The 64970-nt window shown below is 41.6% G+C and overlaps 2 protein-coding genes across 3 annotated transcripts in view; both read left to right on the top strand.

Moving 5' to 3' along the window:
* The first annotated feature begins 4277 nt into the window (after positions 1 to 4277).
* On the top strand, positions 4278 to 26818 carry LOC111220672 (solute carrier family 2, facilitated glucose transporter member 9-like). Its single transcript, XM_022743844.1, has 12 exons — positions 4278 to 4322; positions 7764 to 7862; positions 11197 to 11357; positions 13375 to 13499; positions 14027 to 14172; positions 15112 to 15244; positions 15711 to 15898; positions 20448 to 20558; positions 21151 to 21252; positions 22485 to 22560; positions 24713 to 24840; positions 25739 to 26818. Exons 1-12 carry the CDS (start codon positions 4278 to 4280, stop codon positions 25991 to 25993), a joined length of 1569 nt encoding a protein of 522 aa, XP_022599565.1. The 3' UTR covers positions 25994 to 26818.
* Positions 26819 to 64551: 37733 nt separating this feature from the next.
* The window catches only part of LOC111220642 (fibroblast growth factor 8), a 5679-nt gene continuing 5260 nt past the window's right edge, over positions 64552 to 64970 (top strand). For both annotated transcript variants that reach the window (XM_022743803.1, XM_022743802.1), the window contains exons 1-2: positions 64552 to 64657; positions 64752 to 64788. In XM_022743803.1, coding sequence (XP_022599524.1) covers positions 64626 to 64657; positions 64752 to 64788 — 69 coding nt within the window. In that variant the 5' untranslated portion in view covers positions 64552 to 64625. The remainder of the gene's footprint in view (positions 64658 to 64751; positions 64789 to 64970) is intronic.

Raw genomic sequence — 64970 nt, 5'->3', positions numbered from 1 at the left:
AATAAGATCGACACACACACACACACACACACACACACACACACACACACACACACACACACACACACACACACACACACACGTGATTCCAGGATCTGGAAGACTGGAAGTGATATCAGACAGAGTTTTTTATTACTCCAGATGCTTTTTCACACCAGAGCTCGTTCAGACTATGGAATTCCATCTAAATCAATATAACATAAATAAGTACAGCTATGAAATAAATCCTGAAATCAATAAATAAGGTAATAAATGTAGAAATATATAAATAAATATAACTATAAATATACAAGTGGCTCAATAAATATATTATAAACAAATAGCTAGATAAATGAATAAATAAAGGAATAAATAAATTGCTTTTTATTTTAAAAATGACATTTTCATTTATTTCAGTTTGTGATTCAGTGCTGTTCTGGTGCTGGTGCTTTGGTCTGAATCTGTGAGATAGCCACAAATAGGAATAAAAAGAGTTGGGAATCTGGCATTAGGAAATAAAAGTCTCTGGAAATAAATAAAAATGTCATTTCTAAAATAAAAATGAAAAATTATTTATTTATTTATTTATTTATTAGTTCATTAATTAATATAGCTATTTATTTATTCATTGACTCACTTATATATTTATATTTACATCTATTTCTACATTTATACCTAATATATTTATTTCAGGATTTATGTCATACTTGTGTTTATTTATTCATTTAACATTGGTTTAGATGGCATTAGATCGTTCAGACACTGTAGAGTGTGATATAAAATCTATAAAGCTGAAGATCTCAAATGAGTCTGTGTATGACACAGTGTAAAAACCATGTAAGCCATGCCAGGACCGTCCACCTGGAGCAGTTTGGGGTTCAGTGACTTGCCCAAGGACACTGACATGTGGACAGGAGGAGCCAACGCTGTGATTAGAGGACGAGTCACCTCCTGAGCCTCCCTGTGCTTCCTGTCTGGATCCTATCTATCCAATAGAGACGACTGCCTGCACCAACACTCTGAATAAACACATTTAAAGGCAATTTCCTGTCCAAACCTTTACAGCTGTGTCCAAGACAGGTTGAATCCAGGGCAACTGGACTTGGTTTTAGATACTTGAAGACAGTTCAGAGCTGAAGAAGACTCTTGGATGACAGGTGAAACATCTTCAAGTATCTACAACTAAGTCCACTTTTCTCGGATAACCATGACCTGAATGAGAATCTTCACATATGTATGGGTGTGTCTAACCCTTTCTCCTCTGTCTTTTTCCACTCTATTTCAGCTCAAGAACCAAAAGGAGGTTCAATGGAGCATGAAGATTCCCTGCAGTGAGACAGCACCCTCACCCTGCGTCTGGGTTTTACAAGCCTTTCCTTGTTCCTTATTTTTAATAAGCCAAACACTGAGCTCCCTAATGGCGTGTTCTTTGTGAAGAAGTTCAAATGCAGGGTTTGAATACCTCACATATTTTTGGTTATTAGCATCTTTTTTTCCTCATCATGGTGTTAGACTGTATGTAAGGACAACACAGTGCTTAACATGTTATTCATGTGTTTATTGTGTTTATTAGAGATTTATTAAATGAATTCATAACAGTCATTGACAGTCACCTGTCAGTCTCCTTCTGTCCTATCTGGAAAATCATAAAGATTACATTAGTCATTAAGATTACTGAGCCTTCCCCTATCATTGGATTACTGAAACTACCATGAATTAAAGAAATGTTAGAAAATTCAATCTGATATCCTGACACATAGTCTGTATATCATCAAGTAGTGCCCAATTTTGCTGAAAAAAACACAGTGATGTGCACGTGTCCATGTGCTGTATAAATAAATCAATACAATTTAACAATGATTAATTAGAGATGATCACAGTTCTGTCTCTGTATTTATGTTTTCAAATTGCCCGCTATGAACTTCTGGGAACTATGTGAGGTCAACATGAATCACTTAAATGTTTATAATGACCAAATGAAGTGATGACATTTTATATCCAAATGGTCAAAGGTCAACTTCAATGTGACATCATAATGTTCCGCAAAACACTTCTGGCCATTATTCAACACTGTAACTCAGGAAGGAGAGATTGTGACCATATATCCTGCATCTTGGCTGTTTGGTGGAGGGATGCGACTGTGAGGTGGTAATTCTACTTGTCAAATGTAACAAAACAGGTTGTGCCTGAAGTCACTGTGAACTTTTCTGTATTAGACCAGACCAGCATCTTTACCTAAACTTAACCAAGAGCTGTGAGAGACTAAACAGAACCATAAAGCAGTTTCACAATGCTGGAGTCACTGCTGGTGGATGTTGCACTGCAGGATCAGATATTTTGGTGGAAATCTATTTCAATATATTTGTGACTTATCAAATGTTTTAATTAACATATTCTCATTACGTTAATATAAGAATGTAGTCTAGTTCAACAAAACGTATTAGCTGTTTAGCGATATAAAGGATATGCAAGACCGTGTCATAGAATGTGACAAAAAAATGTAAAATAATATATGTATGAAAAATTAGACCAACAGATGATTAAAATGTGTTTATTACTGCAAGAACAAAGTGGACATGAGAGGGCAAGAAACATCAGTCCCTAACCATAACCATATGGTTATTACCGTAACTATGGCGACAATGATGCCAACAATTGTAATGGTGAGCAGTCACATCTTCTCAAAAAATGATTTGAAAGTAAAGAGATAAAACATATCATTTATAGAAGATGTAGTTGCTGTGAATAATTTCACAACAGTTCCACTGTAGGTGAAAGAAAACTACACTAGACTGTCATTGAAACAAGATGTTCAGTAGGAAATGTTTCGTGGCTTTTTATATTCACCAACATGGATCCACAGTTCACATGAGAAAATCAGAATCTAATCTAATTAGCGAATAGTGCTTGTATCTGCTCGTGACATACAGTATCGCAGGTCTCAGACCAGCTGGGGATGAATTGTAGGCTAATAGAGCGAGTTAGTCCCAGAGGGCAGGATTTTTTTTTGAACAAAACCAGCCTTTCATGCAGCAGCAGCAGAGGTAAAGTCATAGGATTAAGAAATGTGAAATGCAAGGCGGGTGATTGTTACCCAATGATCACTCTCAGAAAACACTGCCCTGCTTCTTTCAACTGCAACTGACATTACAAGCACATGATCAGAGTGTGGATGCTGGGGGAGTGTTTGATTGTGGGAGCTGCAAAAAAAGAAAGTAGCACACTCAAAGGTTTCACATTTAAAGCTCCATATTTTACACTTTTCCAGGGTTTTATTTGAAGTGTTGATCCATAAGAAGATTTGTTTGTGGTTTTAAGAACCAAAAACCATCTCAGTGTAGTTTTACATCTCCTCTCTCAGGCTTCTCTCTGGAGCTCTAGTAACAACAGGTCGGTGAGCCAATCAGAAGAGAGGAGGCTCTGAGCCTCTCTTCTGATTGGCTGACTGTTTTCTGAGTGTTCCAATAAAAATATAGCAGATTTCAGGTAAACACTCAGAGAAACCAAATCCCACAAGGTTGGATGGTGGGTCCAGGTGGGCGGGGCTTTGGGCATGGCTTTGTTGTGACATCACAAAGTTACAGAAATCCTGACGGCAGGCTTTTAGGCTCAGTTTCTGAAAAGAGGCTGTGTTTTCTCCTCTATAGTACGTGTCACATATCCTTAACCTAACAGTGAACTGCTTCTGATGTGTTGGATGTGTTCCTCTGCTCATCATTGGTTTCCATTCATTTGTGTATTACACTAACATATTAAACTCTCTCCTCCCCCTGTACTCCACTTCATCCTGCTCTAATCTCCTCTGCCCTCCTCTCCTTCTTACCCCTATTTCCCTCTCTCCTCCCTCCATTTCTTTACTTTTGCTTTCTTTGCCTCTCTTCTACTTTCTTTTCCTCTTCACCTCATCTCCTCTCTATGGTTTCCTTTTCTCTTCTCTTCTTCCTCTTCTCACTTTCTCTTCCTTCATCTACTCTCCTCCTATCCCGTCTGTTCTTCTCTCTTTTTCCTCTCCTCTCCTCTCCTCTCCTCTGTCTCTTTCTTTGTAAATTCACTTAAAGTTAATTGCTTCCAGCAGGCTTTTCTCTCAGTCCGTCACGCTGCTGTCCGTCATGTGATGACACTGTGCGGGTTTGTTATCGGGGGCCTGTGGATTTCTGCCCGACACACTGCACATGAACAGGCCTGACCACTTTAACCTGTCTGACCACGCCTGCTGCTGCTGCAGCCATGAGATCCTCTTCAGTGTAGAGTGGAGCCCTTGTGCTGCTTGCTGTTTGGGACTGACTAACGTTTCTTAAATGGCTGAGGAGGTTTTGCTTCCATCGACGGGGAAAGCCACTTCGGTAAGTTGAGACTGACTTGCATGAATCAGGTCAGATCCAGAGCCAGGGTCATCAGCTGACTGATCCCATATTGTTTCAGACATAGAGCAGCGAACAGTATTTACTACTAGCTTTCAAACTTGTAGAGCTCCACAGGGGACAAAGTAAATCAGTGGCTGCACTAAACGCCAGTTTATGAGATTTAGTAGGTCAAAGCTTTAAAATTAGAAAAAACTAATAAAAAACTGTTTGATTTCACTCAAAAATAGTCAGTTTCTAGAGGTTGGGTGAACTTACTGGTGTTTGTAGTGGGACAAAGTGAATGATCAACAGTAGACTGTAATATTTGCTGTAATGCAGGCTTTGTGCCTTTGTGAAAAAGCTAAAAAAAAAAAAAAGGCTTTTTGTGTGTTGCCTCAAATCTACTGTGAACAATAATTTTAACACTGAATCATTTATTTCATGTACAATAACCAAATACACTCATTCATAGTCAGACATGGACAGGTATGTTTCTGGACCCAGGCTCAGGTTGACTGGTGGTGTGGGTGACACATTCAGCCACTGAGTGTGTCAGTGTTTTGAGTGTTACAACCAACACAGCTTCATGTGTTGCTGCTGTTTAAACGCTGCTGAAACCTTGAAATGAGGAAGAAACATCATCAAGAGAACACTGGAATGGTTTATAGACAATATTATGTGTGTGGGCTTAAAATGTTAGACCACAGATCACAACATCTACTACTTTGTGTGTGTGTGTGTGTGTGTGTGTGTGTGTGTGTGTGTGTGTGTGTGTGTGTGTGTGTGCAGGGACATTGGTTTGAGTCACATGTGAAATCTACCTCCACCCTGTTAAGCTGCTTTCATTCAGATCTCTTCATTTATTTAATAAAGTATGAGCTAAGGAGCTATTTCATTTTTTCTATTTGTAAAAATTTCATCCTTCACATTATTGTTTATATGTCACATAATCATGAGAAATGATGCTACAGTCCATATGTACCTTGACCACTGAATACTTACAGCACTTGTTTGCTTGGTGATAGTCTTGCAGGTAACGTGTGATATAGAGTAGCATGGCAAAGATCTCCATGGTTACTACTTTTAAACCATTATGCTGGCCCTCTAATAGATATTACAAATCCTAAACTTTGTTAAAATTGGAAATCCACATCCACCACAGTCACATCCACCATAGAATTCAGCTAACGTGAGTCAAACCAGCACAAATCAGCTTGTTGTTTTTTCTTGGGGATGAAGAAATATTGTATCAACATGTTTTGCACATCTACAATAAAGAATATACTGTATTAAAACACAAATATCAACACATTGAACAGTCACCATGACTGTTATGACAGTAAGATGACCAGCTGATCCCAGAGCTTTGCTGAGCCAAACTAGTCTCCTATAGAAGTTATGTTATATACTGTACATCAATAAGTTTTGATGGAAATGTGAAGCTGACCACACAAAAACACAGACATTGAATATGTTCTTAGACAATGGATTTGTTTTCTGCCAAAATATTCCATTTTGAAATACGATACCTGCTTGTAGTAACTCCAGCATCACTGAGCTGTGTGATGGGTCTGTTTAGACACTGGCAGCTCTAAGGTTACAGAAAGATTATGCTCTTACAATTGTACCTTTTCTTTTGGTTTAGTTTATCACAGAAAAAGTTCACAGTGACTTCAAACACAACTTGTTTATTAAAGGTCCATACAGTCTAAAGGTAGATGACCATGTGTTGTTTGATTATAAAGCAGGTCTAGGTTCTATATTAATACTGTGAAAGTATCAAAGCCTCAGTCCACAGAGAAATGCACACAGCCTGTATTCAGAAACTGAGCCTTAAAACCAGCCGTCAGGGCTTGAGTAACTTTGTGATGTCACATCAAAGCAGTCACCACTCTCAGCCATGCCCCAAGTCCCACCCACCTGGACCCACCATCCAACCTTGCAGGATTTGGTTTCTCTGAGTGGTTTTCTGGAATCTGCTTTATTTATATTCCATCACCCAGGAAATAGTCAGCCAATTAAAAGAGAGGCTCAGAGCCTCCTCTCTTCTGTTTGGCTCAAGGACCTGTTGTTACTAGAGCTCCAGAGAGAAGCCTGAGAGAGGAGATGTAAAACTACACTGAGATGTTTTTTGGTTCTTGAAACCACAAATATATCTTCTTATGGATCAACACTTCAAAATAAATCACTGGAGAAGTTTAAAATATGGACCTTTAACATTTACCAAAACCATCATCTTTCCTGAACCTTAACCAAATTTGTTGCCTAAACCATATACATGATTGTGGATATGAATCTAGTCTCTGGTATCACAGTCCTGAACTCTGTATGTCCAACATCCACTCCAACTACCTCCCTGATGCGTCACTTTGAGGGCCGGCTCTCCCCATTTTGATGCCTTAGGTGAGATTAGAATTACACTTCTCATTCAAATTGATGGGTTTACGTCATGTGTTGTCGAACTGCATTGTGGTTCCATTGCTTTGCTTTGCTTGAGGTAGAAGTTCAACTTTATAAGTTGCAGCACAGGCGCCAGCCAATCAAATTGAGCAGGGTAGATGCAGGTCTACTACGAGCCACTAGATATCACCTAGTAACAAATAGAGGCAAGAATAAAAGGCAGTGCATACAAAATACTGCTTCACAACCGTATCCTAATCACAGCTGTCAATTGCTCCAGCTGCTTTCGAGAAGCCCCTGTGTCCTGCCAGTCCTTCAAACCCACGGGACACTGCCTTCAGGTTTCCTGTGGAGAATGGTCACCACCTCCTCAGTGACAGTGGACAATCCAGTGGACAGTGGAATGAGGCGCTCCAAACACTCTAGAGACCAGACCACCCCAGATGATGCCCCACTTGACAGCCAAAAAAACCCCACCGGGGTCCCAATTGTGGCACTCCCATCTGTGTCGTCCCTGCTCAGCTGAAAATCAGGCCATTTGTCCTGATTGTTAAAAAATCTGTCCAGACCAGGGACAGTCAGGTTGATTCTGCTCAGTGGACATCTCCCATTGCACTAATATCTCTGACTGAACACCTTTCATGAATAGGACAGAAAGGACAGGTAGGAGTGATCTCCTCACTTGGGAAAATTGATAAACTCTTTATTCTAGAAGCAGGATGATATTTGTGCCAGTCTGATTTCCTGCTGAGTTAGCTTGTTTTGGAGAACATTAATGCTTATAATAAGGGGTGTTGATATTTTAAAAAACGATATTGATATTGTGTTTAAAATACACATATGATAATATGGTGATGGGAGATGTTAGATCTTTAACTTTTTTTCAAATGTTCTGTGGATAACGTGATGATATTTTTATTGTGAATTCTTTTGGCCACAATAATCATGTAGTAAAGATCTGACATAGTTGTAGTTAGAGCCAAGAATCTCTCTCTCTCTCTCTCCCTCTTCCTAACACGCCCTCTCTCCATCTTTCAGCAGCACCTGACCGGCTCTCTGTTGGCGGTGGCGTTCCTCACCTCCTTCGGGAGCTCCATGCTTTATGGCTACAATCTGGCTGTGGTCAACTCCCCTGCTGTGGTGAGACACACACACACACACACACACACACACACACACACACACACACACACATTGTGATCCAGGGCTGGATTATCAACTAGGTAAAGTCAGGAACTGCTTATGGACTCATGGCACCCAAGTCCCAGATTCCCTGTGTGTCAGTGATTTTTGGTAATTGATAGCATTTGTTAAGGAATTTGACGCACTAAAGTACAATACAAACTAAGGTGTACCCATCAGTTTGAGCTTATTCTTTTAGCCTGTCATGTAGAGGAGCCCTGTGCTCAGGTATATACTCTATACTCCTAAATAAAGTGGTGTTACATCAAATTACGACAATGAGGGCCCAACTCCAGTGGGTTAATCTGGTCATGTGTCCAAAATGATTTCTGGAAAGCCAGTAGTGAGGCAGATATTTTTGATTTCAATGTTAAATATCAGATTTTTCCTCAGTAGTGGAATTATGAGTCACTATGTCTGCTCATCATTTGACCAGTCAAACAGCAAGTTAACTAAAGCCCTGTTTAGAGGGGGTAAAGACGGCTCACTGTTGGATTCAGTTATATTCTGGCTACAAGGATCAATACGCTCACAATATATATAAAAAGTACAACAGAAAACACCAGACAGGACATCAAATATACACACAGTCATTTCAGTTTCACTGTTCGGTTCTTAGTATTCACTGTAAAATGCAAATAATAGATTTTCTTAAGATGATGAATAAATAAACTTCATTTATCAGCAGCTCTCCATTAAAAAATCATGAAGAACAAAAATGAGTAGAAAACAATGCCCCTGTCTGCCCTTACACCATTGACACACACACCAATTTCCATCTGTCACAGTGGCTCCCAACCTGTTGGCCACTAGTGGGCCATGAAGGTACTGCAAGTGGGTCCACAAATTAAATGAAAAAATAAAATAAAAAATGTAACATTAAAAGTGTTTTGAAAAACTCCTTTCATATTAAGACCTACCACGGTGATAAACCAGTGATAGGAACCTTTATGTTGTTGCCAGACCACATCATTAACTTGTTTGCTATCTCCGTCTGATTGCACGCTAAAATATTACATCTATGGCAAAAACTGGAGGATCAAAACAGATAGCTGGTTAGCAACAGGAAGAGTTAAGAGGTAAGATTCAAGAGACAGATGATGAATCGACAAGTGATCTCTCCTCTGTCAAACAACAAAGAAAAATTCAAGAATTTCAAGTGGGCCATGAGTTGGAAAAGGTTGGGAACTGCTGATCTATCAGTTTCTTCCTAAGAGCGACAGCATTATACACAAACACTTCTCTACCAGAGTTACAACAGCTGGGATTATGTTAGCTTGAATAATGTGTGCAGTTGTGTTGTTGTTCTTGCTTTTACCTGGTTGAAATGGACAGACCTCAGATATTTATTTGCACCATTTTGATGACAGAGATATTCACAATAAGATTGCATGTTTCAGGCAGCATGGAGGCAAACAAAGAATGATCCGAACAGAAGCAGATTTCATGTCGCTGCTGTGAGTTAGGGGAAGATGTGTATGTTTGAGTGTATGAACAGAAACAGTAGATGATCTGAGAAGATCAGAGAGGCTGAAAGTTTGTTTTAGTTTCAGTTTCAGTGGAAAAGGGAGAAAAATCTCTCTTACATGTTTGTGTGTTTTTTTTATGGACTGTTGTTTTAAATCAGTCCATGCTCACTGTGTGTGTGTGTGGACACACATAGGGGGAGTGAGAAGTTGATGGAGAGAGTAAGTCTGTGTGTGTGTGTGTGTGTGTGTGTGTGTGTGTGTGTGTGTGTGTGTGTGTGTGTGTGTGTGTGTGAGTGTGCGTGTGTGTGTGTGTGTGTGTGTGCATGTGAGTGTGTGTGTGTGTGTGTGTGTGTGTGTGAGAAGCTGCTTGTTATGTGGAATGTGAAATGCCTGGCATACAGGACTTTATTAGGAGGAATGCAGCTTCTGGTGCAGTCAGTGAGGAGGAGTGTACAGTGGAGGCTCACACACCACAGAGAGAGAGCGAGGGAGAGAGAGAGAGAGAGAGAGAGAGAGAGAACTCAACTTCTACTGATACTGAGATTTGATTTAAACAGACATTCAACTATCTTTTAAAATCATCTGAAACAGACGTTCCCTTTGCTGTTCAGTGTAGAGGGACAGGAGAGTTGGTGTCCACTGTTTAATAGAGAGCCAGAGTCCTGACATCGCCCCTGGACTAATGGTATAACTAGCTTCTGTAACTCTTACAGCTCACTGAGCATTTCTTTGACAGGTCCTTGATAAAAAAGTGAAAAGTTTTCCTGAAGGTTTATAATCTATATTCTGAGTTACATGGCTACTCCACCACTTGCTATTAGAATCTGAATCCTTCATAATGATACAGAAGTTAAGTAATGATTCATTTGTTAGCATAATTAACTATACCTCTCATGGAGTTTTAGCAGTATAGGTCATTGTAACCATTGTCTCTCTTCTAATGCCTTAACTGATATCTTAGCTGTAATCTCTGTTATCTTCTATTAGGTCTACAACATTCACCCCTCCCTTTCCTGCTATACTTAGAGCTACAGCACACACACACACACACACACACACACACACACAGGCTATATATTATGTTGTATTATGCACTGATGTAACATTGATGTGTCAGTGTGTCAATTTTTCCAATAATACACACATTTGTAAAAACTTCTTTTCCTGCTGCACATGATCCTGTCTCTGTCTGTGTGGATTTGAAGTTTGGTTCAGTAGGATTTTCTCACACCTCCTGAACTCTGAGGTTTATTTTCTACGTTGTCCCACTGACCGTGTTCGCAGTATAAGTATAAGAATCAGAACGATGACTGACTGCAGCTTGTGCCTCTCAGAGCTGCCGCTGACGTTAGCATTAGCTTGCTTCAGCAAGCCTGATAAGCACCAAACAATGAGGCTGTACATGAACAAGATTTATTTCCTCCGCGGTGAAGACAACTGTGCTGTATTCAGAGCTTCACAAGATATTTAGAGCTGACAGACATTAACATGAATGAACAACAGGGCTACAGCTACGTACTGACAGACACACACACACACACACACACACACACACACACACACACACACACACACACACACACACACACCAGACAGCCTCTTGTAGTAGAGCTGCTATCCCAGGTACAACACAGTGACTCTTTCAAAGAGACACAAATGTGCTTCTCGTGACAGTGAAAGCTCCAGCAGAGACTTTCAGCGGAGACACAATGAATTATCTTTCATTCCTTCTTCATGTTTTTCAGTGTTTCTGCCACCTGTAATAAGATCTCCCTCCTCTGACCTCTCCTCCATCCTGTCTCCTATCTCCCTCAAACCCTCAGTACATAAAGGACTTTTACAACAAGACGGTGCTGAGTCGCAATGGAACAGGACTCAGTGGGGAGACCCTGACCCTCATGTACTCTCTCACTGTGTCCGTCTTCGCCATTGGAGGTCTGCTGGGCTCCCTCATCGTGGGCATGCTGGTCACTCGCTTTGGCAGGTAAGAGAGGATTCGGGATTCTGGACCAGTTCTACAACAGTAAATGTTGGTTTCTTCCATGATCTCAATCTTTCCCTAATGCCACCCAAGTCATTTGAAGGCCCTGCAGACACACACGCAGACAACTGAGCCTCACACGAACCACACCCACCCTTGCAGTTGTACATTTCTGTATTTGAGCCTTAGTCACCTAAACCTAACCACACCTACAGAATCAATCATATCGCTCTGTATCTTGATTTTAAACCCCCACCCAACCACACAATTTTTTTCAGAAAGCAACAAATAAAAAATGATAAATGATGAATTTCAATTAAATAAAGGTCAGCAGGATAGCATCAACAGATGCGTTTATTTCCCCTATATAAATCACATTCATTCAACTTAGTTTGACTCCATATCATTCTCTGGTCATCCACACACACCCTGCAGTGGCTCTGCCAGGTTTCACTAAATATGATCACAGTCTCTCCTCCCTGTATTACAGCATTGAATAATGCCCAGAAGTGTTTTTGCAGAACATTATGATGTCATAGTGAACTTGACCTTTGACCTTTTAGATATAATCATCACATCATTTCATTTTATCCTTATAGACATTTGAGTTAAACTGTGTCATAATTAGTGAATGAATTTGTGAGTTATGGTCAAAAACGTGTGTTGTGAGGTCACAGTGACCTTTGACATTTGACCACCAAACTTTAATCAGTTCATCCTTGAGTCCAAATGGACATTAGTGCCAAACTTGAAGAAAATCCCTCATGGCGTTCCTGAGATATTGCGTCCACAAGAATGGGACAGATGGGCCGACAACCTGTAAACATAACGCCTCAGGCTCTGGCTGTGGCCGGCGTGGAAGAATAAAAAAGGTGAACTGACTCTATAACAACTACTCAGATTCACCTCCACCTGCTGGCCCACAGTGTCCAGTGGGGAGTTTGCTTCCATCATGTCACATTATGGAAAGGTTTTCAAGGCACTGTTCGTTTCCCTGGAGAGAAAAAGCTGCATGTTGTGATTTGTCAGTACAGATTGATAAAGCTCATAATGACGTCTCCTCAGGCAGCTTCAGTGTAACCAGTAGCGCTCCACATCATACAGGGAACATTTGTCCTCAGAGCTGTATTTGGACGCTGGATCTGCTCCGTCCCGACACCAATTACCTCCCTAGACTGTCCGACCACAAGGGTGGAGAGAGGCCAGTTGGCAGCGGCAGCCTGAGAGACGCTCAGCAGCATCTGGTGCTGCCACCAACACAAACTACTGAACACACACCGCTAACACACTCTCACACCAAAGAATATACAATAATGAGAATATACTGATACTGATACACAGATAAACATGGTCCAATATACATGTATGTACTGTAGTGTTTCATATAAAAGGGAAATAAGGAAATAAGGGACAGACACACAAACACTGGCGCAAAGAACACTAGAGCACACCTCTGTCCTCTGTAATCAGAGCTGCTGATGACCCTCTCCCCCCTCCCCCCCTTCTCCTGGTGCCCTGTTGTCCTTCAGAGGGCACCGGCATCATGTCGTCCCCTCTGCCCTTCAGGAGTGAACCAGTCCTCAAAGTGCAGAGCAAAGTTCTTTTACATTCAGCCCCAGTCGTCTGAAAGCTCCTTTCATCGCCACTGCTTCACACAACTTCAGTGGACATTTAAATGCAAATGAAAAGCAGGCGATTTATAATCCCATTTACAGGCTGATCACTTTCTTCACACAGCAGTGTTTTATGACTAATCACAGCTTATGACCCCCCCCCTGTGAGCTGTGGAAGCATTTTATGGCTAATCAGGTCTTATACAGGCATACATGTCTATCATTATGACTGGGAGGTCGCTGCTGCCGCTGTCCTTGTTTCATAAACCTCTGGCTCATATGTTTTTATGTATATTCATTATGTTTGCTTGCTGATTGTGTGTGTGTGTGTGTGTGTTTGTCTGTGTGTGTGTGTGTGTGTGTGTGTGTGTGTGTGTGTGTGTGTGTATGTGTGTGTGTATTTTCAGGAAAGGCACAGTGGTAAACACAACAGTGTTAGTGTTTATCGCCGGCTCACTCATGGGCTTCAGCAGGATTTGTGGTTCACCTGAGATGGTCATCTTTGGCCGCTTCATCACAGGAATTCATTCAGGTACACACACGCACGCACGCACACACACACACACACACACACACACACACACATATACACGTGTACACACACACATACACGTACACACACACACACACACACACACACACACAGCTCAGTTCAACAGCTAATTGTACAACTGTGAAAACCAAGGGCCTTCAAACCTCAAGTTTTTGTGAAAAAAGTTATGTGTTGTCGAGGTTGCTAGGCAACAGGAGCTGCAATTTGCAACACAACGGTAAGGGTGGGCACAGCTAGTGACAAAAAACAAAAATCCTTCATAGACCAGACCGTCTCATTTTGGCCTTGCCTTCAAGGTCTACGACGGCTGCTTCATTTAAAATTTAAAAACAGAACATACAACTTTATTTTTAATCATTACACTTGACTTTTTGTTCAGCAATCACACACTGGTTTAAATGTTCAGGCATCCATATACCTTGTTTGAGCCTCTACAAACTTTTGTCCACGTAGTGCAAGTCTCTCTGTTGTCACACGGATCTTCTCCTCTGCTCTTGTCACTGCAGGCATCTCTCTAAGTGTCGTACCCATGTACCTGGGTGAGATAGCACCTAAGAATCTGCGAGGCTTCCTGGGTCTCGTGCCAAGTATCTTCATCGGCACCGGAGTCTTTGCCGCCCAAATCCTCGGCCTGCATGAGCTTCTGGGAAAAGTAATTAAACACTGCTTTCTAACAACAGACAGCGTGTGCAGAGGGGAGAAGCAAAAGTCATGTGACCATGTGGAGCTGAAGCTTGGCTCTGCATCATCTCATGTCAAATCATCAGTGTTGTGTCAGTTCACACTTAAAAAGAATTAGTTCAAAGTTCAGTTCATACAGATGAAAATGAACTAGCTCACATTCATTGTTCATTTTTAACAATTTTGAACTAAGTTCACAGTTCCAAAAACGTTCATTTGTTCTTTTTTTTAAATAAATAAAGGCTGATATTCTTTTCCAATAGAACCCCCCTTCTACCCATCCATCACCAGCCCCAAATCATTACCACTCCCAAACTAAATGAATTATTGTACACCACTGAAGACTCACAGACATTAATTACATTTCAAATCTGTATGTAAATATGATCCGTCTGAGTCTTCACTTGTTTGTTCATAAAACTGCTTCAAATGCTCAAACAAACTGGCACCAGCCATACTGGGCCGTGTCTATGGAGATGTCAAAGTCAAAGTGTCATTTTGGCAACTTGTTAATTCCATGTGTTATCCAAATATTATTCCAGTAAATGAAGTAAAGTAACTGAAGAACTAGCATTCATTTGCTTAGTGTTACAAATGTAACCTCCAGCTGAGGTTGATGTATGGTGGATAAATCCATCAGAGCACCTCTTGGACTGAGTAAAGCTGACCTGAACCTGACCTGGGATGTCCTAAAAAGGCCACTGTTCATTAGAATTCATTCAGATTAAAATTATTCCCAAAGACAGCCAACATAGTGTTTAAATAATATAGATATCATCAATGATCATATCAGTTTTGTCAAAAATCATCTTTAATAAAGTGGTGATATTGTTGTCATTACATCATCAGTGCTGCCTGCTATAAAGCTAACGCTCACAAGTCTAACTGTGTTGGACCTCCTGTGTTACAGGAGGAGCACTGGCCCCTCTTTCTGTCAGTGGTGGTGGTACCCACCTTCATCCAGCTGATGCTGTTGCCATGGTTCCCAGAGAGCCCCAGATACCTGCTGATTGAGAAACACAACGTCCACGCCACCATCACAGGTCAGTGTTGTGAAGCTACGGGAAGCTTTACAGGAAGAAGAGAACACTGACTTTAACACTGTAGGAAAAGAAGTCCAATTAAATTAAAGTATAACTGGTCCAATAAAAAATCATTACATAGTTTAGTTGTAATAGATTTTGAGACACTTTGAGTTGTGTGTTGTTTATAAAAGAGTGTATCATCAGTATAGCAATGATCAGAGAAATCAAAGCAACCAATGATGTGGCAGAGTATCAGAGATGGGACCAAGAATTAACCCTTGTAGCACACAGCATATTAAAGGTGCTGATGACATCACCATACTTAGGTATTTAGCCCCTTAGATATGGTCTGACTTTCCATGTGTTAAGGTCAAAATGTCTCCTGAACTGGTGCAACTGTAAACACTTGTGTGTTTAAGATGTGCTGCTGCATCTTTTCTATGCAGTGCTGTAACTGTTCTGCTCCCTGTCCCCTGTGTCTCAGCTCTGAAGTGGTACAGAGCCAAGTGTAACATCCAGGCGGAGATAGAAGAGATGCAGGAGGAGCAGCGCTCCCTGTCGTCAATGGAGACACTGTCAGTATGGAAACTGTTGTTGGATGACTCGGTCCGCTGGCAGGTGCTGAGTGTGGTGGTCATCAACATCGGCATGCAGCTGTCTGGCATTGATGCTGTAAGGACTCTTTCCCTATGACTTCCCATAGTTTTCCCTATGACTGACTGACTGAGTGTTTTTGTGTTATGCCTGAGCTGAATGAACAGAAAAGACATTGTGTTGGCCCAAATAAATTTCTTTCTGTAAATTAGATGTTGTAGTCATTAGATGTTGTAGTCATGTTGTCATCATATATTTGAGTATGAGATAATTACATGTTGTTTGGTTATAAAGCAGGTCTAGGTTCTATATTAAGACTGTGAAAGTATCAAATCCTCAGTCCACTGAGAAGTGCACACAGCCTGTATTCAGAAACTGAGCCTTAAAACCAGCCGTCAGTTATTTCTGTAACTTTGTGATGTCACAACAAAGCAGTCCCTGTCCTCAGCCATGCCCCAAGCCCCGCCCACCGTTCAACCTTGCAGGATTTGGTTTCTCTGAGTGTTTTACCTGAAATCTGCTATATTTTTATTGGATCACTCAGGAATCAGAATCAGAAGAGAGGTTAAGAGCCTTCTCTCTTCTGATTGGCTCACTGACCTGTTGTTTATAGAGCTCCAGAGAGAAGCCTGAGAGAGGAGATGTAAAACTACACTGAGATGGTTTTTGGTTCTTAAAACCACAAGTTTATCTTCTTATGGATCAACACTTCAAATAAAACACAGGAGAAGAGGAAAATATGAGATCTTTAATATTGCTAAGCTAGCAAACCTAGCAAGTCTATAGTTAGTCTTTCATAATTAATCTATGACTAAATATTTGTTGAAGGCATCTCCCAACATCTTTACTGCAGAAATAAACCAGAGAGAAAATGTGTCAAACAGCCGTCACAGATGATGAGCTCAGAGAGGAAAGTGAAAGATGCTTAAAGTCAGAGAAAAAGAGTCTGAGAGAGGAATCGACTCTCTACAGTTTCACAAACTTGTCCCACTGTTTTTAGCTTAGTTTAGTGTATTTAGTTAATTGTTTGCACAGAAGTTTGCACAATAAGACAGAAAATTGTGCAGGAGAGGAAGGAAGCCCAGAGGGCTTATGCAAAGTCCTCCCCTTCATTTCAACAGGTCATTAAAACATACTACATAAAACAATACAAAAAAACATAAACAGGCTATTTACAGTAGTTATATATTTTAGATTGTGAGATAACTGTGAGTAAATGACAGACAGATAATAAATATCACTCTTTATTAAAACCAATACAATGAGCCTACGTAGGATATACCAGTGTACTAATCACAAAAAATGATCATTCTAGCTTAGGACCTGTTTTAAACCTATTCATTTTCAGAGGGAGAAATCATAAGCTGCGCAAAGAATCTCCTCCTCTCGCATCCCCTCATCACGCTACAGCCAGTAGAGTTCGCTCACTCGCTGTATGTTAGGGAGAGGTGTAAGTCATGTCTACACTCTGCCAATGCAATTATAATATAATATAATAATATAATAATATAATTACTATTAATGTTACAGTTTGCAACCTGTAGTTATACTGGCATTTCACCAAAACATGGTCAAAATATTCCAGTGGTATAAAGGAGTGTTACTTGTCCAGAGGGCATTTCGAGGTTTAGCAGGTGTTTAAAGGGTATCAACAGACATATTCTGACTCTATAGCCCCTCTTTATCCGTGTTTACCATCAGCTGTTGGATGCCAAATGGTGTCTGGTAAATTGAGTCTTTAGGCTAACTGGCACAAACTCCCAGTGAAACAGCATCATATGATTTTAGTCCAGTCTGGGTCTTTTCACTTGCACTAAATCTTCCTTTCCCCTTGTTCTCCTTTTGCCTTTTCACCCTCTTTGTCCACTTTATCTACTCCCCTTGTTCCTGCAGCTCCTCCATCTGACCTGGCTTATTAGACAAAGACATTGAGATGAAAACAAGCCTAAATGATCCTTCATTGTTTTATAATCCTTGTGTGGTCTCGTGAATGAAGCCAAAAGCTAGTGTCATCACTTTTCAGCCGATACGATTTGCCAAATTCCCTCTTTGAATTATGCCCTGGAGATTAATTAATTATTCAAATGATTACCAGGGCGCCCGGGCCAGACAGAGCACACTGTAAGCTATGGAGCTGAACTCATTAGCACACCCTTCTCCAGGCTATATTTTTAGATGCTAATGAGCTCTGCCCACAACAGGAGAGCAGTGCTGAAACTTGCATGTACTGATAGCAGCACTGAGAATGAGGAGGATTATGGAGATACAGGTGGTGATGATGAAAATACTAGAATGAGAAGGATAATATGTGTGAGTGTTATGAAATTAATTAAAATTAATTATTATGGCCGTGATGATGATGATGGTGATAACAGAGATGGTTATGATTATTGTTGTTGACAATCGAGTGCTTATACCCAGAAATTAACTGCATTTCAGCACTTCCTGTTCCCTCTTCCAAGTCTATGAGTTTTTGAATGGGTGTAAGGTTAGATGCCTGAAGTAAGTCAGTAAGTACCTCAGTCCTGATTTCTTGACGCAATTACATGTGTTAAAAAACTGCTAACAAGTGTCTAAATGAGACTACTATTACTGATCTACTCACCAGTCCACCTTTACAGCCTGGTTGTGTTTATACAAACTGTCACTAACTCTGTAAGAGGAAAGGCTTTTGTAGAAGAGGTCAGAGCTAAATCAAGCTACAAGTTGAAGTTTAGTGGTGGAGACGGTGAAGTCATGTGACCGTGTTGTAGTTGGTTTATAGCCTAACATTAGCATTTTACTCCTGCTCATTGTATTTAGGCTTCAAACATCATAAAGTGGTGCTCATTAGTGAAGCTGATCCTGCTGAACAAAACCTGTCAGGATCATAAACTGTTGGTTGCCACACAGTTTATTTTCTGTAATAATCCAAAAGACATTGTGTTAAAATCCCATTGACTTTTTGTTGCGAGAACCCAGGTGATGCTAACTTCTAGGTCAGCCCACAAAAATACATCATCCCTGCTGCACTATGACAACAGGAATGATGATAACGATACAGTGATGATGTTAGTGATTAAGGTCATACTCGTTATGTTTGATGAGGATGATGAAGATGAGGATAATAAAAATAATGATGAGAAAGAGGAAGATAATGATGAGGATGAGGATGAGGTTGATAACGAGAATGATGAAGATGATGATGATAATGACGATGAGCATGATGATAAAAGTAAGAATAATGAAGATGAGAATCACAATGAGGAGTGTGATGATGATGATGATGATGATGATGATGATGATGATAATAAGAATAACAAGGATGATGATGAAGATGAGGATAATGAGAATAATGAAGATAATGAGGATGAAAGTGATGATAATTAGAATAATGAGGATGATGATGAGGATAAGAATGATGACGAGGATCATGAGGATAACAGTGAAGATGATGATAATGAGAATAATGTGCATGATGATAATAATGAAGAACATGAGGATAATGAGAATGAGAATGATGAGAATAAAGAGGAAGCCTATAAGAACGATCCCAATTCCTGCTGTTGATATTGATATTGATCATGGTGAAGATGATAATGATGATAACAGTCTTGACAATGACACTGGTGACTGGGAAAAACATTGTGATTATGTTTAGGATGTTCTTGAGTGCACTGATAATAATGATGATGATGATAATAATAATGACGATGATGAGGATGATGATGGCAGTAATGTTTACCGTGATTGAGCAGATGTTTGAGGTGATCTTTAGTCCAAAATGCATCTGACAGTTGGTAAGCCTTCCAGTTCCTGTTCCTGCCACACAACCGGACTGTGTGTGTGTGTGTGTGTGTGTGTGTGTGTGTGTGTGTGTGTGTGCGCACCAGCTGTACTTCTCTGAAAATAAATAATAATAATAAAAAAAAATAATAATAATAATAGAAAATAGAATTAAATGTGAGCAAATGTCTGCGGTCTTTCTGTGGCAATGCTGTACCACCTGTGCAGCCCGCAGGTCCTAAATGACTGCATTCTCATTTTGATTTTTTTTTCTTGAGGCACATATTTCAGATTAGGTTTTACCTGTGCTTCTCAGCCAAACTGCTCACAGATGACTTGTAACTAGTTGGCTCAACAGTGGGTAATTGTAACTGTGTAAAATGCAGAAAAATGATAAAGAGAAGCACCAGTAGTCTTCACTCTATCTGCAAATGTGTAAATTTGAAACTGTCACGATGAGACAGATTTTCGAGGGAGTCATCAGCGTCTTTGTCACTGATGTTGCTCTCCCACCTCATTGTACACATATACATATTTTTGAACGCTCCGCACGGACTCACAGAGTCGGTGCACAATACATGCATACATAACTGGGACATGGAGGACTTTCTGTCAGGGGGATGTGCGGGCTTGTCAACAGAAGTGGGTGTTCACTCTGTTTTACTGTGATTGGCTGGTTACAGCTACAGTAGGCTTTGGTGAGATTAAAGGCTCCATGAAAAGGTATCATTACTACTAGAGTGAAATCTTTCTTATAGCAACTGGTCAATAAGGGTTCAATCTTAAGCAGAACTAAGCAACTAAGCAGAACTGAGGAAATGATATTCCCCTTAATTATCTTTGTGCTTATTTTTTTTCACAGATCTGGTTCTATACCAACGATATTTTTAAAAATGCGGGTATCCCAGCTCCAGAGATACAGTACACCACAGCAGGAACAGGAGTTATAGAGATCATCGCTGGACTCATTGGGGTAAACTTTTAAACTAAAGAGTTGCATTGTACCTGGTGTTATCTTTTTATTGGTGTTGTATCTGAAAGATCTTTTATAATCTATTGATTTGAGATAAGAAGATGGATGAGTCTCATTTCTGTGTGATGGTCAGGACATGGTTAGCCAAGCTAAGCATAAAGACTGCTCTGTCCACAGTTTAGATATCAATATACTATATAAAGGCAAGAAATAGTTCCAGCGTCTCTAACTCCTCCTAAAATCACAAACTATGTTTGTTAAACAAATGAAATGCAACATCAGTCAGCTTTAGAGGTGTTGGTAAGTGTATTAATGAAAGAGAGCCAGGCTAGCTGTTTGCCTCTGTTTCCAGTATTTATGCTAAGCTAGGCTAACTACGTCCTGGCTCCAGCACTGTGCTCAACACACAGACATGTGACTGATATCATCTGAACGTTGATATCACTCTTTGAAAGAAAACAAACAAGTGTGTTTCTTAAATGTCAAGTTGTTCCTTTTAACACACTAAAGCTCACTGAGGTGTAGTGTGTTAAAAGGAACATCCTTGTATCTGTAGTGTGTATTTATCTGAGCTCTGTGTCTCCTCCTGTAGTGTTTCACCATAGAGAAGCTGGGCAGGAGGCCCCTCATGATCGGAGGGTTTGCCATGATGGGCATCTGCAGTGCTGGAATCACATTGGCACTCATTTTACAGGTGTGTGTATGTGTGTGAATATGGAAATGTTTTTTTTTATTTTGTCTTGTGACCCAAACCTTTCCAGTGCAGGGAGAAGAGGTGAGAGGCAGAAATGACAGTAAGCAAGCTACTGCATCAGTAACTGCTCATTCAGCGATGGAGGGAAGGTACTTCTCCCTATGTGGGTTTAAAGGTCCCACATTGTATAAAGTGATATTTCTATGTCTTCTTTTCTATCATATTATAAAGCAAGTTTATGTTCTATATCACCACTGTGAAAGTATCAAAGTGCTCAGTCCACAGAGAAATGCACACAGCCTGTATTCAGAAACTTGAGTGACTTTGTGATGTCACAACAAAGCAGTCACTGCTCTCAGCCATGCCCCAAGCCCCACCCACCTGGACCCACCATCCAACCTTGCAGGATTTGGTTTCCCTGGGTGTTTACCCGAAGTCTGCTACTTTTTTATTAGATCACCCAAAAAACAATCAGTGGCCCGAAGCCTGAGAGAGGAGATGTAAAACTACACTGAGATGCTTTTTGGTTCTTAAAACCACAAAAAAATCTCCTTATGGTTTAACACTTCAAATAAAACACAGAAGAGGAAAGTATGGAGCTTTAAAGAGACATTGTGAGAAAATGACCTATGCTGATTTCTAGCAGTTACAGTCCTCAGTAGGCCTACTGCCTGTTCAGATCTGTGGTGTACTTGACAGCAGTGGTTGTAGTTGCTGTACTGTGTGGTAAATAGTCAATTTAAATCAGTTCTGTGCTTGTTAACATAGTTCTGTTTCCAGTCTAAACGCACAGCTACAGACAGTGCAGAGTGTCCGCTGCTCCTAACCTGCATGTGTCTGTTGGAAGAAACCCAGACTGCAATGAGAACACTCTAACTCCTCACAGAAAGGCTCCAGACTGACTCATTATCTCTTTTTCTGTCACTCACTTTCCTCCCTTCTATTCCTCACTTTCTATGAGTTGCTTCCTGGTAGGAGGCAAGTGGAAGTGAGAGAGGAGAGGGGATGACAAATAAACGCATCCCAGATGTTTAACAGGGGGACGAGTGTGGGGAGGAACAGCTGTGCCTGTTTCACTTTCACTTGGCAGAACGCTCTGTACTCCAGCTTTGTGTTGTGGAACAGTGATTTACATGCAGGGCAACAGAGTGGTGGGCTGAGGGGTGAAGCAGGGATGGGAAAAATAACTTGGTGTGATCAAACCGACTTCTTCATGTTTCTTCTCCCTGCAGGTTCACTTATCATTCATGCGCTACGTCAGTGTCTGCTGTGTGGTCGGCATCATCGCTGGCTTCTGTATCGGTCCAGGTAAGATGCCCTACACTGCATGTTACATCCTTCCATGCTGTAAACAGGACACCATTTTCATATTGATTTATCTAATTTTCTAGATTCAGTCAATCAATTATCTGGTCCATAATATGTCCACAGCCAGTTAATAGTGTCCATCAAAATTTCCCAAAGCTCAAGTTGACATCTTCAAATGTCTATTTCAGTCCAGACCCTAAACTGATGTTTGCAGGTTTGATCTTCAATGATCAATCACTTGACAAATTGACATGTGATTTTAGTTCTAATGTAAACTGCCCATAGGGTGTTCTGTGGATGATCCAAAGCAATCAGGGCATGTATTTAGCCATCTGTTAAAAGTCAGATTTGGACTCAGTGAGAGATGGAAGTCAAAATTCTTCACATCTACTCATTTAATGGACAATAACAAATTATTTAGATTTCAATTTAGGAAACTTGTTTTGACTTGAAAGATCTGTTGAATGTCAAAGAGCTGCAGAGTCTGTGAAGTTGGTTCTGACTGTAATACTACTACTACTACTACTACTAATAATAATAATAATAACAATGATAATAATAATTATACCTGAACTGAAGCTGAAACTGAAGTATTTTTAAGACCTGAGTAGTTTTGGTCAATTATTTGCATTTGAATATTTGATAAGATGTTACAACACTTTTCCTTTATTTGACATTTATCTGGCAATATTTCTTATTGCTCACATCCAGACAACAACTGAAGCTGGTACTGTAGACACTTCTGTGGAGTCGGATAAATACAGGCCCTGGATGCTGACTCTGGAATTTAGATTTCAACATTTCTCCACTGTATTGTGGTGGAGGCTGAAGTAACCTTAACTCTGAGAAGAGATGATTTCATTATTTAAAATCAAAGCTCTTTCTGTTTGTCGTCTCCAATCCCAGGTGATGAACAGTCCTACTGACCTGGTTCATGTGCACACTGCTTTGTGTTATTGGTTGGTGCCCTCTGGAGGTCAAACCTTAAACACAATACACAACATACTGTTACCCTTGAACATCTAAAGCTACTGTATTAATCTGCATTTTTACTCACTGTCAAATCTGTTAATTGCTAATTAATTAATATTTACAAGCTTTAATAGCTATAGGAATAAATATGGTATATATGGGTATAGGAATAATATAGTGCATTTCAAATTGTTAGTAAGGCTTTTTCACAGTTAGTGATAAATATCACTATTTATTTTTCCCTATGCAATTATGCATGCTGACAAATCCACGCTCTACGCCCCCCTGTAAGAGAGACAAATAATGCAATTTTAATGATAGAATATAATGATAAAATATTACTTATATGAATCCTGTGATGTATGACTCTCATGTCCACATGCTGGCCTGACCCTCGCCCGATTGGCTTATTCCGTTTATCTCTAATTAGCCTTTCATAAACCTTATTGGAGTGAACGATGATGAATGAACATGAATAATCAAATCAGGAACATGAATAATATATTCTCTACACACAGCCACTCATCAGTGGAAATGTTGCCTGTTGCCCAGACGTATCCCGTTAGGAGACTCATCTGCACTTCCCTTTATAAGAAACACATAGGGGGTGACTCGTGAGCTGCTTTAACCCTTCGTCTGCCTCCGCGTGGCTGAAGGAAGCTGCTGCGTGAGGTTTTTGAAAAAATCTATTCACTTTCAACAGTTATCATCAGATTCTGTATGATGTGACAGCAGGCAGCAGCTCTGAGTCACTACATGCAAAGAAATAAAGAAAAATATGAACAGTGTTGATTTGTCTATTTAAAATGACTAAAAAGGCTTATTACACTTTAGGGTCAGTTCACTCATCAAGGTTAAAATTATTCAGCAAGTGAGAACAGTTGATCACTGGAAGAAGATAACCCTGATGATGACTGATGTCAGTGATGTCATTAGAATGATCTAATTGTGGGACTGTGCTATAGAGTTCGAAAGATGTGGGCGGAACCAACGACACTGTCAAAGTTGCATTAGAGGAAATGTAAGATGAGTTTTGGACCTTCAGGATATCTCAGTCCAAACTAATGGAAGAACTAATACTAAACCGTAGCATGCCCCTCTCAGTGACCTCGGCACAAGCCTGTTAGTTCTGTGATTTGTATTGATATGTTTTCTATGTTTGTCTTTGTTCCTGTTCCAGCGGGCGTTCCCTTCCTGATCACAGCAGAGCTGTTTAAACAGTCCCACCGCCCGGCGGCCTACATCGTAGGAGGATCACTCAACTGGCTGTCCAACTTTACTGTGGGCTTCGTCTTCCCCTTCTTACAGGTGAGAGCAACATGTGACTCAGCACTGCTCACACAGGGCCTGTTACAGTAATACCACCAGGCTTCGAACGATCACATAGTTATTGTGATTAGATCTAATTGATCTGATCGTTGCCCCCATAGAGACTGCTTGTTACTTTTGGGACCCGCTATGGTGCCTTAAACTTAAAACTCAGTTTCTCTTTCTGGTTTGAATCCATTGCTTTAATCAGACAAAAACTCTTTCCTTTTTAGACTGACATTTCATCAATTGTGAGTTCTAGAGAACACACATGCTGTTTTTTTAATTATTGTATTTGTTCTGTTTAGAATAAACAGGGGCTTCATTCAGACCGCTGTTTGGAGTGTTGCTGCTTATGTAAAGGCAGAGCGGGTGCTGTAGCCTGTTTAATTGTTATCCAGTAATATCTGAATAGTTAAAAAAACAAAACATTGCTGCTCTTGATTGTTTGGAACAATAGACCAATAGATGTTGGGAAACTTCTTCACCATCATATGACAAATACAGTAGATTCCATCTTATCCTTGATTTTTTTTTTTATTATTCCATATACATGTAATAAACCTGCTTCAGCGCAATGGACTTGAACAAATATATAACTTTTGGCAAAATTCATATTACATTTATATGTCCAATCATTCAGACTGGAAGAAGTGAGCATTAACAGACTCTGCAACAGAATTAATGAGTGGGTCATAATTCAAAGTGACCAGGAGTTTAATACTTGACCTAATATGAATACAAAGGTCCTAAATTACTAAATGAGGTTCCAACAAGGAGGTTTGAGTAAGAGTAGATTACCTCAGTTCATTCACTTTATTCTTTAATGAGATGATGTCAGTCTACTCTCAGGTCTCAAACTCATTTTTCTGTCCTTTTCTCTCGATCCTTCCATCAGATGTCGGCGGGGTCTTACTGCTACTTGGTGTTTGCCATCATTTGTCTGACGGTGGCCGTCTACGTCTACATCGTGATCCCAGAGACCAGAAACAAAACCTTCATGGAGATCAGCCGAATGTTCTCTAAGAAGGAGGCGGTCTTAGAGACCCAGGGCCTGATCCACGTGGACCAGCTGAAGCTGAAGAAGATGAACGGTTACGGCGGAATTGAAAACGCATCGCTGGAGTTCGACAGCTCTTCTTCTGTACCTTAACAGAGCCTCAGGTTCTCACTGGGACTGCGAAACCACTCATCACTTCCTCTTCTCCATTCTTGTATTGTGATATGTACATGTTCACCCATCACCACCTCGCATGGACTCTGTGGGCTCTTGATGGGGGAAGCTGGACTTGGATCACACTCAGGTAACACACACAACACTGCTGAAGATACACTTCAGTCCTTGTACTTGTACTTCTTATCAATGTAATGTTTCAGTCTGTTTGAGCCATTAAAGGAAAATTCATGTTAATTATATCTTGGCAAATATCTGAGATCTGGGACATTACAAGAAACAGGAGGGATCAGAGCATCAGGCAGGTTAGAAACCAACATAGCAACCTTTACAAACCTAACTCTAACCTCCAAACAAAGAGGTTCAGATCATCTGCAGAAACTGTTGGTTTGTATGTTTGTGCAACTGCATTGTATCAATGTCACCATGTTACCTGCTCTCTGCTGTTACAATGTTATTATAGTTGTTATGAACAACAACCAAAGTTTTTATAAATTTGCACTATGCCTTAATAAACTATTGAAACGAGGTATCCATGCAAAGAAAACTATGCTCTCTTACAACTTTTGTTTTTGCTGTTCAGTTTAATCATTAATGATAAGATTTCATTCACAAACACGTGGACAACGAATCAGTCTAAAGAATCAACACTTTTCTTCTTTAGTAACTGCTTCCATCAGTAAACTGTGAAGCAGTCAGAGCCACAGAAACAAAATCCACTTTATAATAAACTGCACTTTTCCTTTAACGACACTTTGACTTTGAGGGTTTTAAACTGCAGCTTTTCATCAACAGACATTTACAACAGTGGGTTAGCATCACAGGGGGTGAGGCGTATGTGTGTGTGTGTGTGTGTGTGTGTGTGGGGGGGGTCTATTATGGCACTTTCATTATTTAGTCATGTTCGTAATATGATGAGCGCAGCTACCATGTACCCGCTTTCATTGCTTGAGTGCTAGCCGTGCTTAAGTTCTCCCACTTGTTGGCATGGCGACATACAATGCAGTAAACAATAATCACATGTCACGTGTCGGGGTTTAGACTAAATGATCAGAGCTTGTGGACATAGACGCAGCAGCTTGTGTGGAACTGGGAGTGTGCAGGATGCATGTGTGACAGACATTAACCTTTTAAAAGTGCATGTTTTAACCTTTTGTATATTGCAGTAAAAATTATTATGAACTATGAATATTTATGCATGTTTTGACTACATCATCTTCTTTTGGTTGTAAAGTTATATTACTTGTTCATATTGTTTGACATGTAATGAAATAAAATCCCTCTACAGTCATTTTACACACTGTATCAGAGTACTGTGAAGTGGGCTAAAGTGTGTTGTGTACAAACAGCAAAATACAGTTTGTTTGAAAACATGGACACACTGTACGTATATAAGCCTTTTTCAATTAAGATAACTACATAAGTGAATAGTATTGTAAAGCTGTATCTTGGCGTGTTTTAATGTGTGTGTTATTCTCAAACACAGTTTACCCTCTCTCCAGTATCCGCTCACCTCAGAGCTCTGTCCAGCAAACCGGAGTGGAAATGATTCAGTTGAGTGTTAGAAGGCATCACGAGAACACAGCAGGCCTACTTCATCTGTCATGTGTGTTTGTGGTAGACACTACTCACTGTAAACATTTATGCAGGGATCTTTCCTTCACACTGACTGGACTGCACATTTCCAGAGACTTAGACTCTGGCCCAGACCTGGACCTTTTTTCCCCTCGAACAAGTGTGTCACCATATGATAAAGAGTATGATGGAGGGGTGTACACTCACATCACAATGTTACTTACAACATTAACAATGACTCTGCTCCATTGAAGAGTCCCAGTGAATCAGCATGAACTGTACAAGGACACTCAGTTATTATATAACTTGTCCAGATGTGTGCTGTGGGAAAGTGTTTCCACAGGTTGATACTATGGATTAAAAGCAGTTTATACCTGAGGCTTTATCTAATACACTCAATTACACTTCTGATTCTCTACACACCAGCATCAGCCCTGACTCACTCCTGACCCTTAGTGGTCAAAAAGGAAAGTGGCCGATCAGCCCAGTCTGAGACACGCCTGATTAAAGGTGAGGTGTAGTCTTCATGTAAAACAAACAGAAATCAAGTTTACATCAAGTGTTACTCGAACAAACAAACACACTGTGTAAATCCTCACAAACATGTTGAGTTAGTTTACTTCCTCTTAAAACATTGCAACGTTCATTTTTTAAAATCCAGTATATCCAGGATTGTTTACATGTGTAACGAATAAGGCAAGGCTGGACCCACATGTATTCAACACAAGGGAGTCGATGAAAAAAGGTCTTACTTACTTACAGAACTAAAAATCCAAAATGGAGAGTAACACAGGGGACAGGAACTGACACAGACTAAGACAAAGGGGAGCACAGAGACTAAATAGACACAAGGGAGGCAACGGTGATTGAACACAGGTGAAACACATTAGGTCGGGGGAGACAGTCAACAGGGAGGGAAACTGGACAAAGACAGAAAATAAAAACATCAAGAGACACAGGGAAAGTAACTACAAAATAAAACAGGAAATGATAATGACCAAACTCATGAAGCGCAAACATAACACAAAAACTCAAACATAAATTTTCAATCATGGCAACCCATCACTGACACACATACACACACACACACACACACACACACACACACACACACACACATCTCCATGACTTCAGGGATGAACCTTATCCTGGCTGTAAAACATGTTTTCACCTTAATATCTAATGATTCACATTACAAACACACTCACACACACATGCACACCCATTGTTATTTACGGACTCAAGCACTCTCACCCTTCAATATGCCACAGTGACCTCAGGACTGTACCACTGACTTAAAGCTCATTCGTTCCCATCAACTCAATGTGTGTCCCCGAAACACATTGGTTATTGATTGAATATTCTATGGTGTAACTGCTAACAAATTCACTCCTTGAGGTTTTTCCTGATATAATTGGCTAATGAAGTTATAATGAGCTGTGTGTAATTCAGAACAAGCCATTCCATCTAATCTTATTACGACGTCACTTCCTCTCTCTCTCTCTCTCTCTCTCTCTCCTCTCTCTCTCTCTCTCTCTCTTCTCACACACACACATACACAACACATATACACACACACACACACACACACACACGTACACAAATGCCGCCTTGCGCATCTCAGCATTGTAATTAATGGCGGTGCCTCTGTCCTTAATAAGCATTCTGGTGATCTTTATTGCAGTGTTCCCTTCTGGTCATACAAGCCTCTCACTATACGTGTGTGTGTGCGTGTGTGTGTGTGTGTGTGTGTCCCAGTGTCCCTTGCCAAGTGGCTGTCACCGGTGCTGATGGTATTACATCAGGGAGGCACAAGACAGTGACAAATGTCTGTTATCATGGAACAAGGCTGATGACAGATAGAGTGGAGGCGACGTCACTGAGTAATAAAAGTGGATGGATGATCCAGTAGCAACAGATCCGCCACAGCCACTCACAGCTGCTGTAATTAAACCAGAGAGGAAGAATGGAGGAGGGAACGACAGGGCTGCAGGAAGAGAAGATCAAACCAAATCAAACTGAGACAGTACAAGTGTATTATTTTTGTTAAGCAGATATGCATCTCTCACGAGGTTGAAAAAAGACAAACACACATGCAGAATGTCATGTCAAAGCTGCAGTGGTGTTATCATTTAGAAACTGCAGCGTCAGCACCTGTCTGACAGCTGCAGAGCATGGGGACATCTGCTGCCTTCACCTGAGAGGAGAAGGCACGTCCCAGGTGTCGCTGTCTGCTGACAACAAGTAGGTATCAGTTATAGAAGAGGTTGGCACATGCAGTAGGACGGTCACTCAAATCACAGCTTTATGCCCATGCGGTCATCCAAAAGCATGAAGACCGAGATCCACTTTGTAAATAACGATGCTGTGTGGTGTAATTAGCTTAATGAAAAGAGAAAATGAACAAGGAGAGAGCTGGACATGAAGAACACTCACGTCTACCAAGCAGAAACACAGACACTGTCTATAGTGACTGGAAATTTGTCTTCACTGCACTGCGGTGTGAGCCGGTCATTTCTGTAATGACAGCAGCAAGACTGACGTTTAAAGAGAGATCATAGATCCAGTCAGGGTACACACACAGATGTAATCTTATGTTACTGCCACACAGCCATCACCGTGTGTTCCTCACTGCTTTCCAAAAGCCCAGTTTTCCTTGTACTGAAAAGCAAAGCTGCTGGTGAGAGATCCACCCACTCTGGATCTGGTCTTTAAAGACTGTCTCTGGGTGTGAGAACGGCTGGTTTGGTGTGGACAGAGGAGCAAAGATGCATTTTCACAGCACCTTTTTCCTTTAATACTTATTCAGAGCAGGGGTCTCAAACATGAGCCTCGCAAGCTCACCCTCTGTTCTGGAGTAGCTCACCCAAAGGTTCTGAGGATGTAGTTAAGGCAACAACGACTTCACTCATTAAATCTGCTCCAAATGCAATCAAATACACAGACATGTTTGTCACAGTGGCTCTCAGAGTAAAAAAGGTTGGAGACCTCTGACTCAGAGTTTTAAAGGAAAAAGTCATTCATCAAAATGTGTGGAGAACAGGTCATACATGGTGATACAGCTTTTGTTTAATGAGCAAAGATGACTTTTCAGCTCTTCTGTTTGCTAAAGTTTCACATTTTTTAATAATAATACTTATGATCTTTAATCATTTACTTTGGCTCATGTACGAATCACTCCTCACATGATTGTTAAGTTTTGCAGGTCCTTGTCACACGTCTCTTCTCCTCCGTCCTCCGTCTGTCGGAGCTGTTATGGCGGGTGTGTAAATGCTCTGGCAGAGAGCTGATGAATGTGGCACTTCTCTGCTACAGGCTGGAAGTGTTTTGTGAAAGAGCGTGTTACGACTGGGCCGGCCCATTCTTTATGCTTTGGCACCATGCTGCCACGCAGACAACATGCACCTCACATAAATACACCGACGTGCAGGCTGGGAACGCCCTGGGAGGGCTGTGTGTATGTGTGTTTAGTGTTTGTTTTTTCTCGTGCTGCACAGTTTTACACATGAAGGCCCCTGAAAACCAGTCAAACCAAACGAAGCAGCCTGATAAGAAATAAGTCAGCATTTTTGGGGGAGCTGCTCACAGCTCGTAGACGCATGAGGGTTCACACATATGAGCAGGCATGGCTTGGATATAATGGGTCACAAGCCAGAATGGGAACCAGTGACTGATGGTATATTCACATGAAAGCAGTTCAGTTTGTAAAAACATCTTTTTTATGACAGTAATATTAAGAAGACGACATACAGTCCTCTTTAACATCCCCTGCAATCACTCTTTTTAAATCTCACCGTGCTCGACACACAGCAGAGCTGATGTCATTAACCTGGATTTATGCAGATTTTGTCATAAAATACAGATGTTATCAGCAGCTGTCTGTCTCGCTCCTCACCAGACATTGGCTGTGATGAAGTTCTGCTGTTTGCTATATGAAAAGAGGACGAGATGAACTGTTTAAATGTTCCGGTGTTTCTCTGTGGACAGAGCCTCTACTAAAACCAACTGGAGACACTAATGTGGATGCAAATGGTTGTGACACGAAAATGTGTTTTAACAAATATGGTTGATGTAGACGTGGTTTCAGATCAATGGTTCTTAACCTGTTTTGTATGCTGGACTTGAACTGACATGACTTAAGGACCCCCCACCTGAAAATGTCCATGTCAAAGATGATTGTTATTCAGCCTGTTGAAGATAGAGGAGAGACAACTCAGTTTTACATGTTCACATGATCTGAATATGCAGCCGTTCAAACATTTCCCCCCGACCAAAGAGTATTTGTTGCACATATATGGTATTGATTTAATTATATAAATATATATAGAAACATATATTTTGCGGGGGCGTCAGAAAATGGTTTGAGTCCAGGGCTGAGACAGAGATGTTATACGTAACAGTGTTAACACTGTGCTACAGTACAGAGAAATACAATACCATAATAACGAGCCTTTAAAATATAACTTTTACAAACACATATGACGCATTAGGCTGCTTAGCATGTTTCAAATGATAAGCTGAGGTTTGAGGTTGACGAATGATAGGTGAATCTTTGCCTTCAGAGTTTGCATGTTGTTGCCCTCTTAGGGTCGTCCTTTAACCTCTGAATAAGTCCCACACTTTGGATTATCTGCCTGACATACTGGTGTGTAATTACAGTAACAGACTCTCCTGCACTGTGTTTACTGTGTGCTTTGATATTTCAGGTAGTGTGTCCCCTATGAGTTGCCATAAGGCAGGAGCTGTTGGTGATGGAGTCCCGCTTTTAACACGTCACAACTTATTGCTCCTGTTCATTGTTCTACATCTCTATGTCCCGTTTATTATTTTATTACTAAATACACCCAGTTAGTTGAACCCAAGACGCTCAGTTACATTACATTACAACAACCACAGTAGCCTGCAGCTCAATACTTTGGGAGGATAATGAAGCGCATTGTTTCCACTGGATACCCACATCATGTTAGCGTGTCCTGCACTGTTGAGTGCTGGAGGGTTGGGAAACCCAGTACTGGAGAACTAGAAATACTACAAATACTTGATACATGTCTGTACCTGTTATATATCGATGTACAAAAACACCCAGACATCCCAGGACTAAACGTTCAAGCTATAAAGTAACCCACTGGGAATTTGCTGTAGCGTGATGTTAGTTGTGGTGAGGCTGTTTCCCCTCCCTCGTGTGGTTCGTCTGTCCCCAGTTGGTCTGTTCTCGCTGTCTGTGCGTGCATGTGTGTTTGTCCTGCTGGGAGTGGCTATCCAGTACCCGCCCACCTGAACACCTGCAACTCGTCACCTCATCAACGCCACAAAGCCCCCCTGCAGTATTTAAACCCCGGATCTTCACCAGATTGTCTACTCTTGTGGTACACGACAGCACTAGTACATTAGTTCCTTGTTCTTTCCTGTGTTTACCTGAACCCAACTAAACCTTTGTCCACCTGTGGCACAGGTTCACATCTGCCTGCCCTGCTCCTCTCACAATCCAGCCTCCGCTACTCCACAAGTCTTCAATAAAACTGCCTTTAAACCTCTGTCTCCTTGTCTGTGTCTGCATTTCACATCAAAAATTAAACTGTTGCTAACAGCTAAGTTGGACCTGGGTCAGTTCTTCTGTTGGACAACCCTGAGCTGCTCAGCTGTTTCCACCTTCTATCCTCGTGTGACAGCTCAGAGATCAGACCCTTATATCATATCATCATATGAGAGGTGGACCAGCCGAAAATCCCAGCATACATCACTCTTCCAGAGCTGGGGGTGGGTGGGGGTAGTGTGGGAGTCCTGGGCCTGTTTTAAATGCTAATCACCTCTGCCTTGCCCTGGGGCAACAGACATGGCCACGGTTGCTGGTATGCTAACGTGGCTGGCCAATAAGCATCTGAGATGTTTCCAGAGCTGAGCTGGTTTCTGCTCCACTACTCACGTTTATTCTCCCACATCATTAAAGACAGTCACATGTTGATTGCAGCCTTTCATTCCTCAATGTGTGTGTGTTACGGTGTTTTTCCACCTGTTGGCTTTGATGTGAATGAGCAGTGTGTCTTTGTGTGTGTGTGTGTGTGAGTGTGTGTCTGTGTGTGTCTGTGTGTGTTTGTAAGTGTAAGTGGAAATGTAAGGCTATTGTCAGGGTGAAAGGTTAATCATTAACCATTTAATAGTATCCTAACTTCACTCGTGTCATTCAGGGACATGTTTGGTCTTTTTGCTGCAGCCTGATGATTTTTCATCCAGGAAATACAGTGGAACACAATGTTAACATAATAAGGTTTCAATTAGCAATGAAAAAGAATGACTCTGAGTGTGATATATTGCACAAACGCAGCAGCACCACACATCAGTATTTGCTTTGCACATTCATTTTTCATTTACCATGTTTTACCACATTAAACAAAATATGAAACAATTTCCAGCCACTTAAGTCATCTCTAAAAAACACAAGATGTGAATGCAGTCGGAATAAGAATATATGCAGCATTAAAACATAATTAAAACAACCTTTTATACCAAATGCAATAACTTTGTTGAACTCGTAAGCATCATTCACACTGGAATCATGTCTGTTATTGTTGTCTGTTCTGTACATGTTAATTTATTGCTCTATTTATTGTTTGTGAGCTACAATGATGTGTTTTTTTCTGATGTGTCTGTGAAGCCAAAGCCAAACTCCCACATCTACGGACAATTAAGATTATTATTATTATTGTTATTATAACATAAGATAAGACATTCCTTCATTAGTCTCACAGTGGAGAAATATGAAGTGTTACAGCAGCAAAGTGGCAGTAGAAAGAAAGAAAAACTGCAAAAATATAATAATATAATGTATACAATTAAACATCAAATTATTCATCAGTTACTTGTGGCCAAAATCTACTCAGTTTCAAACAAAGCTTCTGACATTGATTCTGCCACAGCTCCTGACTCAAAATGATCAAGAATAATAATTTAATTTCTCATAACCCCAGTTCATTCATTACACATTTTTACACAGTGTTTTACAAGTGCTCTTTCAGTTGATTTGACAGATGGTCTTTCAGTTTATGATTGAAACAGTATTGTCCAGCAGTCAGCCTCTTATGGAGGGTCCAGCAGCTCTGACAGTTCAGGATAAAACTATTAAATGGTCTTACTACTGAAAAGATAAGACTGGTGATATTCTATATGACTTTCTCCCACTAACATATTCAATTTCTTCAATTCAATCTTTATTCATATAGCACCAAATTAAAACAAACATCACAGGGTAAGGTTAAGACTTCACAATATTATAAAGAGAAACCAACAGTTCCCACCATGAGCAGCGCTTGGCGACCGTGAAGAGGAAAAATTCCCTTTAACATTCCCTTTAAATCCTGAACACATCAGTGATGACACTTCTTCACTTGATTTGTCTGTTCATCCATTATTATTTATCAGTGCATTTATCAGTAATTATTGTGCTTGTTCTTGCACATGTACTCTCTTTTGGACCCTAATCTGAAAACATGTTTTCACTTTGTGCTTCGTGTATAAGTACAGCGATGTAGTGATATTGTTGATTTGTGTTCCTGCATTTGTCAGAAACTGCCACTAGAGGACACTAGTGATGTATTCAAAGCTGCTTGTTTCCTCATGACACAGGAGTGGAGTAAAGCAGCAGGTGGAAGCAGGACATGTGGTAATAACAGCTCATCTTTTCAAAGTTCACTCAGACTGTTGGCCTGTCCAGACCCCCAGACTGGGCCGGGGTGCTGTGCAGGTTTAATCACAACGGGGTCACACAACACCAACACCCTGGCCCTCCTCCATTCACCGTCCTTTCACTGGAAAATGTGGCACAGACATGTTATTACTCTGTTCATTTACGACTCTCAAAACCCTGAAAGCAACAAATCACCAATACACAGCTCAATACGCAACGTGGCCCTCAGTGTCTGTGACCTGATGGGCCCGGGCCCTTCTATTGTGCAGAGGGAGTTTACCTTGAAACCTATTTGAAGTCATTGTACCCTGCAGCACTTCATTGTGTACTGGGCCCTCATCTCAACAAGTAGCGACACTTCACAACTACCTGTAACGGTGGATCCCCCAACAGCGCTCAAAGGGCAGACCTGAGTGTCTGCCTCTACGCATAACAATACAACTGTTTCCCAGTTGTGGCCCCTGTGTTTAGTCCCTGGGATCCCACAGAGGGTCTATTGGGCCCTATGAAGGCTCTTTACGGTCACTAATACATGAAACACAACAATAGCAGCTTTTCCAGATGCTGCTATGATTAGCTGAGCTGTGACTTGAGCCTGGGTGTAAAAATACAGTCAGCTCTTTGGTTTGATTGGGTGTTAATAGTGGTTAGGTTACTACAAGTGCACGTTTGAGCTAATTGTCCAGAATGGACTAAGTTGTCACTGTGCTGTGCTGATTGGGTGGTGGGAAGGTTTCTGCGCAGTTAGGATTCATTCATTGGAGTGTTTAACGTCACACTCTACAAAACACCTCCAAAGTCAGCCTGCTGCTCACTTTGTTCACTGTGTTGTTTGGCGGTGAATTTTTTTTATATTCCCGGCTACATGATGACGACATAATTACACATCAGGACATCTGCAGTGCAGCTGAAACAGAGCTGACAGTGTGACGCTCTCAGCTTCTTTCTATAGCAGCAAGTCCTCCAACTTAACCGACCACATAGGTTGTTTGTCCCGACTCTCTGATACAACCCATAGGTTCCACCCCTACGGCGGCAGGCCTACCAGACCCTTTGTTGTCATAGTAACATTATTACACGTGGTTCAGCTCATAGAAGGCCACAGTTTGGTTAGGTTTGGGCTCAAAAACTACTTGGTTAGGTTTAGGAAAAGATTGTGGTTAGGGTTAAAATAACTACTTCCTGAAGGTTACAGGAACGCCGTCATCATGGTTACAATAAAAATTCAATTCATCTTATTTGTATTGCGCCCAATCATAACATACATTATCTCAAGGTAGTGTGTGTGATAGAGATGCACTGTGTACATAGCAAGCCCTGTATGAATGTGTGTGTGAATGGGCGAATGTGACTAGTAGTGTAAAGCGCTTTGAGTGGTCAGTAAGACAGCAGAAAAGCTCTGTATAAATGCAGTGCATTTATATTTTCTTTACAGGATAAGGCCAACACCTGACAATATTATAGAGAGAAACCCAACAGTTCACACAATGTACTGCACTTGGTCACAGGGGGGAGGAAAAACTCCCTTTAACAGGAGAAACCTCCAACAGAACCAGACTCAGGATAGGCGGCCGACTGCCTCAACCGGTTGGACACAGTTATGGATGTGGAGCGGTCTCATGTGTGAAAGTCATCCATCCACCACAACCACCTCCTAACATAGGCTTTGTCGTCTTTTATACTATGTCACCTGGCTCCTGCCATAACTACCATAAAACATTACTGTGGTTTCTGACAAGCTGCTGCACAGACGACCTATGGAGGACAGTCTCTCCTATAGAGAGTCAAAGTCATAAAAACATGTGTTCTTAGTCTGACAAATCCTTGTTCAAACTTACATTGACACTTTCAATAACACAAATGTTTATTAAATGGATAGTAGATCGAGAAATAACAATGTGGTATTGTTGTATTTAATATTTCTGTTTTTAGTGGCTATTAACTGATAACATTTCCTTAAAGCCCAAGACTGTTGAAGGTTAAAGGTCACCAGCCTGACAGACTGAGGCCAGTCAGGTGGTGAGCAAGAGTCAACAGGGATCTGAATGACATAGGTATTTTTTCGGCAGCAGTAATTAATGCTAGAAATTTGTGAAGAGAACATTGGAAGATAGCGTAAGAGGATATAATAAATAAGGAGGAGACAGTTGTCATGACATGTAGGACTCACACTGATGCACTGTTAAAACTTCATGGGACAACAGACTCAGTAAACTCCAATACATTACAGATCCATGCATGTCATACTGGGAAAGGGGAAACCACTAACTGAGGCAGATGGGTAGCAGTCAAACCAAATCGAGAGGAAGTGGATGACAGCTTAACTCCTGAAACACAATCCTTAGAGTACCTGTACAGTTCAAGACAACATTAACACAAGAAGTTGGTCAGGAAAGATTTCCAGATTTATAGGAGTCAAACATGAACTCTTACAGGTTGTGCATCATTTCACAGTAACATTTGGTTTGTCCAGGACTGAGGCCAAGGTGATAACGCCTAGGTCTGACCGTGCTTGGCCAGTGGAGCTGTGGTCAGAGGTGTGTCCAACCTTGTTGGGTGGAGCTCGTCCACGTAGAACCCAGCGCAAACTGACCATCTGTAACCTGTGATTTCAGCAGAGGCCACATTCTGGACCTGGACCTGCCCCGGAAGATACGGCTCAGATCTGCGAGGTTGACCTCGGTCAACTTTTAGCCCTGGAGTCTGTCATAAACTCAACACTAACTATGTAGCCCGTGAAAAATGTGTAACATCAGATGAGGAAAGCAAACACCCAGCCGAGCTTTCAGAATACAGATGAGTGGCTCACAGTGTTGAGAACATCAGACTTGGCCGTAGCTTCAGGCCCCTTTGTCATTGAGGCCACAATATAGGGAACTGTAGAACCTCTGCCAGTGTTGGCTTGTTAGTTTGAGAAGAAAATGTCAACAGCAGAGAAAGGTTCTCAATGGAGATACACAAGAAAGACCTGTAAATTAAAGTACAAGCATTTCTTTCCAAACCGATCCATCACTTATAACATCAATCCTTGAGCAGTGTAGGAGAGGGAGGTAGGATCATCCAGCAGACTGGTTGAGTCAGTATGCACTTGCAGATGTGTTGTGTCTTCACAACTGTCTCAATGAAAGACCAGCAAGTCTTATCAGCAATAAACAAAACCTCAGACGTGCTGAGAGCAGACATGCAGATATTTCATCTATATGCATATGCTATTTTGTTTGTTTGTTTTGTTTTGTTTTCATGCAAATTCAGGGAGAAACTCTGCTCCTTCCTGCAAATCAGTCTTAGCACCTTTGTTACTCAAGCAGACCGGAAAATACACAACTGTCCAAAGAAAAAATAAAATTAAAATAATAGCCCATAAATAATCAACAATAATCCTGTCAGTTAACTCAGAGGTTATGACAGGTGGGGAAATGAAGACCAGTGCTCGTGCCAAAGTGTCAATTATCACACAAAAAAGCAAAGTGGCCGTGCTAACATAGCGCTCAAGCTAAGGCAGGAAAATGGGAAGAACAGGAAAACTGCATGCTTTAGTCTTATGTCTTTTCTACAATATATGTAGCTTAGGCTGGTGGCCTACCGTCAGACAATGATCCCAGTGATCAGCGATGATCAGAGTGATTGCTGATTGATAGCTGATGCCTTTGTTAATGTCCAGACGATATTTGGCTCATTTTCCCATGAATCTATAATACAGAATTAGCACATTAGCCTAGCTGACATTCAAAAGTCAAGATAGTGACACTAGTTGTCCAGGTTAGCTAGTTTGCTGCTGAATATTAAGAACCATAATTATATCATAATTATAGGCTGAAAGAACTTTTGACCAGACTTAGATAACGTCACATTAGCCTCCATCTTTAGCATCTTTAACGTCAAGAAATGTCCACATGTGACACGTGACACACAGACATAAACATGTTGCAGGGGCACACATGAAAGAGCAGTAATAATGTATTCAGCATCTATTCACTGAGACTGTGTGACTCACCATATCTGTATGACTTCACAGTCACAAGACGTGGAATTTAAAAAGACATTGCATTCTCCGTCTTTCACTCTTCCCTCTCCAGTCCACGATCTTTATTCCTGATCCAGCTCCATATGTCCCAACCAGTGTTTTTCACCCGTGGAGAAGCGAAGACATCTCATCGCAATTTGTCCAAATCACAGCACAGCCCTGGTGTAATGAGCGGGCCACCACAGCTATGATGATTACAGCATCAGCAGTGGCTAGCTGGCCACAATAATAACTGGTGGCAGCTGGCAAGACGGATGGGAGGAGGGGGGAGGGGGGGCAGGAGACAGTATGAATGGAGAGATGAGGGAGAGAAAATATGCTGCAGGAGGAGTTTTACATTTTCATTCAAATATCATCTGTGAAATGTTTGTGTTGAACCCCAGAATTATTATAAAAATGATTGCTGAAAACCAAGTGGTGCTTTCATACTGTGGATATTTGAGATGTCAGAGAAATGTTATCAGTTCTATTATAGGCTATTTTACATATAAAGTTAAGCTTACTTGTCACAAGGAGAACTACACAGCTTTAAATAACAAATATTTAAAGCCTATGGCTACATTCACACTAACGTTAGTTAGTATAAACACATCAGCTTTATGCCTGGCATCCACACTACTCTGGAGTTAGCAAGACCCTAAAACAACATCCTGTGCATCACTTCTGCTACATTTACGTCTTTCTACACTACTTTTGAGTTTTTGAGTCTTTTGGAAACGCTGCTGGCCCTGTTTTAGTTTGCAAACTCTGGTGTTGCGTCTCCTGATTGGGTCTTATCCGTCATGACATATCCTTTCCCGATTCGCCACGCTCCTGTCATGTGACTCTTTTCTGGACGAAAACAAATAGCATTAGCTTTGGTCTCAGCCTTGACTGCCAGTGGTGAAAGCAACATGAATAATGTTGTCTTTGCAAGCAGCTGTTGCTAAGAAACCTCTGGTCTTACTTTTCTCCATTTCTGTTCCTCATTCGTTCATCGTTCGTAGTATTTTCTGCAACAACTGCAGAGTAGACAAATGGTGCAGCACAAAGATGATTATGTTCGTTGCATCATGAGAAATGTGTTCAGTGTTTTTAGAGCTTGACCCGTATTAGGGACTAAAAGTCAGAATATATTGGCCTCTGGTGTAAGAATGGATTCTGACAGAGGAGGAGATGAGGATGAAGAGTGAGACTCAGGAGGAGATGAGGATGAAGAGTGAGACACAGGAGGAGATGAGGATGAAGAGTGAGACACAGGAGGAATGGAGGGAGAAGAGTGAGACTCAGAGGAGAAGATGATGAAGAAGAGTGAGACACAGGAGGAATGGAGGGAGATGGAGGACAGAGGAGAAGGAGAATCCACAGAGACTGGCGAGGCTCCACACACTGGAGACAAACAGCAGAGAGTGGTTGTACCTCAACACAAACACATGACCACACACACACACACAAACACACACATACATCTACACAAACAAGTCAACATCAGCTATTTCAGCTATGTATGCTATGCTCTGTGTGTCGCCTCCCTCTCTCAGGTCATTCTGCACAAAGTCTGCTCCGCACAGTGACAGAAGTCACAGCATAAATCATCATGTACTCTCACTTCCTCCTCACACAGGATCCAAATTTCACAGGAGTTTCATGGCTTTCTTCAGTGCTGTCACTCTGTGACCTATATGTGAATGGGAGAGTGGTCTCAGACTTTTGGACCCCACTGTATATACATGTATACATCCAGTCAAGACTGACAGAGATGAATCAAATTATATATAAACTGACCAGAACGTTATCACTCATGTTAAAGGCTCAGCTCACCCAAATTACAGCAACAGAAAACAGTATGTTCTCACATCTCTCCAGTGAAGTCTGCCCATGCACAGACAGTGGTTTCATTAGTCCAGGTTTGGAGATATGTGTCTCCACCTCAGTATCATGGAGATGACTGGATTTGACTTTGTTCAGTTTACATCATCGGAAAAGAGTCATTTTGGAATGGAAGGAAGCTTCACAGGCCTCCATGGGTTGAAAGGTATACGTTGGTTGAACCTCTGACCACACCCAAGATCACAGCTGTTTGTGGCCAGGTGTGTTGTCCTGTGACCGCATCCAGCTGTGCGCCTGTGCCACAGTACATCACAGCTGCAGAGGATGTGGGAAAAAGCTTGTTGTCACCAGATTATCAGACTGTGTGAAGTTGCTCCTTCAGACAATCCTTCATAACACAGCGACAACACCGCTCACTGGAACTACTTCACCTGACTCTGGGTTTCACAGCAGACATCAGACTTCATGCGAGAGTATTTTCATATTCTTATCCTAAAGCTCTCTGACGGTTTTCTGTGTGGTTTGTTCGATTCGCCAAACTCTCTTAACTGCACACATTTAAATGGTTTGTTTCGGCCTGAGGAAATCCATCTGTTCATGAAGAGCTGAATGTTTGTGGAGTTTGGTCATTAGCATAATCAACACCTGTAAAATTACCATACAAGACAAACGGTTCTGCTCCGTTTGCTTCATTCACACAAATGTTAGCAAAGAGTAAAAAGCTGAATTTCACACTGCCGAGTTTCAAGTGCTGCTGTCAGAAATCAGCAAACAGGGGTTGATTTACAGTAACACGACATTGGATGCTAACAAAAAGCAAAGCTGTGACTAATATGAGAGGAAGTCATGTGACAGTCACAGAGACATTAGACGAGACAATGTTATAACCTGTTGTAGGTGTCAGAGAGGATCTGCAGCTGAGTGAGAGAATCTAACGACTACTGCTGCTGCCAAAATATGGCAAATAAAATCATAATTTCTGAAAAAAAAAACATCTCAGTAAGTTGGAAAACTGTGACAATGGTATTGTGAAAAGAATATTAATTTCACGGTAAGTTTTGTCTGAGTTATATATATGTCTTTCCCAGATGTCTGTACGTGACTCGTATGACAGGTCGGGACCATCTGTGAATTTTGTACATTCCACAGAGAAAATTCAGAGAATTCACATGAAACCAGTTCAATTTATCTCTGATCCAGACTGAAACCGTGTTTCTCTCCCCAAATCTGAGTTCTTCCAGAGTGTGTGAGTGTGTGAGTCTAAAAAAACTGCAGCTTGGTGTTTCGGTGTGTGTGGAAGTTAAGTGAGACTTTAATAAATGATGCCGTAAGCTGCTCAGTGAGGGACGGAGCTGAGTGACAGTAACGTTAAGAAGACAATGAATAGTCCACTCGTACTTCTCCTGTAATCCCTCTTATTGAATGTCACTGTACCTGCGAGACTTAACCTCTGCAGAGCAGCAGCTTGGGGATGACTGCTGGTCAACATGCAGTGTCTTTGTTCAGTTGTCAGATGATAGAAACAACTATGGTGAATTCAGTGAGGGTGTTGTCATTAACCTGGATTTATGCTGATTTTGTCCTGACCGTAAAATACAGATGTTATCAGCAGCTGTCTGTCTCACTCCAGAGGAGATGAACTGTTCTCATGTTCAGGTGTTTCTCTGTGGACGGAGCTCTCTACTATGAACACCTGGAGACGCTAATTGTTGTCACATGAAAACAGTGTTTTAACGTTTAGACAGCTTGATGTAAATCTGAGGAAATGAGTTCATTCCCTTCAATCACTCGTTTGTGCCACTTCAGAACGAAAGTGTCCATATGAGTGCTTCTCACATGTTGCCCAATGTGTTTCCTAACAGACTGCTCCTTTAAACAAGTGTGATACTGCAAATCAGAGGAGGTGAAGAATTAACAGCAGAAATCTATGAAGCTTAGTGACAGTCATTCCAAAACTCTCTCTCTCTCTCTCTCTCTCTCTCTCTCTGTGTGTGTGTGTGTGTGTTAGCAGTGATGCAGTGACTTCTCTCATTAGCATACAGCTTCAGCCATAGATGGATTGTTCCTCTGTTGGTCTCATCCTACAGGTGATTGATCTGTTAACAACTATTTCCCTTACAGACCTTTGATTGAGTGCTGCTTGTCTTTGCCTGAAAGGACCAGTGTATGTGTGTGTGTGTGTGTGTGTGTGTGTGTGTGTGTGTGGTGTGTGTCTGTGTTGTGCGTGCGTAGTCGTGTGTGTGTGTGTGTGTGTGTGGTGTGTGTGTGTGTGTGTGTGGCTGGAGGCCGGCCCAGAGCAGCCTCAGCTGGGGGTTTTTCAGCTCTCTATTTATGAGCTCTTCTTTACATATTCATTCTGCTGCTGTTAAACAAAGGCCGCAGGTTGCCTTGCTCCCTCTGTGACTGTAGCGCAGTGTGTGTGTGTGAGTGTGTGTCAATGTGTGTGTGTGTTGATGACAGAAAAGAATAAGAAAGGAGGAAAGAGAAACAGGGGAGCATATTTCTCCACCTTTTTGTCTTTCCCTCTGTCAGTCATTCATTGGTCAAGCAGATGCAGTCAGAGTTTGATTCTGATGTTTACAGATAATTTCCTTTTATATTAGTTCTTTGTTATTTGCTCCAGATTTATTCTTGGTCTGAAGCAGCATTTAGAACCTGAATGCTCATGAAAACTCTCCACGCAGTGAATGATGAGACTGTAAGGAGCTCATTAGCTTGTTTGTTTTGTCATATGAAGCTGTTGAGAGCCGATAAAGACCCAACAGCTTTATATACAGGCCAACTGATTGATGCAACCATCAGTGTTGAACACAGTCTATGTCCATACTGTGAATATTTCTGTCCCTGTGGATGTAAAACATCTCACAGGATCACACACAGTCTATACTTAGAGTATTTTAACCAAATGTCCATTAAAACATTCAAATATAATATGAATGAATGTTTGTTCAATTCAATTCAATTCAATAAACTTTATTTGGATGTGAACCTGGTCTCTGGTGGGACACTTGTGCGCTTTGTTCGTCCACCGCAACCAGCTCCTCCTGCCTCTGCTGCTGATAATACACGTAGTGCTTCATTTACTCATCCAACAGAGAAAAGAAAGGAAAAACGTGAATATGATCCAGCCAGAGATCAAGATAGTTTAGTTGTTTATGAACATCATTTCTAGAAGACAGAGTAACATCCACTGCTGCTGTGTGAATATGAGGTGACTGGTTGATGGAGATTAAAAGCTGGTGGAGCTGAGTCTCCAGTGGGTGCCATTAAACCGCTGCAGAAAAAGAAAGAACACAACGAGATGAGGTGATGGAAAACCATGAGAAAAATAATATATTTGTGTATTAATGTGAGGAAGGTTCAAGTCTCCTCACACATTTGGTGTGTTCGTCGCTTCACTGGAGGTGACGAGTGATGTTTAGGTCACATGCTTCAAGTCAGTCAGATTTTATTCAGTGAGTCTGTCTCCATTGCTCTTTGTCACATTTTGTTTTATGGACACAGCAGACTTTCTACCCCACTATGGTGTTTTCATTCCCCCATTAGTCATTCTTCAAATGTAGACACACATTAAACCAAGAACAGCCCTGCAGTTTAACACAGGAGACACACTGAGACAGAGGGACGTCGTCCCATCACAGCCTACATCTGGTCCCTGAAGCTCTACTCAGATCCGTCTGATTCTACTCTGAGTCCGATGTTTCGTCCCGTTCAGGTCCAAACTCGGAGAGAGAGGGAGAGAGAGAGAGCTGACAGCTGTGTAGATAACAGGACCCTGGTTGCCATGGTAAAGGCTTTTGATTGGCAGCTGGCGGGGGGGGTTGATTGATAAGGACCCCCCTGCTATTCTAGTGACAGCTCCTGTCAGAGAGCCAACTCGTCTCACATCAGATGTATCAACTGGTACAGCCCGCTCCCACCCCCAACACACACACACACACACACACACACACACACACACACACACACACGCACATATGCACACACACACACACACACACACACACACACACTGAGAGGACAACAGCCATACCAACCCCTGACCAACCCATTTATCTCTGCAACAACAAATTAACAAACAAATGGAGGCATGACCATCAATACTGTACTGTAAGTAAAACTACTAATACCACACTGTAGAAACGCTGTATTAAAATACTATATTATATAATGAAATAATAAATATCACCAGTAACAGTCCTGTGCAGAAAATGTTACTTCAGTAAACGTTTGTCAGTTGAACCAGGAAAATGTACCAAAGGAAAAAGTGGATGTTTACAGAAGAATCTTCCCTGTCAGTGTTATACTATTATATATTATATCATTGATTATTATTATTATTATTGATGCATTAATATGTAAACAGCATTTTACTAGTGCAGCTGGTTGAATTGGAGCTAATTTAAACTATTTTATATCAGTCTGCATCTAATGATTATCTACATCATAGATGAGTCTGGTGATTCAGTTCATGATTAATCCTGAAAATAGGGAGAATTGCACATCATAGTTACTCATAGCCCAAACTGACACCTTCAAATGTCTTGTTTTGTCAACCAGCATTTTTCTAATTGTAATTACTGGAATAATCAAAAGGAAAAACACAGAAAGCACTTGCGTTTGAGAAGCTAAAACCATGAAATGTTTTAGTCAATTACCAAACTAGTTCATTCTTTGCCAAATGAAAAATCAATTCATGAACTAATGGTTTCAGGTCCACTTCTATTTACTGTTGAGTAATTTAATCTTTAATCTTTTAAAAGCTCTTCATGTGTTTTGTAAGTAAAATCTTAATTTGAAAAGTAACCAAAATCTAAACCAGTAAAAAGTACAATATTTCCCTCTGAAATGTCGAGTACAAGTATAAAGAAACAAGAAAAGAAAATACTCAAGTACTGTGCTGAAGTACAAATTTGAGGTACTTGTACTTTTCCTTGAGTAAATATATTGAATTACTTTCCTGCATTGTGATTCACTTTAAAATCCAATGACCAAAGATAAAGATAAAACATTTCATGTTAAAGCTGCTTCTATTTTGTCTTAGTACTTTAAAATGTGTTATTACAGTACAAATACCATCACTGGACACTAATACTGTTGATGATTTTAGATGATGTGGTTAACTCAGTCGTATCAGAGGTGAATGATACTGACTGATCAATATCCCGTGTCCAATAAAAGAAGAATCGATTTTCCCAGAACATCCAGCACACAGTCTGTCAGTGCGCTGGCTACGAGGTCAGACAGGCCAGGTGTCAGACTGAGCTCCTTGTTAACCCTGGTAACTATTTCAGTCAGCTGATAAGCACAGACACAAGCAGAGGGTCCTACAACATGACAAGAGTTCACTGTCCAAATTAGAACAAATGACCTGAGTGAAGACAGATTCAGTCCCATTCAGTCAAACATCCTCATTTAACTTAACACTGACCGATATTTCATTGTGATGATCATGACCACCTCCGTCTCTTTATGTCCATTATGATAGGATCAGGGTGTGTTTACCTTAGCTCAGTGCACAGGGGTCTATGGTCAGTTAAAAGACTGGTCTCAAATATGATGGCATGGGTTAGTCTCATGTTTTAAAACAAATCCAAAAGCAAATCGGTTCATTATGTTGTGGTGACACTATTAGCCTTGCTAATGTTATCATAGCTTAAAGAAAATGACACCATCAGGGGCTAACGTTAACATTAAGGTGGTACTTTGGCAAAATGGTAATGTTGTTAACAATAAACAAGTTGTCCTGGAGCCCTAATTTAATTAACATTATACAAGTGGAAATTGGATAACAAGTATGCTAGCTAACTTTAGCTAACGCCATTAAAATAATGTTAACACTGAACGTTACATCCAAATTGTGATGGCTAGCATTCGCTAAATCAAAACAACTCAGGCTAAGTAACATCCCACCCCCCCACCCTCATTCACATAAGTCATTGCATCTACATGAATCACAAAAATTATGTATTTTGCACCACGACTAACATTGATACACACAAAGAGTCATACTAGGCATACTGTCTACGAGACTGAACTTAAGAACAGAGGTGCCTTGATTTCAATGTTAATGTCGGTATGCTAACATGCTCACAATTACCAAGCAAGCATGATGAGGTTTATTAGCCATAATGCCATTATGTAATGAAATTCAGACCAACAATAGCACTGCACTCACACACTCCTTTTTCTCAGTGAGACCATATGTGAGGTGTGGAAGTCAAGGTGGTGGATGGATGTGTTTTAGTTACCTCACTCTTACTCTAACTGTACTGTAGTTGCCATGCACACATATTTTAGGAGTGAACTCATTCAAAAAGCAATAGCATTTGATGTGAAAAAAAAAGAATATTGTCACTGAATATATACTATAATCTACACTTTTGCTGAATTGAATCAAACTGTGTCTGGTGTTGAATCCACCACTTTAAAATTAATGTGTATAATGCTCAGAGTGGTTGGAGTCTCAGCACCTTCAAAATATGAAATACCTGCCTGGACCTTTTAAAACAATAGAGGCTGGTATATCAGCCAGACTACTGTTGAGTCTGAGAACTCCCACACTGAGAAGAAGAGAAAGATGAGAAGGTGTGTGTGGAGCAGTGAATGTGCTGTCAGTCCATCGGCTTGGACTTGAGGGTCTCTGCTGTGTGGGTTCTCAGGGTTATCAGCCTTTCTCAGATATGAGCGACCTCCTCTGTCACCACCCAGGGGTGAGTGGCCCGCCAACAGGGGAGGAGCGGAGATAATGCGTCCGATTGACAGCCTTGTCTCGCCCCGTTAAACTGTCGTCCTCCCACCCTGTGAACTTCCCACACCCTTCAGGCATCAGTCCCGCCAAGGAGCATTCCTCTGTTGCTCTAGTTCTGCCTAAATACGGACTGGCCACGCAGGAGGCTATGCAAGGCAGGAGGAAAATGACTGAAAATACTGTATGTTTGGAGGCAGAGACGTCCTTCTGATGGTTTTAGCACCAAAATTACACCTCAGTTTCCTGTGGGTCACACCAACATTCAGGGATCAAAGGTCAAGTCTATGCAGGATATTGCATCGTCATCAACATTTCTATTCATTTAGTTCTTGTTAAACAAGTCATATCAATACACAGCAATAAGCCAGAAAAGGGAGGGAAGAAGAAGAAGACTGCAAGCTGGATGTAAATGGATGTAAACACTGGATTTTAAATACTTTAAAACTTGACTTGGCAAATGTTTTATGAGGAAGGAAACACATTTGTTAAACCTCAAGGATTCGCAAGCTGTGTTTTGGTGAGTAATAGTGAATTTAAACCAGTGACAGACAGAGTGAAGACTAGTAACCAGAAAGCAGAGCGCGAGAGAGAGAGAGAGAGAGAGAGACTGGAAAACTACTGCCCTTCACCTAATGTTCTGTTAACTTGTAGACATAATATGATTATAAATCTATGTAAATATAGATATTTAAATATTTCTGCTATGACTGTGGCCGCACACATAGCAAACTTTCTCCTGTAATAACATGCAATTGCGAAATATATTATTATTGTCATTATTGAGCATTTTCTTCAACAGCATTTAGCCTGCAACAACAACCCCCCCCCCGATTTAAACAGAAACTTTGTTTACAAGAAAACTCCTGCTGGTTGTGACATGATGTCTGTTTTGTAATTTCATTGGTGCAAAATCTGTTTGAACAAAATACTTATATATCTGTTGAGTTCCAACAGCCAAACAGGAGGTTTTGAGCATATCACTGTGCAGGTTGTTGGTTAGCTCAGGTGAGGTCACAGGGATTTCTCCTGCTGTGAGTTTTCACAGTTTGGAGCCATTAAAGAAAGACACCAGCTCGCGCCCTCTGTTCTATAATACAAGATGAACACAGCACCGAAGCTACATCCAAAATACTATATATTTGTTTTCTTTTGCTACGTGTTTTTTGCCTCCCATCCACACCACGCTGCCGTTTTTGACATTCAGAAACGCTGCTGGCCACGTTTTAGTGTGAAAACTCTGGGGTTGTGTTGTAGTCTGGACAGACAGAAACAGAGACCTTTGGAAACGATGACGTAGACACCCACGGTCGCTCCCTGATTGGCTCTCATCAGCCTCAACTACAAGGGGTGAAAGCAACATAATAATGAAATACAAGTGTTACTGTCCTTGTTGTCTTTGCTAGCAGCTGTTCAGTTAAATTCTGCATTTTAACACTGCAGCTGTCTTTGCTGTTCCTCGTTCATAGTATTTTGTGCGACTAATCAACTTCAGAGTAGACAATCTGCTTCCTGTTTTCCTGCTCGCACATACCTAGTGTACGTGATTGCTCAGGTATGTATGTGTTTTCAGGTGTGTTAGTCTGGATAGAAAAAGTTGTTTAAAAAATGAAAACAGAGCAGTGTGGATGCAGCCTGAGTGTGCACACAGCTTAAATCACTGATGGTTAAAAAAAAAGAACAAGCCAGTGTGTACCAGTGTTTTGCAGTGTATAAGGTATGACATTCTGCACTCATTAGTGCACTACAGAAGGTGACAGTGTGCGTCCAAGCAATGTGCTCAGCTGTCACTCACCTGCTGCAGAGGGAAGATGGTTTTATCCTGTTGTGAAAAATATGAATAATAGGAACAGATGGAGAATCAAGACCACAATGTCCCCATCCACAGGACACCAGGGGTCACTGATGGTGTGATGAGTATGAAAATGATGTGAATCATATGCTGAGGTCTTCACAGTCACCAGATCTCAACCCAGTTGAACTGCTATGGGAGATTTTGGACTGACATGTGAGACAGCACTCTCCACCGCCATCATCAAGACACTAAATGAGGGAATATCCTTAGGAAGAATGGAGTTCATCCTCCAGTAGAGTTCAGACACTAGAAGAATCAACGCAAAGGAGCAGTGAAGCTGTTCCGGCTCAACACCTTACTAAAACACTTTATTTAGGTTTTTCCTTTGATTTGTCACCAGACTGTATCTAATATTGTTATAGCTCCTATTTCCTTACACAAAAGTAAACTTTAAAGCTAATCTATGAATGAGTTTTGAATGATTTAATATGTGGTGGATGTTATATAACAGGTAGCAACCAATACATTCAACAATAATTCAAAAGAAATGTTATTCTGTGTGTAAGCTCCGTTGCCAGTGAACCAGTCTACGCTGTGAATTTCAAGTCATCGCAAAGTACCATGGCTGCAGAGTTTCAAAGCCCATTGCATCATCACACCTTGTCACCTCTTCATTCTGAAACACTCTCTCAGTTCAGTGGAGCGGCAGTTGTTGGGTCTCTCTGTCATCAGCAGGCAGCCCGTCAACATGCTGCGTGTTGTCTGCAGGTTCACCTGGAGTGCCATGCTGGACCTGCCTGCTCAGCCCCCGTCCTGCAGCTCCAACCCTGATGGTGCTGTGCAGAGCTGTGCTCCAGCTCTAACCCCCAGAGCAGCATATGGTAAAGTCATCAGGGCCCAGCGTCCCTTTGAAGAGGGGGACCGAAAGAAACACAACAGCTCTGAACACGATGCCGTGTCTCCCTTTTCCACCAGCCCCACTTTTTTCTTTTCCTTTTTGAAAAAATTCCTACAAGACCCCGTATTACTCTCTGCTTTTTCAATTTATTTCCCTCCTGCTCGCTGCCTGATCTCTCCCTCCCTCCCTCCCTCCCTCCCTCTGTCTCTCACTCATTCCACTTAACCCTAACCTGCCTCTTCATTCAGCTCTCACTTTCTGTCTCAGTACCTTTCTCTGCAATGCTCCTCACAGGTTACACAGACCAGTTGTTTTCTGTTTTCTTCAATATGAACAGCGAAAGGCTGCTCCGGGTCACAGTTTTTTGACCTTTTAAAATGATACAAATTTCATTTAAAGAATGATTAGAGACTTGAAGCTCTAAACCACCACTTTGGGTGTCCTGACACCTCTGGTTTGGGATGTCAGATCTGGACCATCACAGAGCACTAAAACTCCAAACACAAATTGCTGACATTCTTTAAGAACCAAGCCAACTGAAAGACAGAAGAACTGAGTGCACATGCACATATTTGTGTTGGTCCATGTGTGTGTGTGTGTGTGTGTGTGTGTGTGTGTGTGTGTGTTTGTGGTGTGTGGTGTGTCTGTCAGAGATGTCACACATGCTGCTCCACTCAGCATCAGGCCCATTTGGTGGTCGTCCTCTCAGGAATGTGAAGACTGCGGCCGCCTGATGTTACCCTGTGTGCTCACTAATGTCATTGTCATGGCACACGGCCATATTAGGTTTCTCTCTCAGTTTGTCAATAAGTAAAAAATAATGAGACGTCCCTATCAGAAGTCAGAGATTAAAATGCTGATGATTACTTTTTGTTCTGATATTCATTACAAAAATAAAACTGATGCTTTCACTTCATTTTGTCCTTCCATCCACTCAAACTGCACAAGTACCATGTAAGAGCATAAACGCTCTTATTCATCACCCTCCCTGAAGTCTCTTATATTGAGAGTGTTGAATCATTTCTGTCCTTTTTGTTCAGAAAATTGGCAGGATTAGAGTCCAAATCTCACCATCTCAATTTATTTTACTGCACAGTGTGATGTCACAGGTTTTTAGTTCATATCAGGTTTAGATCTGAACTTTATTGAACCCCGCAAACTCAGTTACGAAAGAGGAAGAAAATAAGTTTTAAAAAAGTGCTATAAAATGCATGCTATAATAGTAAATACACAGGTAAGTGAATTATTTTATAACTGATAGCTCAGTCAGACATATGGAGGACAACGAATAGCATGAAAATTTCTTCCTCTTTTATTATTTAACAAGTCTTTCTCTTCAGGGGTTGTTCCTCTTTTCTTTTTTTTAAATCAACTGTTGTTCAGCCCCAGCTGAAAAAAATAAAATATTGACAATATTGACTGACAATCTTAATAATTTTAGAACCATATCAAAACACATTTGCAGCTGATATCCTTTATGAACAGTTTATGAAAGTTTCGGTCTGGTATTTGAAATTATCATAGTACAGAAATTGCATGTTAATTGATCAATTGAAACACTGGATGGCTGAGACTGGGACTTGATCTACACTGGTTCAAGTCTTACCTGAGTGACTCTCCTCTGTATAAATTGGGAACATCTTGTTTCACTATGGAAATATTACCTGTGGCATTCCTCAAGGATCTATTCATGGCCCATTATTGTTATCTAGCTACATGTTAAAACTGGGTCATGTCAAAGCCAGGGATCATGTACAAAGCCTTGGTTAGAATACTGAAATGTGGTGTATACACAGGAAGCTGGAGCCTTGGTATGAGAATGTAGGATCGCCACTGTGCTCACCAGGAAGCCATCCACTGTGCACCCTGCCAGTTTGTAGTTCCCAACCATGCTGTTTATAAGCATTAATGAAACATGGGCCACCTTGCCACAATATTACTCAGTGACATTTGTGCATCAAATATTATTTGCATGTTCATGGAATGAAAACGCTTTTTATTAACAAAGACATTCATCCTCTGATGGAACCTTTATAGCAAAGAAATTGCACTTAAATGTTAGCCTGGTCAACCACATCGTATGGGAACTTTATATATCTGACATACAGATGATCCCATCCCATGCAGTCATTATAGCCCGGCTCAAAGATGACTGGCACAGTCTGGACCAGTCTGCCAGTTCCCTTTGAAATCCCCCTGTTGCCAACAAATCCAGAGTGGTCAGCACTTAAGGGAATAGGAAATATGCCACTCTCTTGGAAATCGTTGTTGATAAGTCAGTCATCAAGATCGGCCAAGAAATCTGCTTGGTCTCTAAATACCCCTTCCCTTCTAATGCTGCCATTGGCTATGTCCTCTAATCAGGTCAAAGCTGCCATTGCTGTTAGGGTATGTATTGCATCATTTTGCACATGCTTTTATGTCCACTTATTTAATTGCATACATGTGTGTTACTGTTTACACTGTGGCCTATGTGCCTATGCTGTGCAACTCAGAAGAATAATTGTTTTCACGTGTCTGACAGACTTGTAAACCGATTCCTAATGTTATACTGCATTGTCTCTAAATGTCGCCAATCAACTATAACCATTAGAAACATGCATACATGTATTCCATGGAAGCTGGCGTGGAGGAACGCAAATTCCCACGTTTTGGTGCGTACGCAACTATGAGGCCCCAGGGGAGGAGAAAGGAACAGACATTGATGGAGATATTTGTGGAGAGTGAAGATGGAAGATTTTCCATGAGACTGAAGCGTTTTCAGTGAGTCAACACACCTATTGATTTGCAGTAGGAACTACAGAATATATTAATCGAAAAGTCGGTTGTGCACATGATCATAGAGGTTTCTGTGGTTATTTTTCAACAGTCCTAAACATAAAGGGGGTTATGTGATTTTAAGGTTTTTATGGGTGTATTTCACCAAATAAATACTATGTAACAAAATGTTTTGCTTGTCCTTAACTCCTCTCTCACTGGGGTTCAGGAGATTTGTCATGTGCAAGTTCTTTTCTGTCCATGTCTTTATTTGGGACCTAATTATCTGAGCCCCAGTTTATTATTTGACCACAGTTTCTACTAAGATACTACTATCAACTTTCTCAGAGATGCCTGTCAAATCCAGTCAAACTAAAAGTGGGGAAAACTTTTCAACACAGCCAACTCACAGGGTGAACAAATGTCTAGATCTGGAGAATTTCTTTCACTTTGTCTTTGATGTTTGGTTTGTAGTTGTCCTTAAATCTTATGCACAGGAAATGGCACATGGTAATATTCAGATTCCCATGTCACATTGAAGGCAGACGACTCCTAAGTGTCACCTGTAACTCCTGGACCTGCTGCACCTCCCTCCTCCTCACTGATAAGCTGTTACCTGTGTGTCTGCAGACTCTGGTCAACCTTTACATGAACACAGGGAAGCCACCATGTGTCAGTGACGTCACACACACACAGGTGTTATGATGCTTGATTTGTCCTCTCTCCTGACCACGCTGTAATCAGATTTCATACACAGAGGACACACAGTGAGGTGTTGAGTTGCAGCTAACAGAATTCATCTGAAACCCAATTATCAGTGTCCTGCTCCTACAAAGAGACAGTGAATCAATTTGACTCACAGAGGTGTGTGTTTGATCAGGAACAACGCACCTCCACCCCTCTCTCTCTGCACAACACGCTACACACACGTAGAGGTAGAGTGGGCAAATTTAGGACCAGTTGGGATTCAAATCAATTGGATAGACCCCACCTCACACACACACACACACACACACACACACTCGTCACACCATGACTCCATCAGTGGGAACTGAGCAGCTTCCGCCTTAAACCCACACAGCTCCACAGTTTCCCACGCTGGTTTACACACGTCTTCCTTACCACCTCGCCCACGCCTGTGTGTGTGTGTGTGTGTGTGTGTGTGTGTGTGTGTGTGTGTGTGTGTGTGTGTGTGTGTGTGTGTGGAGGAGGGTGAAGAGGGGTGTTATGTGTGTGTGTTTATGTTTTTCGTTGTATATTAAAGAGTATTTATGAGGATGTGTGTGTGTTCTAATGGAATATTGAATATCTGCAGATGCAGTGGTCGATTAGGTCTCAGATAGTGTTTTTAATGTATATGCACTTACATGTATGTGTACATGTAGAGGTGTAGTGGTATATTACACAGTAGTTTTTTGAGTATGTTGATGTTACTGTACATATTTATAATTTTTGAGTGTCTTTGATTATGCATGTTCATTCTTTCCCATGTATATACTTGTACATGTCACATGTATGTAAGTGTGTGTGAGCATGTAAGCATGTGTGAGTGTGCATGTGCCCACAGTCTGCTCGCTGCATCGTTCTCAGACGTTCATTCGGCTCAGCTAATTCTCCGCAGCGGCAGGTTGCCAGGTATTTTTACTGCCGTACCTCTGTGCGTGTGTGTGTGTGTGTGTGTGTGGGTGTGTGTGTGTGTGTGTGTCGTGGATGGTGTTAGCAGAGCGTGGATGTGAAAAGCAGGCCAGCGACGTCCAGCGGACTGAAGTGAAGGCGGAGAACATGGCAAAGCCTGGAGAAAATCCAGAGGCAGCACTGTCACCCTTAGCCATGAGGCCCTGCACGATCACTGATCACTGACATGCGTATACACAAACCACGGTACAACACACACACGGACACGCTAGCTCAAGTTAAATTGTGCAGCACAATTTCACAGAAATGCATTTTATTTGTGTTGCATGTAAGTGCTTCACATGGAGATCAACGGCAGAAATCAGGTAACAGACAGTGAACACTGTGGCCTTTAAGGACAAGAGACATGCAAAAGGAAAAGCACAAACATGAAGGGAAACACACTCCAAATCTAGAAATGCAACAAATACTAAAACACATACAAATAGGGCAAACATAAGCAATAAGGACTGCTACATTGGAAGTGCTCCAGGACACCTGAGGGAGTGATGGGCTGCATGTGAATAAGAAGCAAAATACAGATACTTCTGCCTGCCCATCAGACCTGTACTGAAATTAACTCTTTGTTAACTTTTGATATTTTTCAGGCAAGAAAGTCCAACCATTTAGATATCGAACATGTGGTCAGTTTAAACAACATCTCTTTGTACACATGTAAGGATCCCTGTACCTGCTGAGACCAGTGGTCGTCCCAGCCTATCACAGTCCGGCTCCTGAATTGATCAGCTGGTCACTGTGTATTGCACTGGGTGAGAAAATTCAGAGGAGGCTATATCCTTGCTGAAACCAGCTAAACGAGAGGCCGGTGGAATCTCTTCCTTATCATTCTCCAAGGCAAGCTACCCCCTACCCTCTACTTTGCTGGTCATTAGCAATGCTAGGCTAACAACCGGTATGCCTTGGCTAAACACTAGCATACCTACACTACCTTAAAAACCGATATGGAAACACGGCACTTGATTCTCACATTAAAAGCTCTGTTGTCTCACTGAACACTAACGATGACACTACTGTCTCAGTGTTACACTGAATAAATACAGACAGTGATGGAGAAGCCTGTTTTAATGGCTTGTTGTTACCTTGGTTACAGGTTTAGTGCAGAGCAGACAGTATCAGAGGGATCAGTCTACACTGAGAACGATTGATGAATTTGGGGCGTAAAAAAAAAAGTTTTCATTACATCAATAAATAATTGTACAATTTCATAAATGACAAAAACACATTTTGTGTTATTTTTAACAAAATGTTGTATATGTTGTTATCATATTCAAATCAATATGATTTGAATATATGGTTTAATGTGGTTTACATAAGTGCTTGGTGCTTAGCAGCCTGAGGTATATGAGTTTGCATTTAAGGGCTAAATAATGCTCATTATCTCACTGACGCTGTACTGTACAGATTGTGTCATAGTAAATATCTCTTCTGTATGAAACCGCACCTACAACTTCTGTAATGTCAACATTTTGTTTATATGTGAGAGAATCAATAAAGTCGTTCAAGTCAAACCTTTTATAATTTATAAGTGTTGAAACAGCACTGTGAACAGTATGAGCCATGTTTCCATGTCCGTTGAGCTAGCTTAGGTACGCTAGTTGTTAGCCTAGGAGAGTGATAAGAAAGAAATACAGCTGTTCTCTCAGTTACCAGCGCCGGCTTATCATTGGCTGTGGCTGGCTTTAGCCTCTGCCGACTTCTCGGTAGTCTTAATGTTGTCCCTTACCTTTGCACCATAAATGTGCGCCATCGTCCCGGGGAGAACAGTCTGATCTCAGTGAGCCTTCTGGTAATTCACTGCTGGCTCCGTTGTCCATAGGGTTTTCATATATGTTATAATTCGTTTTAGAAAATAAAGTTTAGTCTCAGAGATGAAATATAATATTTGTTTCTGCCAGTTTGTGTGAAGCTAAAGTTTGTGTGGTCCATGTCAGAGAAGCAGAGACATGGTCATCTGCTTCACTGTGAGCTCTCACAGTAACAGCTCAAGTCATGAAACACATGTGAGGCTGTCGAGACTCTGAGCTGACCTCTGCCTCAACATGACCCTGTGCCACCAGGTCAGAGTCAGTCCAGGTAAACTGTGTGTGTGTGTGTGTGTGTGTGTGTGTGTGTGTGTGTGTGTGTGTGTGTGTGTGTAGGTGTGTAGGTGTGTAGGTGTGTGTGTGTGTCTGTGTGTGTGTGTGTGTGACAGTGTGTCAGAGGACAGCGTCCATTTGAGGCCAGTGTGCAGGTCTGTGTGTGTCATTAGATGAGTGTGTGTCAGAGTCACTGTGGTGGTCCTCAACCCTCCTGCCAGGAACTAGATGACACCTACAGACTGGAAACACTTCAACATTAACAAGTGACCCGTTTCATCATTACTGTAGAATAATAGTTACAATATGTTCATTATTAGTTCATTAGTTGACATTTCTTAGATGAGAAATTGACCTAACTATTGTTCTCTGCAGCTTTCTAACCTCTCATGTCACTTTATCATTCATTTGCAATTGTGCAAAGACATGATTGCAAACGGTCCTGACGGTACTGAACGTTTATGGAACAGATCCACAGCGGGAACTTCACAATCTGCAGCTCAGGTTTCCCCACAACAGAAGAGATGCTGCTGATATTATTAACAATACCTTCCTTGAAGAGCCCGGGCGGCTCATCTGGTGGAGTGTATACCATGAGGGCTCAGTCCTTGCCTGGGTTCAAGTCTAGCCTGAGGTCCTTAGCTGCATGTCATCCCCTCCCTCTCTTCAACTTTCCTGTCTCTCTCTCTCACTGCAGCTCTTTCTCAATGTCCAAAACAATATACTTTTTACGTGAACATGAAATACGAGTTTACACACCAACAGTGAATCCATGATTCTGCTTTCTCCAGCACAACCCAGTCAGTGGATTAAACTGACATCCAGCAAAATCTGCATGTAAGTCCTTAGACTTGTGTAACATTGTTTGAAATGAATTAATATCCATTTATTTTAGATTTGACTGCCCAGTTGCAGATCAATCACAACTGGTTGAACAACACTCCTTCACCCCGGGAAGCTGAACACTCAGGACACTGGAGATGCTCCGCAGAGTCATCTCCTGCAAACATGGCTTCACTGTCTGACAAGTGTTGAACACATCCAGGCGTCAGAGCAGATCCAAACGGGGGTTGCTGCTGAAACCTCTGCGCTGGGTTTAAGTGCTCATATGGAATGGGTATTACGAGCATGTGTTCCTTGAAGGAGGGTATATTTGGTCAAACCCAGCAGGGCAATCAAAGACGCCCTGGATTTCAGACTGGAAATGTCTGTAAGTTCATAGATGCCAGGCTCTCTCTCTCTCTCTCTCTCTCTCTCCCTCTCTCTCTCCATCCAGATGGATAAACAGTTGAAGGCACACACACCTAATGACTGGGGCCTGAGAAAGTGAGTGGAGAACCACAGAGTTACTTGAGACTTCTGGCTCAGCTCCGTCTATTATTTGGATCTCTGTAATTGTTTTTGGGGCAGAGCGGAACAACAGAACTTACCTGAACACAATTCACCAGGTGAAGTCAGCTGACAGTAACAGTATGTATTATTAACGAGACACAGTCACCCACAGACAAGTTCACAAAGTCAGATTTGCACCAGTGTTGGTCTGAGTCTGGGCCCAGAGCCTGATGCTGAGTTGAGTCTGTGTTGGATCAACAGCTGATTGACTTGGTGTGTTACTTGTGTTGGCGTCACTAATACTACGGAATATGACGTGACGAGTGTAAATATTAATGTATATGTGTGATGTAAGATGACAAAAAATGAGTGACTAATGATGAAGTAATTAATAAAGAATGAGTGATTACTGGTTTCAGTGGCTGGTTCAGAGTTAATCAGAAACTACTTAAGAAGAAAGGGGTCGTTATTCAGAGATACTCATCGACAAATCACCTAATGATTCATTAATATAGTTTATTATCCAAGATTCAGGGTTATTCAGGAACTACTCATTAACAAATCATTTCTTATCAGGGGCCCGTTGCACCAAACACCTTAAGTTAAGATTTTCCTTTAACTTTGAGTTAAGATTTCCTTAAAATAAAGATAGTTGTACAAAACACCCTTAAGTCTTCTCCTTAAGGTTTCCTTAAAATGTTCACTTGAGTATTTCATGTTTACTCCTTATCTTAGCTCTATAATTAATGAATCACTAAAGTTAGTTTAACTATTGCACATAAGACCTGAGCAACCAAAGGGAGGGGGGAAAAAAAGAAGAACATGAAGAAAATGAACCTTTTAAGAGTTTCTGAGCAACACACTCAAGTAACTCCCTCAGCTAAGGAGAGATTAAACCTATTAAAATGACTGTTTTATCTTTAGTAAGCAGTGTGCATGGTAACAGCTGAAGGAGACTCAGAGTGTATCAGTGTATTTATCAGCGTTGGTGTCTGACCAGCCAGACAACAACATTCAGAGACACCAGAGAGCAGTGAGGGAGGAGATGTTGCTCTTTGAAAAGTTCAAGTAAAAATGATTTATATAGCACTTTCTGTAGAGAAAAGTCACAAAGTGCTTTTACAGCGCTGCGACCTCAAAAGCTCCGTCACCACAAGTTTTTAAACGGGGTGCGAGGGACAGACAGGGGGTTTGACTTATTTGACCTGAGAGAGCGAGCTGATGAGTCTGGGTGGAGGAGATCGGTTCATGCAGGAGCTTGAAGATGGTGCGCTGCTCTGTAACTTTAACTGAGCCACAGTAACGTTACCTTGTCCTAACTGCCTGGCTTTGTTCGGTCAGGACGAAGAACCACGGAGCAGGTGCAACGTTTCATCGCTGACCTTTTAACTTCTGTTTGTACCTGTTTTAAGTGACTCTTGTTTGTTTTAATTTAATGACCTTTTTTTTAAGTGGTATTTTTAGCTGCTCGACATCATTGTAAATAAGGGCTTTACTCTCGGTGATCTTCAAGTTAAAAAAAAAAATAGACACACGTCAAATGTCAGGACACTGCCATATGCGGTCACTACAGGAGGGAATTCTGTGGTAAAACCTGGAGAAGTGGTGAAGGAAGAAAAAGAGAAGGTACCTGGCTACACTTTGAGAAGAGGCAAGATTCTGCACTTCTACAGGACGCAGCTGAACCAACTCGTTCAGTCTGTATCTGATCGATAGAGTGGATTTTTCAGCTGGGCTTGTATCGCTGTCGTTTTTCTTTTTAACCTTTACAAGGTTTGAATGCCTGTAACCAGAGACTGACAGTGGGCTCCCCATGTCTACACGCCGTGGTCATTCAGCGCAGGAAGACACACTTTGACTTTAGACACTAACTGGTGGGAAATCATAGCAACTATCGTTCATTTGAATCGCACTGAGGCACGATCCACCTCAGCCCAAAGAGAAGAAGGGAGCAGAGAGTGGAAGGATGGAGGGAGGAGGAAGAGCAGAGGGAGGAGGGGGAGGTGGCAGATGGCTGCAGAGCAGGAACGACGGAGGGAGAGAGAGGTGTAACCAAGGTGGTGAGGTGAAGAAAGGGAAGTTAGAGGAGGGAAAAGGAGGATGATATTTGTTAGAAGGAGAGAAACGTGGGACTTCAGTGTGAACAAATTTCATCGGGACTATCTTCTACAGAAGGAACAGTTCCAGTGAAAACAGCTGTCAGTGAGCCCTGGGGATTTTTCAGCACTGTGAGCATCACTTACCAAATTCCATTCACCTCCAATGTATTGGGATGGAGGCAGACATATCAAAGTGTGTTGTGATGTAGATCTACCCGTCAGTTTCATGTCATTTCACACAGTGTGAAAGACAGTTTTCCCCCGATTAAGAGCAAGCGCACTTTTATTAAACAAAATATACACTATGAGAAACAATAATCCACAAATGTAAAAACTATTTTGAATGATTAGCAAAATACACTGTAATGTATAAAAACAATAAAAGCCCTATATAAAAGCAATAAAACATACAATATAGGACATAAGTCCCATAAAAGCAATATATGACCATAAAGGTTGTGACTCCCCGGGTCAGCTAACACAGATTCAAAAACATCAAGAGGAACTGACCCACCTAATTTGAATCTTTTTTGCATGTTATTTCAATCATGTGGCGCATAAAATTCTAAAGCTAATTTCCCAATCTCTGTGCTAACACCTTGATTCTCTGGCTTTTGCATTAGTTACATTATTATTATTATTATTATTATTATTATTATTATTATTATTATTATTATTATTATTATTATTATTATGTGGTACTGCAGTGCAGACTGTTCAGATCAGCCTCCACTTTACAACTGCATAACTACACAACCATCATGTGACCCTGTAAACGCCAAAAACAGATATGATGTTTACAGCCAGGGCCGGTCTACCTGAGGTTTCAATATGCTAACAGATGATTTTTATAGCAGTGGCTGCCAAATGAAAAATGTTACTTAATGTATAATATATATAGTTGGTAGTAAGAGGCCAAAAACATGCAAAACACCGGCAGGTTAAAGGTATATGGTTCATTTAGTGAAGCTACAACTTTAAGTGTCCCATGACAGCCCGAATGATTTTACAGACATTTTAACATAAATATTGTCAAATATGAACCTGTTTTATTTTCAGTGTAGAATATGTTTTTTTCTTAAGGCGACACTGGTGGAGCTTTGGTCATGAGTGGAGGAACAGAGAGGGAGAGAGGGAGAGAAGGAGCAGAGGGGGAAGGGTGTTTGCCCCCTGCAGGGCTGCTGATGGATGCAGGGCTCCTGGGGTTAAGGGGAGGGCAGCCAGACCCTGAGCCGGGGTACAGAGTGGCAGCTACCTGCCGCTCATCTCACACACACACACACACACACACACACACACACACACACACACACACACAAGTAGCTTTTATTACAGTATTCAGTCAAACACTTTTATGTACATCATCGCACACACACTGACCCACTTCATGTCTCACATGGGGGTTACATGTTTAACTGTACACTTTGTAACAAACACACACACACACACACACACACACACACACAGAGCAGGAGATGCTAATGGGAGGGAGGGAAGGAAACAGGAAAACAAACCATGTGACAACATGAATTGTGTCAGAGCAGCAGATAACAGATGAAGTGACTGCAGCGTGATGGTGCAGACAGAGCAGGGCTCCACTCACAGCTCTGCTCCGCTCTGTCTTTAGTACTGTCATATTACACCATCAAGGACATTGGGGGCAACTGACTCAACCTACACCTAGTTATCCACCCACCACCACCACCCCTCACCCTCCCCTTCCTGGAGCGCCCACTGGTGGCTCAACCCTGTATGACACGCAGACGCTCAACCCATCTTCTCTGATGTCTTATCAACATGTGCCGCAGCCAACATGAACATGGTGGATTCATAAATCTGCTGCATTTAAAGTCACCTCAAAGAAAGCAAGAGGCAGCCTCTGTGGTGGTCTGGTCCTGCCCGGTCCCTGAGTGCTGGTCTATCCTCTGCGTTTACACTACAGAGGGAGCAGGGTGATGTTCTCAATGGGCCGCTTCACCTTCACTAAACACCTTGTGTTCATTATTAATCAGACTGCTGAGTTTCTGTGTCCTTGTTGTGGCCGATACTCAGCGGTCTAATTAATGGTCAGATCAATCAATAAAGTCTATAACTGATAATGGTCGCGTTCTGTCATAAAAGGGCGCGGTTTGCAGATAATTAATCTCTCACGGCAGAAACAAAACGAGGTCCATTGACGGCTGTAGAGTGCTGTTAATGAACTGATGTTTCTGTCATCCTCCTCCAGATTTTCATGTATTGCTTCGGATGAACCCGTGAATGCGTCTTTAAGAGTCTGCTCGTTTCTGCAGCGGCGGCTTCTGAGGCCGCTCTCTTTATCAANCCTTTTTTTAAAAAAAGGGGGGGGGGGGGGGGGGGGGGGGTGTTTTAAAAACGCTAATCGCCTGTAATCCTTTTAATATGTCTCACACTTTGCTCTGTCAATACACAAAGCTGCTGCAGCTCCAGCTTCACCAAACTGGAAAACTCCTGAAGTGGAGAAACTGGAGTATTAATGTGCAGATAGAGAGGAGGGTCCACGGGGGGGGGGTGGAGTGGGGGCCGAGGGGGTGTCCGCTTTTGTTCTGCAGAAAAAGGGGGCTTGTTCTTAGCAGATCAGCCTGCCATTTTAACCGGGGGTGTGTTGTGAGCGCCGAGCGAAGAGAAGAGGCTTGACACGGGAGCGGTGTGTGTGGGATGGGAGCAGAGAGAGGAGAAGAGAAGGAGCGTCCTGCCTGCAGTCCTGCCACAGCCGAGCGGAGCAGCAGCAGCATCGAACACTGAGGAACCCGAGCCAGCCCGAGCCTCCTGGATCACACACACACACATATATATATATATATACACACACACACACACACACACACACACACACCTGAGGGCCGCAGAGGATTACAAAGCAGGGGACAGTCTGACAGCCCCGGAACAACTTATTTGTAAAAATCTAAAGAAGAATATCCTGCAGCGCTTTTCTCCAAACTTCAACGCACAGCTCAGCTTCTGCAAGTGCACTTAGACCCTGCAGCCTTCTGACAGGAGCGGCCAGTCTGTGTCCTCATGCTAAATTATCCTTCATTATCAGACAGATATTTCTGCGGAGCAGTGATGGACATTGGTTTGGTGAAGAACGCATCCGCGGTGCGTGCGTGAGCCTCTCTGTCAGCACCTCTGACCTTTTTGTGGATTTCTCTGAAATCTTTGGACTCGATTCTTTGATTATTTTTGATTTTTTTTTTTTTTTTAATTCAAACGAGATCAGCTGGACTTTGCTGCTCCGGTCACAATTTACTGGAAGAGCTTTTTTCACCTGCATCCAACATGCGACCCATCCCATCCAGACTCAGCTATCTGTGAGTGCTCTCCCTNCGGGTGTGGCCCGCCCCCCGGGGGGGGGGGGGTCATCAGGTTACTGCTTTATGCACTCAAATGAGACGCGGTCATTTTTTACATTTTCAGTGTTATTCTTTTTTAGAGTTGCGGTGGCGGCGCGAGCTTGGGGCAGCCCAGGCTCCTCCTCGCCTCTCTCTCTCCCCCCATACCAAGTGTGGACCGCTCCTCAGGTAAAGAGATGTTTTAAATCAAGGAGAGGGGTNGCAGCATCGAACACTGAGGAACCCGAGCCAGCCCGAGCCTCCTGGATCACACACACACACATATATATATATATATACACACACACACACACACACACACACACACACCTGAGGGCCGCAGAGGATTACAAAGCAGGGGACAGTCTGACAGCCCCGGAACAACTTATTTGTAAAAATCTAAAGAAGAATATCCTGCAGCGCTTTTCTCCAAACTTCAACGCACAGCTCAGCTTCTGCAAGTGCACTTAGACCCTGCAGCCTTCTGACAGGAGCGGCCAGTCTGTGTCCTCATGCTAAATTATCCTTCATTATCAGACAGATATTTCTGCGGAGCAGTGATGGACATTGGTTTGGTGAAGAACGCATCCGCGGTGCGTGCGTGAGCCTCTCTGTCAGCACCTCTGACCTTTTTGTGGATTTCTCTGAAATCTTTGGACTCGATTCTTTGATTATTTTTGATTTTTTTTTTTTTTTTAATTCAAACGAGATCAGCTGGACTTTGCTGCTCCGGTCACAATTTACTGGAAGAGCTTTTTTCACCTGCATCCAACATGCGACCCATCCCATCCAGACTCAGCTATCTGTGAGTGCTCTCCCTCCTTCACTCCCACTCTCTTAATGCTCCTCCACTCCGCTTCCAAGTTACTTAATGCATGTTATTCTTCTTCTTTTTCCAGGTTTCTACACTTATTTGCATTCTGCTACTACACTCAGGTATGTCACTGCTTTCATTTCTTTTTTTCACAGAAATATTTTTTGCAATGCTCCCTTTGGGTGATAAAATAAAGATTAGCTACAAAAAAAAATCTGTAAAACATATGGCAGTGGAAGCGCGTGATGCACAGGGCAATAACAGGAAAGGTGAGGGATCATCATAACATTATGTGATACAACAA

This window comes from Seriola dumerili, unplaced genomic scaffold (genome assembly GCF_002260705.1).
Source record: "Seriola dumerili isolate Sdu_G_001 unplaced genomic scaffold, Sdu_1.0 BDQW01000073.1, whole genome shotgun sequence".
Classification (NCBI taxonomy): domain Eukaryota; kingdom Metazoa; phylum Chordata; class Actinopteri; order Carangiformes; family Carangidae; genus Seriola; species Seriola dumerili.
This window is presented reverse-complemented; position numbering and strand designations above follow the sequence as displayed.

What these genes read in the sequence shown, in the direction of transcription:
- LOC111220672 (XM_022743844.1), top strand. Translation starts at nt 4,278, where the DNA reads ATGGCTGAGGAGGTTTTGCTTCCATCGACGGGGAAAGCCACTTCG. An exon ending in TGCATGAGCTTCTGGGAAAA is followed by an intron (nt 14,173 to 15,111) that starts GTAATTAAACAC and finishes CCTGTGTTACAG; the next exon opens with GAGGAGCACTGGCCCCTCTT. An exon ending in CGTCCACGCCACCATCACAG is followed by an intron (nt 15,245 to 15,710) that starts GTCAGTGTTGTG and finishes CCTGTGTCTCAG; the next exon opens with CTCTGAAGTGGTACAGAGCC.